Raw genomic sequence first — 72,089 nt, 5'->3', positions numbered from 1 at the left:
GGAAATTTTTGGAAAAATAAATACCAATATCTCAAAAATTATCTCTGGGGATTGGGATTATAGGAAACTTTCACTCTTTATATTACTCATTTTGGCACCATTTAAATTTTCCATAAAGATTATGCATGGCTTTGTAATCAGAAAGAGCACATATACAATCACAATCTTCCACGATTTCAAAAATGTGTTGCATAAAAACCTGGTTAAAAACAATATGCGTGATAAATCAGAAAGTTTAGATTTATTTTGCTCCTGGATAACTTAGTAACTCTTAGCATTAGAAAATAATGCAGATGTGCAGAGTATTATCTAATATCTGGCCTTGAATAGGTATCTAGGGATTGACAACATCTCATCAGAATGCCATGTAGTATTGAGTCACAAATGCCTTTAATTTAAAATCACCTCGAAAGTATACTCAGACATTTGGACAGGGAATACTATGAGTCCACAAGGGAAATGTTCTAATCCTTCAACATAAGGACTCCAGGTCATGTTCATCATTTAAGCCTGCATCACCTCTTAATCTTGACAACAAAATCCTCACCAAAATGTTGGCAGGCACAGCAGGAATGATGCTGCCAAACAGGCATCATTACTGATCAGTCTGGTTTCCTCTCTGCTGAAACATAAAGCTATCTAACAAAGATTGCTGGATGCAAATCACAAACAGGTTTTCTGATATTTGGCTCTTTAGCTTATGAGTAGAAGGAGGAAAAATTACCCTAGAGTTACCTCTGTCTGCCCACCGACACTGTACATCAGATACTGGCAAACTTTGACCGGTGGGTGAAATCTAACTGTTCCCCACCTCATCCTTCACTGTTTTTGTATGACCCACAAACTAAGAATGGTCTTTTAAATTATTGGATAAAATTTTAAAAAGATTTTTAAAAATTTAAAAAATTTAAAAAATAAAAAAATTTAAAAAAATTTTTTAATGTTTAAAAAAACATTTCATGACATGTGAAAGTCATATATAATTCAAATTTTGGAGTCCATAAATAAAATTTTATTGGAACACAGTCCACTCATTCATCTATATATTGTCTACGGCTGCTTTGGTGCTACAGTGGGGTTGAGGAATTCCAACAGGGAACACCACATGGCCCTCTGTAGTGGTGGAACAATATCTCCCAAAAAATCCATGTCCACCCAGAACCTCAGAATATGACCTTATTTGGAATCAGGGTCTTTGTAGATGAAATTAAGTTTGGATGAGGTCATACTGGGATAGGGCAGGCCCTAAATCCAATGGCTGGTGTCCTTATAAAAAGAGGAGAGGACACAGATACACAGAAGGAAAGAATTCATACGGAGACAGAGGCTGAGATTGGAATGAGGCATCTACTAGCCCAGGAATACCAAGGATTACCAGCAACCACCAGAAGCTTGAAAAAGGCACAGAATGGTTTCCCTGTCGGAGCCTCCTTACTCTGTAAGAGAGTAAATATCTATTGTTTTGAACCAGCAAAAGAAATAAATTTTAGTTGTTTTGTGGTATTTTATTAAGGCAGCTTAGGAAACTAATATATCTGCAAAATCTAAAATATCTGATCCTTTTCATAAAAATGTTGCTGATTCTTGATATGGAGAATTGTGCCACAATTGTGGAGAATCTGGGAAAAAAAAAAAAAAACAAACAACCACCTCAGCACAGGATGAAGTTACCCCAGGCCGACTTAACCAGGGCTATAGTGGGTCTAGAAAGGGAATAAAATCATTAAAAAAAAAAAATGGGGTTCCTGGGTGGCTCAGTGGGTTAAGCCTCTGCCTTCAGCTCAGGTCATGGTCTCAGGGTCCTGGGATCTGGCCCCGTGTCGGGCTCTCTGCTCTGCTCAGCGGGGAACCTGCTTCCCCCTCTCTCTCTCTGCCTGCCTCTCTGCCTACTTGTGATCTATCTCTCTCTCTCTCTGTGTCAAATGAATGGATAAAAAAAAAAAAAAATCACATCGCAGTTAAAGGACAGGGCAGTTCTTACCACACATACCCATTCTTAACTTACAGTTTTTCTTAATTTCACAGAAGAATTCTATTTATTTATTTTAGTTGATGATCACACACTGTCAGGGCACACTGCATGAGTCTCAATAATAGCACTTCCACTTAAAAGTCCGTGAGTACCTCACCATTCTATTTTCTGTGAATGTAACAGGAATTCAGTGTTTTAGTATGTGAGACCAGTGACCGAGAGCCGGGGTGGGAGAGGTTAGCTGACTCTGTCTAAGGAGCGATCCCCAAAACGAACTTTACCTGAATCTGGCTAAGTAAGAATGCTACCCACTTCCGCTTTCTAGGAAGTATTGTTGCCATCAATACAGAGTCTAAAAGCAGTACTTTAAAATCCTTAAACTCAGAGGCACTCAAGAAGTCTATGTTGATGAATGAATATCCATTTCTATTTATCGGTACTATTTTTAAAAGACTCAAGTTTTTAGTAACTTCTATCATATTTGATTACAAGTATCTCCACTGCTGCTGTTTTACTGGATATAAAAACACAGTATGAGGGGAACAAAATGCTTCTTTCTCAATAATCACTTAATTTTTTTTTTAAGATTTTTATTTATTTATTTGACAGACAGAGATTACAAGTAGGCAGAGAGACAGGCAGAGAGAGGAGGAAGCAGGCTCCTTACTGAGCAGAGAGCCTGACACGGGGCCAGATCCCAGGACCCTGAGACCATGACCTGAGCAGAAGGGAGAGGCTTAACTCACTGAGCCACCCAGGTGCCCTCAGTAATCACTTAATTCTTGTGTAACCTGAATTTATCTTGCTCAAGACTTGATTGGTGCTCTCTTGGCTTAATTATTCACATGAAAGATGAAATATTACCTAGTGAGAGGAAGATGAAACTTCACATGTAATTATAACACAAAAATACCCATGATGCTGGCTAAGGAGCATTGGGAACTCTGTGCCCAGGATACCAAGCAATTCAAAAAGAAACTCACATTGCAGTTACAAACCAAAGTGTAATTTTCCTGGCATGACAAAGAACTTCAAAGACTTTGCTGATTCTTACACCAACCACCATGATTTTCCAAGTGGAGCTGAAGGTTCAAATTTGGTTTGATGAGCCCCTTGCTTCTTGGCTAAGAAAAAAAGCAAAATTGCCAACCAGGCAAGTTACATGATGCAAAGCTCCCTTCCAAATGTTCTTCAGGAGAGAAGATATGAGTCAGCTCAAGAAGCACCAATTCCCCAGTGAAAAGCTGGTACACTGAGAACCTGGCATGACTACTTCCAGCTCCTGTCTGGGCAGCAGATCCCAACTATTCTCATTTGAGGGGTAGCTGCCTCATGCAAGAGTGGAGGCTTACCTGACAGCTTAAGGGCTCTGTGTGTGCAGCCATGGGAACAAGGGACAAAGAGTAGAGATATTGAAGCCTACATATAACGCTTTTAGACATTTTCACTTTTAAAATGAAAACATTCCATTTTTAAAAATAATACATTTTCTGTCGAGAGGAACTGGATGGAGGACAGCAAAAGAAAGAACAGGAGTCATATTTCATGTCCCGGATCACCTTCTGCACCACGTCTTCCTGTTTTAGCAGAGAAGAGCCACAGACACCAACCGTAGGAGCCAAAAAATATTCTGTGAGACTCCTTCAAATGGTGACGTAGAGATTTCATTAAAACACTAGACTTCGCCAAGTCCCATCATTTACTCATGGGAGACTCCACTTGGCTTCTGAACACCTACAGGTGTCACGGAGGGTTCACACCTGACTCATTATCGAGGTAGGAAGCAGCCCTGAAAATAAGGATGTCAAAATCCTCATCCTCACGTCCTCCTTCAATAAGGCATGTAGACTTTCTCAAGCATTCGATGACAATCTCCACCAGTACTGGAACTGCAGATGCCTCCTGAGTCAAGACAAACCATTTCTTCTTTACTTTATTTTGTGATCTTTACCTCTTCAGCTGGCCTCCGTTCTATGCAACCCACCTCCCCTCATCTTTGACCCATTCAGTCAGTGCCTTTCCTATCTTATTTGTGTTTAGAGCAAGCATGTGTTTTTATCATCTACTAAATCTTTTTTTGACTGCATTAGCATTTTTTGGATTAACATTTAAATGAGCTGACTACACCATGCATCTCATTTATTTTTTATTTTTTTCCATTTGCTCTGATCTAACGGGCATCACGAACATCGTACCTGAAGCACTGTGCTTAAGTGAGAAAAATGACAGAGGTAGCTAAATCTTTCAGAATTTTTCTGCAATGTGGAATTAGCATACATACCTACTTATTTAAAAAAAAAATGTCTAGAGACCTTTGTATAATCAAGGGGCACAATGCATCAGGCATTCCACCAGACTACCCACCTGTAGAAATTGTTAGGATGCATCACTAAGCCAGGGTCTATCCATTACTTGCCCTTACTTTAGGTCTTGGTAAATAATGCTTATATTGTATTTATTTATTGAAATTTGCAGATTTGTCCTAACATCAAAGAAGTTGATGAGTCAGTGTCCTGAGAACTGCTAGAACTCCCATCACTTTGTCACGTGTGGACAGCAATCAAACAACTCTGCTTTGCAACCACAGTAAGTAAAAGACAAAGGCTAAGCTTAATTGTAATTATAATGGCTTTCAATTTTGTGGATGGGATGACATTTTATAACTTTATTTTGTAGATGAAGTTTCAAATTAATATTTAAGTTTTGCTGAGATTTCACTTATGCGAATCCTTTAAAGAAATAGCAGGTTAAAAATAAGTCTCCAAAAACTCTATCAGCATACATATCACTCATTTTGAACATGAATCAAATGTGAGAAATTTTAAACATATAAGAGTCTATTCTTCCAATGGCCTGTGATTCAGGGATTTATGGAATTATTATGTGATACTTTTTTCACTCAGATTCATTATTCAACATGAAGTTAACCTCAGAAAGAGAGACAGCGGCAAGAATGGGATTGCAGGAAGAAGCTGATTTGTTGCGGAAGTAGAGAGTCAGAAGAAGATGTGGTTTCTAATCTTTATTCTGATATTAACCAGTTAAACTTAGGCAGATCACCCACTATTTCTGGAACCTGCTTTTACTTGCAGCACATATGTAGTAACCCATTTAAAAACAACAGGGGATATAATGTATAGCATGCTGGCTATAGTTAATAATACATTAAGAGACTAAATCTTAAATGAATTCATCACACACAAAAAATGTCATTAACTATGTATGGTGATACATGGGAACAGGATTTATGATGGCGATCATTTCGTAGTATATACTAGACTTATTATGGTGATCATTTTGTAGTGTATACAAATATTGAATCATCACGTTTACAAGTCAATGATAACTCAGTAAAAAATAAATAAATAAATAAGACAATAGGAGAGACATAAAACAATAGATTATCAAGGAATAACTTACACAACATATAATGAACACGGCTTTATATCTATACCTCAGAATATAGGAGACCTGAAAACAGAGGCAACTGATGTTCCTAAAGGGTAAACTCAACACTATGAAGAAGTTAATTTTATACAAATTGATTTTTAATTCAGCATGATCCCATCAAATACTCAGAGAGAAAATGTTTCTGGAATTAAAAGGTTGACCCTAGGGTGCCTGGGTGGCTCAGGTCATGATCCCAGGGTGCTGGGATTGAGCCCCGCCTCAGACTCACTGCTTAGCAGGGAACCTGCCTCTCCCTCTTCCTCTGCCTGCTGCTCTTCATACTTGTGTTCTTGCTCTCTCTGTCAAAATAAAATTTAAAAAAATATAAATAAAAAAGTTTGACCCTAGATTTCACATGGAAGAATAAATGACTAAGAAAATTTCCTTTTTAAAACAAAGAATAAGAAAGGATAACTTTCCCTACCAGATAATCAAAATATATTACAAAGTTACCCCAAGTAAACAAAGATCTACTGGTGTATAAATAGGAAGATAGTTCAGTCGAACAGAAGAACCAATCCAGTGACAGACCCATGGTTTTAGATGAACATTAGTATACATCAAAGAGAGCATTCCAAATTAATTGTGGTAGAAGAGGAGAAAAAAATCAAGTGGGAGCCCTACCTCACATTACATTTCAAAATAAGTTCCAATTGAATGAATCATCATAACATTTAAAAAATTCTAATAAAAATGAGGAAAATATAATGAACTTTTAAGGCAGCAAAATCATTCTTAAATAAGACAGAAAACCCCAAAGCCATAGGGAAACAACTGACAGAAACTAAACTTTTCTGCTCAACAAAAAAGCACATAAACAAAGTTAAAGGAAGTGACAGACTGGAAGAAAGTCTTTGCAACATGGAACAGAAAGGGGGATTTGGGGCACCTGGGTGGCTCAGTTGTTAGGCGTCTGCCTTCAGCTCAGGTCATGATCCCAGGGTCCAGGGATAGAGCCCAGCATTGAGTTCCCCATCAGGCTCCCTGCTCAGTGGGAAACCTGCTTCTCCCTCTCCCAGTGCCTTTGCTTATGTTCCCTCTTTCCCTGTCTCTCTCTCTATCTCTGGCAAATCAATCAATCAATCAGTCAATCTTGAAAAAAGAAAGGAAGAAAGGGGGAATTACTTTAATATTAAAGACTAAAAAGCTCCTTCAAATCAACAATAAAAGGACAAACAGTGCAATTTAAGTAGGTAAATGAGGTAAATGAGTAAAAATGAGCAAAAGAAAAAGTGATCAAAATGTGAAAAAATACTGACCCTGCTAGCGATTTCCCATCAGATTACAGAAAACTGAACAACTGATATTATGCAGTTTTGACAAGGCAATGGCAAAACAGGCATTTCATCACTGTTCATTGGACTATAAACAACCACATTTTGTAGGTCAATTCAGCAACACCCATCAATATGTTACTGCTTCTGTTGAGTTATCATAATCTTTGGTCAAGCAATACTACTCTGACAATCTGGCAAAAATATCTACACATCTGGACAAATGATATGAATATTAATGAAGTAGGAGTGAAAAAAATTTAAAACAACCTAAATAGTCATCCATAGGGGGAATGAGTAAATAAATTTTAATAGTTCTATATGAACTCTGAAACACGACGTGGTGGTTAACAAGAACGAGGTTTTTCTGTTATGTACTTTAGGGGGAATCTTCAAGATACGAAGCTTTAAAAAGAAGCTACAAAATAGAATACATGGACCTTACGGTATAATTTCATTCACTGCACTTGTAAAACCCATGTACATATCTTGTGTGTGAGCATGAAAACAAATAGAAAAAACGTCCAGAAAGATATATCGTGACCTGTTAATAGAGGGTAGAGGAATAATGAAAGGGAATATTTTTCAGTTATACTATATTCTTTTGTGTCATTTTTTTTTAAAAAATGTAACAAGCATGTATCTTGTTTCTCATTAAAAACCTTTTTTTTTTAGGATTTTTAAAATTTATTTGTTTGTCAGCGAGGGAGAAAGAGCAAGCGAGGACAAGCAGCAGGCAGAGGGAGAAGCGGGCTTCCCACTGAGCCAGGAGTTCAAGGTGAGATTCAATCCCAGAACCCTGGGATCACGACCTGAGCCAAAGGCAGACCTTTAATCGACTGAGCCACCATGGCGTCCCTCTCATTAAAAACCTTAATGGATAAAATAGGCATTATCACTATGTAGTATTTTTACGAACATAGCTCCCACCTTACCCAGAACTCCTTGGTCATATAACAAACCAGCAGTTACAATGCCTCTAGTCTAGAGTTTTCTTTTGTTACATGTTCATTGCTTTTCCTTATTTTTCACTTTTATGTAGATACCTTTGGTCTTTACAGGTTTAAGTTAATGCAGAAGCACTGAAAAGTGTTACAAGAGAATCTTTCTGGATCCATTCAAAATACACACAAAGCCAACTTTTTAAAACTGTCTTTTGATAAAGGCCTAATCTAAAAGTCCCTATTTCTTCCTAGAGGAAACAAGCACTCCCAGCTGCCATTGCCAAATGACACTGTCGGAGGAGCGGTGCCCTGGGCTGGACACCAACCTTGAATCACGTGATAATGCTACCTCGGCAACAGTGAGGACACAATTTGAAAGTGACGTCCGCCCTTCTATGACATTCCAAGGTTCTTGCTCTATAAGGGAACGGGCATGTTTAAACACAGTTACCAAGCCTTTGAGACCATTTTTTGCTACTTTTTGCAGTGTGATCTAGGGAAAAACTGCTTCACTTTTCCAGGCCTTGCTATCTATCCCATCACTGGAATGATAATACTGCCGGGATGCCTGGGTGGCTCCATTGGTTCAGCATTTGCCTTCGGCTCAGGTCATGATCCCAAGGTCCTGGGATTGAATCTGGCTTCAGGCTCCTTGGCTCCTTGCTCAGCAGGGAGACTGCTTCTCCCTCTGCCTGCCACTCTCCCTGCTTATGTGCACTCTCTCTGACAAATAAATAAAATCTTTAAAACAAACAAAAAAATGAAATGATACCAATGTAAACTTCACAGAGCTTGGACCCAAAATTAGTGTATTGGATTCCAGAACTCCTCATTGCTACACTAGACACGGTCCTGCCTCCTGAGGTAATCACATATTTCATATTTTATAATCATGATGACAATAATAATAACTATGAGGATTACAACTGTTATAAATTATATTTTTAATATTTTTTCAAAATTAAAGAAGAAAGCAAAACCTGTAAAAATAAAATTTGCACACGGATAACAAAATGTTGCCCAAAGAAACCCAGGGTGCAAATAAATTAACAGACTTCTGTTAACAAGATTTTTAATTAGCACCCAGGAAAAAAAAAGAGAGAGAGAGAATCTGAAGAAAGCTCATTACTCTTTCTGGACCCTCTATGAGAAGGGTGGGATTTTTAAAAAGTCCAAATTTTTCTAATTGTCTTTATCCTGACTCTCTTTGCTGGCTTTCCCAGCTAAGGCAAAGCGGAAATGTCCACAGAGGGAAGACAAACACATACTTATATTAAACAAGTCTGGTTTGTAGGATATTTAAGGAAAAGCGTAGATTAAGAAAAGATAGAAGAAAAGCAAAATGTGGAGATATAGCATTTGCTTAATCATGTAGAAGTCTAAACGTTAATTAAAATTGACGTTAATTAAGAAATATAATCCCACTTGTTTCATGAGAGCCGTTGGCTTGCTCGAAGAAAAACACAACTCCTCACATGGAATCACCCATTCTGTTACAGGCCTTCTAGGGCCCTCTAGAAGTCTCTGGTCAGCTTCTCTCAGAATTGCCTCAGGAATTCTGCCCAAGGAATGGATTCACTGAAAATCCTTACTTTACAAATAAGTATTTAAGAACCAGTTCTTGATAGATGTTTTGCTTGTTTCTTTGACTTCCAAATCTATTCAGAGGTTTTCACCAAATCCCTCTTATTCCAAGATGAAAAGGAAAAGCCCCACATTTATTGAGAGTTTACTAAGTGCTGCCCCAGGCTATTCCCCTGAGTTAAATCAGAACACTCAACTTATCTCCTGCCTATTTTCATTCAAATCCCAACAGAAAACATCTTACGCAACACACCTTAAACAACAATAATACATTCTCTTTTTTTAAAAAAAACAAGATTTATATATTGATTTGATAAAGAGAGAAAGAGAGCAAGCCAGGGGTGGGGGAGGCAGGGGGTTAAGCAGACTCCCCACTAAATGTAGAGCCCCATGAGGGGCTCCATCCCCTGACCCTGAGATCAGACCTGGGCCAAAGTCAGAAGCTTAACCAACAGAGCCACCCAGGCCCCCCAATAATACATTAGCTTAACAACTCTTTAGAAATGAATTTGTATCCACATCTCACAAAGGAGAAAACTCAGGCTCAGGAAACCCGAATCAGCGTGTAAGGTCACAACATAGCTGCCACCTGTCTGAACCTGAAATTGAACTCTTGTCCTGAAATACCGCAGTCCCACTACCCACAGCTGTCTCCCCCTGGGAGTGGTAAATTCTCTGAAGACAAGTATTAATCTTAGAAACACCCAAAAGCACTGTAAATAAACCTGTATTTTGAAAGTTAATTAAATACTGAAATGCCTAATGTACCTAGAGGGCATTAGTATTATTAAAGTGAGTGATCAAAGTGGGTGATACAGTTTATAGTAATAAAAACCATCATCATAAAGTCCACAGTTATAAAGTATGGAGACTGAGTTTCTCATGTGACTAGTGAAGTCCATCCCAAAGAGAAATGTTTCCCCAACTGATTTGAAGATCGGTATTAGTCTGCTGGCTATTCTGATTAAGTGATCATTTCAAAGGATAATTGCTTGTTCCTGAGTGTTGATACGATGACAATGGAAACCAATATTCTCAACTTCATATTGTATTGTTTATGCATAGCCACACACTCCAATAATTATATTGGAATATATAATATACATAATATATAAATAATTTATAGTATATAGAGAGATATAGTAGATATACTATTCAATATATTATATATATTTATATTATATATTATACACACACACACACACACACATATATATATATGACCATACAATGACAAAAACTATCTTTTAATACGCTTCATGAAATAGTTCTGAGATTCATTAAGGGCTTAATACTAAGTTCTTAAATAGGAATTAAGTGAAAAAATATGGAAAAAACAATATAAGTAGATGTTTGCCTATATCGCGTCAATTTTTCACTGTTTTCCCCCACAAAATTGAATGAATCTTTTGATCGTATCAGTAAAAAGAAGATAAAGTGAAAATCAAATTCTTTTCAAAAAGTACTGACAATGTCTAAAATATAACAATTCTTTGCTTATTATGGGATACTCTCAAAACATCACAATTATAATAATACAGATCTTGTAAATTCAAAAGTTGCAGATCTGTTTGCATCTGGTGAAAAGAATATAAAACAAATGTAGGGAAAATCACTACCTGTTTTAGTCAATTAACGGGCACTATATAGTTTAAACTCATTCGAAATACTTAGTACAGTACAGTGGAAAAAAAACAAAAGACCCAGCCAGGAAAAGCGTTAGTGTGAGAAAATGAAACGTTAAAAAGTATTTTGATCAAGAAGGAAAAACTTGGGGCGCCTGGGTGGCTCAGTGGGTTAAGTCCTCTGTCTTAAGCTTGGATCATGATCCCAGGGTTCTGGGATCTAGCCCCGCATCGGGCTCTCTGCTCAGCATGGAGCCTGCTTCCTCCTCTCTCTCTGCCTCTCTCTCTGCCCACTTGTGATCTCTGTTTGTCAATAAATAAATAAAATATTAAAAAAAAAAGAAGGAAAAACTTGTCTTATCTACACAATCGGGAGGAAGTGTCTATTACTTACTAAATGCTATTTTTTCTTCTCTGCCTCTTATGGGAACATTTTGCCCCTTCTGGTAATTATTGCTGTGGTTGAGTCAAACACATAAGACTGGAAAAGGACATAAAAAGTTCAAAGTCAGTGCTCTCTCCTCAGGAGAAAGGGAAATCAACCAACATCTCCCTTGAAACCGTCTCCTTTTCAGCCCCTAAGAAAAGAAGCTGGTGGAAAACTGGCTTCCTCAATTGTCTTAAATTATGAAATATCTCGAAGTTCTTCACTCTTCCCTCTATAAACTATACTTAATGGGGCTATGCTAAAAACTTGTAATTACTGGTTCTTTACCAGGAGGCAGATAACACAATTTTAAGGAAGCGTTTAATATATTGCCACTCAGTAACCCAAACTAACCTTCTGCTTAGAGATTACAGAGACAGATTATAAAGAATCTTGGAAGTTGGGCATAGGGGGATTAGATCCCAGGCAACTGAAAGTCGGTCTTCGATCAGGGGAGTTCCAGGGGAGTTCCAGGGGAGATGTCTGTGGCAGAGAATGCTCTGGAGCAGGGACAGACTACCTCGGAGGTGATTCAGACAGAAAGCATCAAGAACCTTGATTTCAGTTTGGCACTGAGAAGGGGGAAAATACCAGAGATGTTTGAAAGAAAAAAAAATCAGCATGATTTGACAGGGATGATACATGGGGTGCTCTGGGCTGTAGTAAATCATGCAGTGAGAACTCCAGTCCTCTCCTTGCTACTGGATTATTTTTGTATTTTGCAAAGTCAAATCAATGGGAATTAGAGAGGGAGAAAAGGCAACATAAGGGATCACGCATCCAAGAAAGAGAGATGGTGAAGGTCTAAGAAGTTTGTAGGCAGACCAGACATGCAAAAGTTCGAAGCTTTTGGTTTGTCCAGTAGTTTTTTGTTTTAGTTTTTATTTCTAGTTGATAGTAGAGTGGTTAGCCATACTGAACTCTAACAAGGTCTTCTATTTATTTGGTTCTGTTCTTAGCCTGGAAAAAGAAGGAGCGGAAAGTCCAAAACATTTCTGGGAAGCCTAATAAAATTCTTTCAGAAGGTGATGCTAACTTGGATGGGAAAATGATAACCTCAGTTTGAGGCAGTGCTTAGAAATATACACACAGCAACGCCCCGATCAGTGAGCAGCAGAAGATACAGATCTGGGCTTTGGGCTGGCAGTCAGGACAAGAAATGCTGATCGTAGTGTCGTTGGCATAGAAGCAGTATTCGAAGTAATGAGAATGAAACTCAAAATCGATTAGAAACGTGCCGTGACTATCTTATTATTGAGTATCAGAATGGCATGGGAGTGGAAGACAGGCTACACCAGGGCCGAGACAGGACAGGGCAGTGAGAATGTCTGCCTGGCCCCGCCAACTGCAAGATACCGGCTGCTCTGGGCAGCTACATTTGGGACTTCAAGCAAATTACTTAACTCTCTTATAATTAGAGATTAATTTCATTGGTATTTGAATTTACTGTAGGTATTAAATGAAAAAAATACACGCAATACTGCTTTAAATTTAAAAACCAACAAGTATTTATACCTACCACCAAAATGTAAACCCCATTCCAACTGTAGCCTTAGTGGAAGAATGCCCCACTGTCATTGCCCCTACATGTACTGCTGAGATCCTCTTCCTTCTCAGGCATCCTTACCGTCTTACAGTGGCACTGTGAAAGTCTGCACCTCCCCATCCCTGACTGCGTCGCCTGGCGGCGTCTCACATCCGGACTTTCTTCCCAAGTGTAACTTCCTCTCTATAGTTCCACACTCTTTGACCTACATTGCAGGTGACTTCACTTCACCCAAAACAGCACTCGCACTTTTGTCCCCAGGGAAGGTACAAGTAAGTTCTGGGTGCAACCTAACCACCTTTTTTTTTTTTTTTTTTAAGATTATTTATTTATTTATTTAACAGACAGAGATCACAAGGAGGCAGAGAGGCAGGCAGAAAGAGAGGAGGAAGCAGGCTCCCTGCTGAGCCGAGAGCCCGATGAGGGAGGGGCTCGATCCCAGGACCCTGGGATCATAACCTGAGCTGAAGGCAGAGGCTTTAACCCACTGAGCCACCCAGGTGCCCCCTAACCACTTTTTTATTCAATTACACAAAATCTAATTTGCAGTGACTGTATTCTGGATAAAGTTATTGAACATGTATCCAGGCTCAAGAATCTGGCTGGTCTGATTCTATACGCGAGCTCGTGTGTGTGTGTGTGTGTGTGTGTGTGTGTGTCTTTAAATGTTTAATTCTCATTTTATATATGTGGCCTTAGATACTTCTCTCACAATACATAAACACACTTTGATATCCTTTGGTTAATTTTTAGTGTCTCTTGGGCATTTTCGTAGCCTCCAAGAGACTGGAAACATCCCATAAAATTCTTCTTCTCTCTAAGGCAGCATGGTAGCTAGGGAAACAGGGCCACAGGCTTTGGAACTACCGTGAGCGAGATCCAGAACCCAGCCCAGACCACTACTGAGCAGCAGAGCTTGAGCCTGTTACACAATGCCTGGAGGGCTTGGTTTGGGAATACAAGGGAAGCAATGGTTTCTACCTGTGGGGCATAGAAGGCAAAGCACTATCACCCAGTGCCTGGTATAAAGTAGACACTTAATAACTATCTGTTGAGCAAAGGAATATCAGTGTCCTTCCCAGTCAGCCCATCAGAAAGCCTAACAGCACTGAATGCACTAGAAGATCCCTCAAACCTGGGCAGACCTAACTGAGGTCTGGTTTAGCAGTAACTTCATAAAAATATGTCGATTCATCGACAACAAGTGATTTCTAAAGGTTAACATATTCTTTTTTTTTTTTAACTACGTTATCCTTTGGAATAAAAATACATGTTTGAGATAACTTTAACTTTAATTTCAAGAAACACAGTTCAAGTATCTCATTCTAGCCAGGAATTTAATCTAGTATTTAATATCAGAAAGTATGTATGACTTCCAAATAATAATGAAAATTATCCTTTGCATGGTTCCTATGCTATCACCCCCAAATGTCATCTTTTTTTCTGTATAAATTTTGTATTCTCACTTATGCTCAGCCAGTGAAGTAGGTAATTCTGTAAGACTGGGAACCTGATCCTTTTAATGCAAACTGGAATTGCTCATCTTTATTTACTTGCTTGTTACCTCTGGAAAAAAAGATGGGAGGGGAATTATCGCCCTCCCCCAACTCAGTTCTTTTAAGAGCTGATATGGAAAGTTTTCAGCCTGTCCCTGGAGGGTAAATATTACAAAGCCTAGGAAATGCTACTGTAGAAAAGCTTAGATTAAGAATTCCTGGAGAAAACTTTTTCTTTAAAATTTATTTTTTTCCTGCTTTTTGTTTACCCTTCTTAATCTAAAATGTATACCACCCCTTGGTAACCCTTTCAAATATAAAAATGTTTGCTAATTCAATTGATATACCTGAAGAGCTGTGACTAAAAATCGACTCGTGCTTATAGTGGTTTTGTAGCAATCACCTATACATCTGGAGGGCAACCAACATTCCAGAAACTTCTTTCCTATTGTACAGGTGTTAGTACTTGAGATTCCAGAACAGATAAACAGTGACTCTGATGTTTCCTAACTATGAAAGAATCTTTCCATTTGAATGCCATTGCATAGTTAATAAGGAATAGTAAAGTGAAGTCTAAAGTTAAAGAAAATTTCAGTATATGGTACCAATTAAAAAATGAATAAAGCTCCTACTATATACAAAATATGAGATCCCACTGCAGTGTCACAATCACTGGAGACCTTATTAGATTCCTAAAATCAGACAGCCCTCAATGGACAAGCTAACACACTAGTTGTATTTCACTCTTCAAACTTTGCTGAGCACCAGTTTCCAAGTATCCGATGTAAAATGGGGATAATGGCGTGAGTCCATGGGGTTTGTAGTAAGAGTGAAACACAGGCCTAGCACAGGCTCACACAGTGCAGTGCCAGGCATGTGGTAAGTTCTCTTGCCTTTCTCATTATGCTTATACATATCTGTAATGAGAGCATACAGGCTAACTAAAAGGGAGCATTATGAGAGCAGAGCCATTTCAATCTATACTTTTTATGCAGATATTGACTGTACAGGTGCAACACAACTTAGATAAAGGTTGAGAAAGTGAATGGCTGGTAATTTTAAGGATTGTAATGGATACTACTATTCAGTTAAAACTTCATATGAGAGATTAACATTGAGATGCTGATTAAATATTCGTGGGATTTATTAACCTCAGATGGGTGCTCATGATTGTTCTGAAGTCTTACTCTACCCCCAGATCTCAATCCTATGTTTCCCAATCCTCATTCCATAACTTCTGTTATACAATGAAACTTCCACGCTCCCTGGCTCTTAGTCTATGATTTCAAGAACAAACAGAAACCTGGGGTGCCGGGTGGCTCAGTGGGTTAAGCCTCTGCCTTCAGCTCAGGTCATGATCTCAGGGTCCTGGGATTGAGCCCCACATCAGGCTCTCTGTTCAGCGGGGAGCCCGCTTCTCCCTCTCTCTCTCTCTGCCTGCCTCTCTGCCTACTTGCCTATCTCTCTTTCTCTGTCAAATAAATAAAATCTTAAAACAAAACAAAACAAAAGAACAAACGGAAACCATCAGAAGGGAATGCTCTCATTCTCTCTCTAGTAGATCTGTGGCTGTCCTTTATAGAAAAGCAACAGGGTCTCTCCAAAACCAATTTCTCAGCATGCGCCCTGTATGTTCATCCCCTCCTAGATTCTTAGGGACCTCATCCTGTTCATTACTCCTTTTCTCGCTTATATCTATAGCATTTCCTTTCTACTGGATTAATTTCCAGAACAGAGCAACTTTGCTCTAATATCTTCCATTCAAGGCAACACCACCCAAAACAAAAAAGTATTATTCCATCCTTTTCTAGTTACAACCTATGTTTTCACAGTCATGTGAAAAGCTTTCCCAGTCAAGCTTCATAGAGAAAGGGCCATTTATGCTGTCATCTTCTCCTTTACTCCTCAATACTAACTCTGGATTCTACTGTCAACATACTGTAAAAACGGCTCTCGAGTCTATAACTAGTAACTTTTATATTCTGTATACAGAATGCTGTTCTAAAACCAGCAAAATACAATGGCAACTTTTCAGTCTTCCTTTTATTTGACCTCTCAACAGCATTTTACAAAACTAACCACTTCTCTTTGAAACAGATCTCCACTGATTTTCTTGATACCACATTTTCCTAGTTTTCCATCTACTCCTTGGGGGTTCCTTCTCAGTCTTCGTTGCCACCCAGACTGCTTTTCTACCCAATCTCCTTTTTTTATTCATTTTAACATTTGTATTATTTTATGTTATATTATTTTATTCTATTTCTTCAGCTCTTTTGAGGTAGAATCGACAAATCTCTACCTAGCCTTGCAAAGCAGAAGACACGCAGGGTATGACTCTGCATTCTTTTGTCTTTTGCCTGTTCTTGGCTTCAGAAAATATGGATATATGGAATGGTCACAAATCTATATATATTTATTTTTCAAACCAGTCTTTGAGCTCCAGACTCTTCTAACTGCACATTTAACTTTTCCCCTAGGATGTTTTACAGGCATGTCAAAATGCGTCCCAACTAATCTCTCCAGCTTCCTCCCAAGCCCATTTGAACCCTTCCCTCCTCAGGCACATTGCTATTTCCTCCACCTGAACATAACCCTCAACCTCTGTACTTGACTAATGCCTATTTTCCCTTAGGTTTCTACTTAAGTGTCACTGCTTAAAATGGTCTTCTTCGGGGCACCTGGGTGGCTCAGTTGGTTGAGCAACTGCCTTTCGGCTCAGGTCATGATCCTGGAGTCCTGGGATCGAGTCCCTCGGCGGGGAGTCTGCTCGTCCTCTGACCTCCCCACTCTCACACTCTCTCTCTCTCAAATAAATAAATAAAATTTTTAAAAAGGGGGGGGCTTCTTTAACCCTCCTAACTCAATTAGACTATCTTCTAGCACCCGGCATTTTCCTTCAAAGCACACGTGACCACTTACAATTACGGATCCATTTGTGCTTTGTGTTCAATTCTGCCATCTCCCTTACTTTGCTCCAGTTCCCCCCTCCTCACACTTACACGATTCTAACATTCCATGTAATTTGCTTATTTATACTTACTAATTTTTGTTTTTCTCTCCACTCTAGAATGTAAATTCCATAAAGATTTCTCGTCTCTTTTGTTCGCTGATATGTTCCGAATGCCTAGCACATGAGAGGAACTCAGTAAGTATCTGTCAAATGTATGAGGACCTATGTCTGTTTTATTATACCCTATATCCCAAACTAATCAATTTCTGTGGAATTGAAGTTCCGGTAATATAAAATCTAGGATGAAAAATGGAACACAACACCGTAAACATGGTAGGATCTCATATTCTGTGAATGATGAATGAATGCTAAATTGAATGCTTTCAGATGATGAAGGAATATTTATTTAGGAGTCTAGAACAGTGGCCCTCATCTTTTTTTCTGGATCTTTGTTTGTCTTAGCACAGTCCATCTTGTCTTTTGTTCATTTTTTTCCACATTCTAAAAAGTTTTAAGAGAGAATATGAAGTGGAAGCTACAGGAGAGGAAAGACTGTGCCCATGTACTTTTGGTATCAGCTGATGTCTAGCCCTCTTCTGGTACTTAACACGAGAAATACATAAATAAAATCAGGAACGGATGAAGGGGGACCTACCCGGTGGTATGTGCCATCAGGTGAGGGTTAGATAGCACCGGGCAGTAGTGGAAGAAGCTGGGACCTTGGAATCATCAAGGGGGTGAGCTCCCTTCAAACCTCTACCATCTGACAAAGTCTGGCGACTTTCCTGGGCCTGGTTTTTCATCTGGAGAGAGGATGAAATCAGATGACTCCTAAAATGTAAGTTCCCTGAGGCTAGAAACTGCATCTGTCTTGTTCACTGGTGTGAAAACAAGGCTTACTTAGATCAGCTTGTGTGGCACAGTAGGCCTTCAGGAATTTGTGTAAATCTCTCTAAAAATTCCTTCCGGGGCTAAGATTTTAAGGAAAAAAAGACTTTGAGGTATTCTACATAAATAGTTCTTTCACTAGAGAGAATCATATACAGATTACCATCATCTTAGAAACCTCAGTGCATGGTGAAAAGAATACAAATAAAAAATAAATGCGTTTCCTCTTGGTGAGTTGGGCACAGACATTGCCTGTTTTACTTGTTCGCTGTGAATTCATGAGTGCTTAAACAACATTTGCATAAATAATCATATTTATATGTTTAGCCTTTTATTCAAAACCTTTAGCTCTGGGTGCGAGAGCACTATACTCACGCTGTACAACTTCCAGTCTTGGCGGTCCTTCCCTTCCATTAAGTAGTTGCCAGGGCAGAACGGCCTCTTCCCATATCTCAGCCCCTTCCTTCCTCACCCCATTCTCGGCCTTCACCCATCTCCCCAACTCGCGGCTTTCCCCGAGTTGGTCCCACGCTGGGAGAGATTGGGAGAAACTGCCCCAGCGCTCAGCGCCCCCGGCAGCCGCAAACCTTTTCCCCCATCAGTTACTGGGGACCGCGGGCTTTCCAACCTACTCTACAAATGAGCTTTCGTTATCGAAAGGAAATCACGTTTTCTGCGGCCAACTAGGGACAGCTCGCGGGGAGCGAATCTTTGCGTCTACACTTGTTTTCTAGCCCCGCAGCTGCTGCGGGAATTGATTGGTTCCCTCGTGCCCCCGACGCTTGGGGTCCCCCCGCGCTCCTCCTGGACCCCGCCCCCTCGCGCAGCCTTCTGCTTCGGGGTCTCGCAGTCTCTCGCTCAGCAGCATCTCTTTCCCCTCCACCTCTCCCTGCCCCCCCGCAGGCTCCGCCCCTTTCTCCTCCCCCCGACCCCCCTCCCCCCAGTCCAGGGCTCCGAATCTTCCGTCGCGGTTGCTAGGGAGACCGGCTGATACTAGGCAAATGGGCATTCGGAAAAGCAGGGGGGGGGGGGGGGGGGGGGGTAGCTACACGGCAGTCTGGTAACAAAGGAGCAATAAAAGCAGCCCCCAAATGGAGGGCTGGGGACGCGTCTGCGAGAAAATCCGAAAGCGAGCTAGCAATCACCCCAAGTTAAAACCAGGAGGGGGATGCAGAGGAAGGGGCAGGATTCACGTTGGGGGTGGGGGAAATCAACAGCCTTAAATGAGCTTTTGAGAATCGCCGGGATGGTGGTTTTGGATCAGCCCAGCTGGCTTTTCAAGTTGGAACTCCGCTCATACGAGGGATTCGCGTCCACCTCCGCGGCTGGGGTCTTGGGCCAGGCCCACGGGCTCCCTTAAGGGTGATAATATGTTTGGCAGGATACACTTCTACGGAAACGTCTCTCCATCAGCTCTGGGGAATATGACTTCGAGATCGAATGATGCATCTGAAGGCAGTGGACAGTGAGGAGACGAAGCTTCGTGTAACGATGTACGGCTTGGTGATTTGCAAAGCAATACTTGAACAAAGAGTTACTGGCTTGAACCATCTTTTTCACTCAAAGTGTGACCCATTTCCCTGCAATAAGCAGAAAATAAAACTGCTTGAGAATTCAGAGCCAACACCAGGAGAAATGAACCATTCTCTCGACTGCTTCTCACGTCCATAAGCGAAAGATTATTCATTTCAGGATTACTAAATGTAAACGAGAAAAGGGTCTAATGTGGAACGAGAGAAAACTTTGGGAGTAAAAATGTAGGCGGTAGGAGAATGTTTATTAGGCTGTATCCTTGATTTTTTTTTACCGCCTCCTCCCCTTCTTTAAATCAGTGCCTTGCCTTTCACACACAAATAACGTCTCGTACTTCCGTGGCAAGGGGTGCGATGGAGGTACTCTGTGTCCCCCTATGGAAGCTTTTTCTCCAACCCCAGCTAGACTTGGAGCATTCAGAGGATCTTCTTGCTATTTCTCAACATGCAGTTTCTCCTTAGAACTGTGGTCGTCAATCCGGTTGTTTAAAATTTCATCGCCGCTGCCTCCCTCCCTTCCAGGAGCACACTCGCTTGCATGCATACTTACACATGTTCGGAAAGAGTCCATCCGATCCTGGCAATAGGCTGAAAAACGATTCATATCTACGCGAATTGCATCCTAACCATATATATGGATTCGTATTGTGTCTCGTTTCACCATAGAGGAAAATTGTCATTTCTTATAGTGATAAAATGCAAACTGTTATGATTTTTTGTACATGGCCCTCACTTTATATTGTGGGGTGGGGGGAATCACTCATTGGGAATAGTCGGGGGTGGGAGGAATTCGATGAACGTCGCAGGCCAATATTTTATTTCATGCCAGTGTGGGATAGGGTAGGGACTGTGGCTTAGGCTCCTTGCCGCTTTTGCATTTTCCACATCTGGCCTACAGACCTAATTCTAACTCGAGATGTGGTTTGATGAAATTCGATCTTCGTGGTTTAAATACCTTTCAATTTGGAGCGATTTAACATTTGCAACCGTTAAGAAAACAAACCCTGTGGAGTATCTGTGAAACCAGTATGGAACACGGAGAAAGAAAACATGCTGCATACAAATCCCAACCATTGTCTTTAACACTCGCATACACACACAGACACATAAACACACAGGGAAGATGGGGGAGGGGAGCGAGTGGAGAGAGACAGACACGGATATAGACCGACAAGAGTCAAAGCGAGTCAAGTTAACGCTTTCTCCGCCCCCATCCACAAGTACCCCCCTCCCGCGTTAATTAATTCCAAACAAAGCAAGCCAATCAAGTGATGCATTATTATTTTCAAGCAGAGGGAGGCGAGAGGCATGTATTTTTTAATTGATTTATTTATTTGGAGGACATTAATTCTCGGTCTGAGGCTGATTTTCAAACCATTTGCAAAGCGCGGCTCCATTGTTCGCCGGGCGCGCAGGCTCCGCCCCCTGCTTTGTGTGCGGTGCGCGGATTGGCCGGCGCGCGCGGGGGCCGCGTCAGCGCCCGCGAGCCCATTCATCTGTGCACTTGGGCGTTGGACCCCGCATCTTATTAGCAACCAGGGAGATTTCTCCATTTTCCTCTTGTCTACAGTGCGGCTACAAATCTGGGATTTTTTTATTACTTCTTTTTTTTTTTTAACTACACTTGGGCTCCTTTTTTTGTGCTCGACTTTTCCTCCCTTTTTCCCTCCCTCCTGCGCTGCTGCTTTTTTATCTCTTCGACTTAAATTTTTTTATCCGGAGTGTATTTAATCGGTTCTGTTCTGTCCTCTTCACCCCCCCCACTCCCCCCTCCCTCCGGTGTGTGTGCTGCTGCCGCCGCCGCCGCCGCTGCCGCCGCCGCTGCTGCTGCCGCTCGCCCCGTCGTTACACCAACCGGAGGCTCTTTGTTCCCCCCTTGGATCTGTTGAGTTTCTTTGTTGAAGAAGCCAGCATGGGTGCCCAGTTCTCCAAGACCGCTGCGAAGGGAGAAGCCACCGCGGAGAGGCCCGGGGAGGCGGCTGTGGCCTCGTCGCCTTCCAAAGCGAATGGGCAGGTAAATTCTACCTGTGTTTGTGGTCATTTCGTTGGTGTCTTTCTCCAGTCCCGACGCTTCTCCCCTCCCGGTCGCGCCCTAGGCGCATTCGGCGTAGAGAGGAGCGTGGCCAGATTCCAGTCTGAAAGTTGAATGGAAAGCGATAGCCTAAATTGTCAATTTCTCATAGGAGGTGGGGGGGGGGGTCTTCTCCTCCACCCCAGAGGAGTGGTTCTCGGAGAATCCTGGCAAATTCTTGTGTAGACAAGAGGAAAGAAGTGATAAATTGTCTAAAATGGCGTGTTTGGAGCTTGGCAGAACGTGACTAGCTAGGTGCTAACCCCCCTCCCCCCCCCCAGTCAGGTTGCATTTGTGTTTGGTGAGCACAAAGGTGTTGGGGTGGCTCTCGTGTTTGTTGTCGAGACTGGGTCGCTTTCAACATTTCTGAGCCGGTGTGATGGGGGGGCAGGATGGGGGAGAATGGGAATGGTGGTGGAGAAAGGCAAGGAGGGAAAGAAAGGCTGTCTTATTGTATGCTGAGGCGGCGTGCCCCGGTTTCTTGGAAAGGTAGCTGGCTGGCTGGAGCTGGGCTGAAAGGTTTCAATATCTTTCCGTGGGGCTTTCCCACCGTTCTAAATCTTTATTCGTCCGCTGTCTGTGGAATTACACACCCATCCGACTTTTACATGGTAGGGGTGGGAAGACTCGGTGGGTCCTTGAAGAGAACCTGTCCGGATGGTCAGTAAGAGGCAATTCGTGTATTTCGGTCGGGATTGTTCGTGTGCGTGGCGGCGCCTGGACCACTGCGGGGGGCCACCCCAGCGCTGCCCGGACCCAGGCAGACGGCCACGGTTGGGTGGGCGCGAGAGGTCGGCCATGGGTGGCTGCTTCCCAAACACTGGGCACCCACCACGCCTCTTTTCCTAGAGTAGAGGCCGTGTAGCTTCGCCTACTCTAACCTAATGGGGAAGGCGAGCTCTGCCAAGAGACTCTGAACCCGTTAAAAATGCAAAATGAGCCGCCGTGGCGCGCCCTGGCTTCACAGAATCGCAGGCGAAGGTGGGCGTGGAAGCCGAGGCAAGACCTAGGAAATAAAGGGTTTCCCCCAGCCTTGTTGGTTTTGCTCGGACCAGAACGACTGGAAGCCACCTGAGCTTTGTTTGTGGACTCTGGGCTGAGCGATCCGGGCTCGGGGGCGCCTCGGCCGGCGGGCAGGGCCGGGCAGGGCAGGGCGGGGTGGCCCCGCGGCCCCGCCCCTCCGCCGACCCGCCCGCGCCCGGCTCCGTGCGGTGGAGGCGCAGCGCCCCCTGGCGACCCCAAGCCCTTGGGGGGGGCGGCGCGCAGGATCTTTGCGCGCGCAGCCGTGGCGCTTCTGGCTGGAGCGCTGTGATGCCCCTGGGAGTTCTCGGTGTTTTTGCAGAGCCTCTCACGGTTTAGGGAAAAGAGGGCTGTGTAGGGCCCTGGCTCTGTGCCTTCTCCCAAAGGGCGTCTGGTGTGTAGAGTGTGTTACGTGGTTCTCTTTTTGCAGACCCCGTGAGGTGGAGGCAGGAATGGGTTATCCCTTGCTTTCTAGTCCGGGGCTCAGCATTTCTAAATCCGAAGGGCATTTGTTGAGTGATCGAGGCTATTGCTGGTTCTCTGGGGCGGCCCCAACTGCACTGCTCCGTTTCTTCGGAGAGCTCTTGTCTAGGCAGGCAACCCCGGTTCCCCCCGTAGGGGGATGGAGGGACTCCCAAAGCCAGAGGGGCTCAGGGAGGGTAACTGGTCCCTCCCCGCCCAGGGGTGGGGGCGGCAATGGCGGCGCTCGGGCCGCTTCAGTGATACTCCCGCCTTCTCTGCCCCGCAGGAAAATGGCCACGTGAAGGTAAACGGCGACGCCTCTCCCGCGGCCGCCGAGCCGGGCGCCAAGGAGGAGCTGCAGGCCAACGGCAGCGCCCCGGCCGCTGACAAGGAGGAGCCCGCGGCCGCCGGGAGCGGGGCGGCGTCGCCCGCCGCGGCCGAGAAGGAGGAGCCGGCCGCCGCCGCCCCCGAGGCCGGGGCCAGCCCGGCGGAGAAAGAGGCGCCCGCGGAGGGCGAGGCCGCCGAGCCCGGCTCGCCCTCGGCCGCGGAGGGGGAGGCCGCGTCGGCCGCCTCCTCCACGTCTTCGCCCAAGGCCGAGGACGGGGCCACGCCCTCGCCCAGCAACGAGACCCCGAAAAAAAAAAAGAAGCGCTTTTCCTTCAAGAAGTCTTTCAAGCTGAGCGGCTTCTCCTTCAAGAAGAACAAGAAGGAAGCGGGAGAGGGCGGGGAGGCCGAGGGCGCAGCCGGCGCCTCCGCCGAAGGCGGCAAGGACGAGGCCGCCGGGGGCGCCGCTCCAGCCGCCGCAGAGGCGGGCGCGGCGTCCGGGGAGCAAGCGGCGGCGCCGGGCGAGGAAGCCGCGGCGGGTGAGGAGGTGGCGGCGGGCGGCGACCCGCAGGAGGCCAAGCCCGAGGAGGCCGCCGTCGCGCCCGAGAAGCCGCCCGCCAGCGAGGAGGCCAAGGCCCCCGAGGAGCCCAGCAAGGCCGAGGAGAAGGTCGAGGAGGCCGGGGCCAGCGCCGCTGCCTGCGAGGCGCCCTCAGCCGCCGGGCCCGGTGCGCCCCCCGAGCAGGAGGCGGCGCCCGCGGAAGAGGCTGCGGCCGCGTCAGCCTCGTCAGCCTGCGCAGCCCCCTCACAGGAGGCCCAGCCCGAGTGCAGTCCGGAAGCCCCCCCGGCGGAGGCGGCAGAGTAAAAGGGCCCGATTTTTGAGATAATCGAAGAACTTTTCTCCCCCCGTTTGTTTGTTGGAGTGGTGCCAGGTACTGGTTTTGGAGAACTTGTCTACAACCAGGGATTGATTTTAAAGATGTCTTTTTTTATTTTACTTTTTTTTAAAGCAGCAAATTTTGTTCCCCCTCCTTCCCCACAGATCCCATCTCAAATCATTCTGTTACCACCATTCCAACAGGTCGAGGAGAGCTTAAACACCTTCCTCTGCCTTGTTTCTCTCTTGTTTTTATTTTTTGCATCAGTATTAATGTTTTTTGCATACTTTGCATCTTTATTCGAAAATGTAAACTTTCTTTGTCAATCTATGGACATGCCCATATATGAAGGAGATGGGTGGGTCAAAAGGGATATCAAATGAAGTGATAGGGGCCACGATGGGGAAATCGAAGTGGTGCGTAACATTGCCAAGAATAATGTACCACTAGAAATGATGGTGTAAAGGCTTAGTTTTTGTTTTTTTGTTTTTTTTTTTTAAAGAAAAGTTATTACGATGTATTTTGTGAGGCAGGTTTACAACACTACAAGTCTTGATTAAGAAGGAAAGAGAGGAAAAAAAATAAAAAAACACCAATACCCAGATTTTAAAAAAGATCATAGTCTTAGGAGTTCATTTAAACCATAGGAACTTTTCACTTATCTCATGTTAGCTGTACCAGTCAGTGATTAAGTAGAACTACAAGTTGTATAGGCTTTATTGTTTATTGCTGGTTTATGACCTTAATAAAGTGTAATTATGTATTACCAGCAGGGTGTTTTTAACTGTGACTATTGTATAAAAACAAATCTTGATATCCAGAAGCACATGAAGTTTGCAACTTTCCACCCTGCCCATTTTTGTAAAACTGCAGTCATCTTGGACCTTTTAAACACAAATTTTAAACTCAACCAAGCTGTGATAAGTGGAATGGTTACTGTTTATACTGTGGTATGTTTTTGATTACAGCAGACAATGCTTTCTTTTCCAGTCGTCTTTGAGAATAAAGGAAAAAATCTTCAGATGCAATGGTTTTGTGTAGCATCTTGTCTATCATGTTTTGTAAATACTGGAGAAGCTTTGACCAATTTGACTTAGAGATGGAATGTAACTTTGCTTACAAAAATTGCTATTAAACTCCTGCTTAAGGTGTTCTAATTTTCTGTGAGCACACTAAAAGCGAAAAATAAATGTGAATAAAATGTACAAATCTGTTGTGTTTATTTATGTTCTGATAAAATACTGAGACTTCTAGGTCGTGAGGGTAATTTTGAAGGAACATCTTGCATGCCATCAAGAGTAAATTTTCTTGTGGTTTTTAATCTGAAGTTTCAAACTGAAAATTCATAATCAACAGTGTCAGATTACATACAGGAAGATCTTAAGACATTCCATGTCTGTTACCATTTACTTGCATTGACCTTGAGTTTTCATTTAAAAAGTCAACAATTATTTTTATCATAGTTATGTAGCATGTCAGAATGAATCATTTAATACAAAAGTGGTATGACCCGATGACTTTTCTAAATGTCATGTGAAAATTTCATAAAATACATTTTTTTGTCATGCAAGTCCAGAAACTTGAGTGAGAGTCTATTTAATCCAAACTGCAGATGGGCCACAAAACTGGTCAAATGTGTTTCAACAACTGATGGTGTATTACCTGCCATTGTAATTGCTTAGTGCTTGGCTAATTTCCAAATATTGCTTAGATTATGTGTTATACCTTAGGAGACAGGCTTATGTAAAGAAGTAATGGTGACGATGGGCAACACAGTCAGTTTATGGGCCTCCAGTACTTGCCTCAATTCAATAGTTGCAGTTTTTTTTTAATGAAAGTAGTGTGTTAGTATCTTGTTACTCAAAGGAAAAGATAGAGAATAATACTTTCTTATATAGTAATAATCCTTACTAGTTTTCACCTTTGCTCTTACCACCCCATAACTGGATTTATTTTTTTTCTTCACTGGATCCTGAAATGAATTTGAAGTTAAAGTGTGTATCAAATACCATTACTTCATTAAATGCAAAGGTAAATACACACACCTGCTTGCTGTTTTTAAGCAGTATGCCTTGTAGGGTTCACAGTGAGTCAGTGAACCACATTTGTAACAAGCACCAAATCTTAAAACTCCTTAGAAAAATAAATTAGCTTTTGACATGTGCTATTAATTGGAATAATGGATCATAAATAATAGTTCATGTTCTCTCCTTACCAAATACCCTCTCCACTAATAAAAATAGCATTTGGAAAAGAATGTACTTTTAGTTAGGGAGTATTGATCTTGAAGGATGTTTGAAAGTTAAAAGTCAGATCTGGTAACCAAAGGACTGCTTTATGGGGTCTTTCCAACCTCACCAACTTTTTTCTCAAATACCTGCTTGGCTGAGTATAGGGCCTTCTGTGTGGGAGGACTCCCAAAAAAAAAAAAAAAAAAAAAAAGATTTTAAAAATTAACTTGCGAGTAGTCAAAAATACTGTGTAGCCAACTATATTGCTAGGCTTGTTTTTTTAACAGCTGGAATTAAGATGCATTATTTTGATTTTAATTGCCTAAAACACTTTGGGTGGTATTGATGGAGTGGTGGATTTTCCACCAAGTGCTTAAATGACATTTGACATATATCTTTTCATCCAAAGTTTTGTACATCACATTGTTTTCTAATGGAAAAATGTTAATATGGCTTTTTGTATTACTAACAATAGCTTTGAGATTAAGGAAAAATAAATAACTCTTGTACAGTTCAGTATTGTCTATTAAATCTGTATTGGCAGTATGTATAATGGCATTTGCTATGGTTATAAAATACTTCCTCTGGATTATAATTATCATTTGATTCAATTACTATTGCTTGTAAAATAAAGTTTTTCCAATTGATAAATCAAGCTTGCTAAAACAGGATTTTTTACAAATTTAATTTTAAAATGCAAATTTTAGAGAAAAACTTAAAATCTTAAGTGTTGATGGTAAGTATAACTATTACACAGTTTAAAGGATTTGGAAGGTATGCTTGACATTATACTTAGGATATATAATTATATCCATTGAAGGTGAGTTCTATGTTAACAAGTCAGCTAAACATTTTAATGATAGGGCTTGATAATATGTTTAAGAAACAATGCAGTGTATCTACATTTTCCTCTCATGTATATAAACAATAAAATTTTGGAATTAAAAATTTGGGGAAAGGGTCCTTTTTGCATTCATATACTTTGGAAAGGGGATGTAGTTTAACATAACTAAGTTTGCTTTGAAAATTTAAAAAATGGTTTAGTATCAGGGCTGTTTGCTTTTATTTTTCCTTTAATCATTCACTGCTATATTGAGCATTTTTTTCTCTTTCCACTTCCCAGTCATGAAAGTGCTTAGAACAGGGTGTAGCAAACATGAATTTTAACATGCTTTCAGTCTGTAAAGATTCCAGTCCTTGCTGGGGACTCAAGTTCCAGCACTCCTTTAAATTACATCCAACAGTGCTATTTTTAAAATGGGAAATAAATACCTTAAAAAGATGTGAATGTTAACTAGGTTTTATGTACCTGAAAAGAGTGATAAATTACTGATCCTTGAAATACTTCTATCTACATTTCCTCTCCACTGCTTAACAGCAACTTCATTTGCTTTTAAGTAATCTTCAGCCAACCTGGGGCTGGAACTTAAAACCCCAAGATCAAGAGTCACATGCTTTATGGACTGACCCAGCCAAGTGCCCCTCAACAGCAACTTTAAAGCAAAGCAAACTACTCCATCATAAGATCTAACAGTTGTAAATACATAAAATAATTACTGCAAAATTTCTAGGAATCCTGATAATCCCAGTTCTTGTGTTTGATAAAATTAGAACATAAGACTTTAAATACTACTGGTAAGTGAAAAATAAATACCTTTGTCAATTGCTATTAATTACAACTTCTTTCATTTCTGAGAAAGCTGAAAGACAACAGGACTCCTTGTTCCGTAGGACTTCAATACAACACATTTTGATTGAATTCATTAAGTTAGCCTTACAGGTTGTCTTCCTAACAAGTGGGACACTGTTCCTTAGGTTTGAAATTAAGTTAAGGACTAGCTCTCATGCTACAATTCTCTACCTGTGTAGGGGTGAGAAAAGGAAAGGGATTGTTGGGGAGAGTTCTAAATTCGAAATGTAAGAAAGCTCTCAAAGCAAGACTTAGGTCAAATGATAAACCCATGTTTTGGAAATCCCATCCAATAGAAATATAATGAAAGACACATGTCATTTTAAGCTTTTTTAGTAATCATTTTGAAAAGTAAGAACAAACATGAAATTAATTATCCAAAATCTTCCAATATGCAATCATCAGGAAACTTACTGAGATATTTTACTTTTTTTTCTTACCAAGTCTGTGGAATCCAGTGTATCTTCTACTTAGAACATACCTCATTTCAAGTGCTCTCTGGTCACATGTGGCTACCGCACTCAAGTGCACAGGTCTGAAGAAACAAAATCTGAGAGTCAAGGAGCGAAGAGTAATGTTGGGTACAAACTTTGCAAAGTGTAGCTTATGTGATTAATTTCATGAGCTTTAGCTTTTGAGCCCACATGAAAGTGTTTTTCTAAATTTCAAACCATTGCAAGCAGTTAATAATGGCATTGGAATTATCAGTAAATACAGTGAGATTCTTAATGGCCTTGTTACAGATTGAACGGTGTGTCCTCTCCCTCCCCCATTCATGTTGAAGCATTAACTCCCAGTACTATAGAATGTGACTGTATTAAATTCAAATTAAATTCAAATAAAGGGTTAGGGTAATCCAACATGACTGGTGTCCTTAGATTGTCCACACTGAGAGATACCAGGGGTTCACACGCAGGGAGAGAAGAGATCACGTGAAGCCCTAATGAGAAAGTAGCTATGTGCAAGCCAAAGAGAGAGGTCTCAGAAGACCCCAAATCTATCGGCACCTTGATTTTAGATATTCAGCCTCCAGAATTCAGAGAAAAGAAATATCTGTTGTTTTAACCACCCAGTTTGTGGTACTTTGTTACGGCAGCTGCAAGAGACTCATACAGGACCCTTGGTAAGAATGGAAAGATTGTCTCTACCTGAGGATGTGAAGGATTTTACAGGCTTGCTTTTGCTCTTCCCTCAATGGAAAAGAAACTGCTTTCTAGCTTGAGAATTTTATTATTGTTGTTATTGTTACCTTAGAAAATATAGCTTAAAAATTAGAAAGGTAGATTATATTGCTATCTTAATTATTAGTGAGTTGATAGGAAAGACTCTGGGACACAAATAGTAAGAAAAAATGTCTAAAAACACTATATGATGTTATGTCTGAATTTATCCATCTCTGTTTTCCCTTGCAATTTATTTGTACAAGAAACTGAGTTATTTGTTTATTAAGTGTCCAGAGTATGGATTTTGCTAATTGCACCTCATGCTGTCATGTAATACATTACTTTGTCTTTCCTATATTTCTAATATTTTCTGTAAATTGATTAATAGATCTAGAAGTTGATCAGATTCAGATTCAAAGGACTGTATCACAGGTGATGTTGTATTTCTATCAGAAGGCACACAATGTTCAATCATTTCTCTTTTTGTGAAGTTTAAAGCCATTGATTTTTGCTTAAATCCATTAACTAATATAGAATTGCCAAATGGTGTTTTTCTAATTGTCAATCCTTTTTATTTATTTGTTCAGTTATTTCTATAAAGAGAAAGTTTCCTTCATCAACCGTTTGGTTGTCCTTTCTTAATGGAAAGGCAGAAAATTGGTTTAATTCTTTCCCTTTATTTATTAATTTTCAGAATAATGAGTTGATTCCCTAATACCCTTCAGAGGTGACCAATGATGGTATTTGATTAGTAGCATAGTATGTTCATGGATTTAAACTTATTTAACATAAGTAATATAAATGAGGCTCAGATTGCCTTGTGGTAGATTATGCTTTAAAGTTATAGAATTCAATAAATGAATTCAGTTTAATTTCATTAAGATGCTACTTGAGAATGTGCTAAAAGATAGATGAAACTCAATATTTAGTTTACTTCAATGAAATGGGCTTATGCATTTAAGTGTTGGCACAACCCTAATTTTAGTTGGGTCTCATGCCGAGAAGCCGTCTGTTTATACAATTTCAAAGAAATGGGAGGCATTGCAATTTCTTTCTTACCCTCTAATTACTGCTGTATAATCATATTTAAATGTCATCAAAATCTCTCAACACAGCACCTTACCCATGTAGTAAGAAAAAATGTCTGGAAATGTATGAGTTTGAGAAGACTCAGAAATCACCAGTCATGCAGACTTCCATGCTGGCACTCGATCAAGCGGTGCACTGAAGAGAACATGTTGGTGAACAGGCATTACTAATTTCACCAGCGAAATACTAAAACCTCTATCCCGGGGTATGTGTCAGTGAAATTGGTAATTTTTAAAGAAAAATTATACTCATTGTATAGCCCAGAGGCTCCCATGGCAGGATTAATTAACAGCTTTTGTGAAGAAGTTTTGAAGTCATTGAATTTAAGTGAACATAAAGAATTACGCTTTTCTAAGCAAACTACCAACTAGAGCTACTTATTTTAATGTTTTTGAAAAATTGGCAAGCATTGGATGAGGCAATAGATCATCCAGGATAGATAACATTTTAATAGATTTGAAGACACTTGCTGAAATGGTAAAGAAAAAGGAGCCTGTAGACTTGGTCAGCTCATATTACAAAATATTAATTATTAACTAGAAAAATGCATTATCTCACAAGGGTCATTTTCTTCTGTCTTTAGTGTGCTAACTAGTTTATGAATTCGATTACAATAGTACAAAGAATGTCTTATTTTCCTTTTCTCATATGCTTCCTGATATTTTAAAAAGCATAAATTATTGGGATACCTGGATGGCTCAGTCCGTTAAGTGTCTGCCTTGGACTCAGGTCTTGATCCCAGGATCCTGGGATCCAGTCCCAAGTTGGGCTCCTTGCTCGGGAGGGAGCCTGCTTCTCTCTATGCCCACTGCTCTCCCTGGTTGTGCTCTCTCTCTGACAAATAAATAAATTTTAAAAAATAAAATCTTTAAAAACATAAATTATTGCTAAGAATTTTGAAAATTTTTAAATGAGAATCTTAACCTTTTTTTAATACTTTATTGGCATATAGCTTCTAAACTTAAAATTCTATGCAATCTAGAAGTGAAACATCAGAATTCCAATGATGAATTTATTTAAAACAAACCAAAAATATGCAAATACCAGAGTTTCCTCTGAACAATAATGAAAGTTATTATTCAAATCTCTTGAGAAAATCGACATTTTTTTAGCATTCTTACACAGAGCACAAAGATCTTTTCATGCTTAACGCTTAGTGAACAAAGATAAACTTAATATACAATCCGGAAAAAATATAGTCATGGTAATATCAAATGAGGACTATTTCTTCTGAAGCATTTCTGCCATAATTTCTTGAGACTTAGAACACAAAATAAGTGTTTTTATTGAGAAAATGCAGGATTTTTTTGTTTATTTAGATCAAGAAGACTTTTTAAGGAATGCCTGGGTGGCTCAGTGGGCTAAGAGTCTCCCTTCGGCTCAGGTCATGATCACAGGGTCCTGGGATTGAGCCCCACATTGGGCTCCCTGCTCAGCGAGAAGCCTGCGACTGGACTCCCACCCCACCCTCCCGCCCCTGCTTGTGCTCTTTGACAAATAAATAAATAAAATCTTAAAAAATATATATTTAAAAAAAAGTTTTGTTTAAACTAGTTGTTTGTAAAGCATGTTTCTGTTCTGAATTCCAGTTTTGTTATCAAAAGTATATTTGCAAGTAATAAATACATATTTCATACATAAAAATTTATATATAAAATTAATAGTAGAGCATAAGTTCATATTTATGCATGATTTGATATGTTTTTATAAATACACAAACATTACACAGTGATATGTATTTATTATAAATATATAATATATATTTAAAATCAAGTTTAGGGGCACCTGGAGACTAATCTATAATGTGATTTTTTTTAATGTCGAACAAATTTAATTATCATATAGCCTTGATTACAGACATTAGATGAAAACAAATCAAATATTATAAAAACAATGCTTGGTATATGTTTTAAATTTGTATGTCAAGTTTCTATTTTAATAGCATTTTAATAAATAGCAGGAAAAAATAAAACACAGAAGATGCATATTTAGGTTATCTAGTGGCAGATTATAAGCCACTGGAAACTCAGTGGTATAAAACAACAACTTATTTTTAAAGCTTTATTGATGTATAATTGATACACAGTACACTGCATATAGTTAAAGGACACAATTTGATATGCACACATATGTACACACCTGTGAAACCATCACCAGAATCAAGATAATGATCTTATCCGTGATGATTCTGTGGGTCAGGGATTAGAGCGGACACAGCAGGGACAGCTTGTCTCCGATACGTGTTTGGGGCCACCAGCTGGGGTTTCTTTTTGAATAGTTGGAGACTGCTGGGATAGCTAGATTGGGGCCATATGTCTGGGATCTTCATTCTTCTTCATGAGGTGTTTGCTAGGATTAGAAGACCTAAAATGGTTCCTTGACACTGGTCTTGGTGCCTGGCTGGGATGTCTGCACCAACGGATACCCAGCAGGTACTCTCTGTTCTCATGGCTGTCTCAGGATAGTCAGAGTTACTGCATGGCTGCCTACTTCTCCCAGACGTGGAGTTTCAAGAGCGTGTTCCAAGGGACAGGAAGTAGAAGCTGCCAGTCTCTTATAGTCTATTCTCAGAAACTGGCACAGCTCACTTCCACTGTACTTTTATTGGTCAAAATAGTCACGGAGCCCATTCGGACTCTGGGAATGAAGGACGCGGACACCACCTCTGGGAGAAGTGTCAAATTCTGACCATCTCTAAACCACTACAACATATGTTGAATATGCTATATTCCTGATTAAAAGAAGACTTCAAATTGAAAACAAGAATAAACTAGTTTGTGGGGATTACAAAGGCAGTGATAGAGGAAAGAGATGGAAGAAATTCCGTCAGCTCCTCTGTCTTCATTGCTCTTTATCAAGCAATGTTCTTCAAAGAACTTGGAGCTGTTATGCCCTGACATATGCACCCATATGATCACAGGGGTCACATATGCACCCATATGATCATAGGGGTCACATATGCACTCATATGATCATGTGATCAAGTAATCATATGATCAAGTAGTATGGTAAATACTATTTTTATTGTAGAATATTGTATCATTTAACATTTAAAGAGGGTTTTTTTTTTAAGATTTTATTTATTTATTTTGACAGAGAGAGAGAGATCACAAGTAGGCAGAGAGGCAGGCAGAGAGAGAGGGGGGAGCAGGCTCCCTGCTGAGCAGAGAGCCCGATGCGGGGCTCAATCCCAGGACCCTGAGATCATGACCTGAGCTGAAGGCAGAGGCTTTAACCCACTGAGCCACCCAGGTGCCCATGTGTCATTTAATATTCAGTATATTTTCACTATATAAATTATTATCAATATTCCAAAATCATTGAGACATAATTCAGTAAAAGCATTTGAGATGGACTCATCAGATTCTGTTTATGTTATCTTCTTAGGGCATTATGCTATTGGGAATCTACCGTACTTTATTTTCCTTTGTAAGAATTCCATTCTTTCTTTTTAAAGGGGCAGTGGCATCAGGGGTGGAGAGGATTACAGCTCTACAAAAGGATGAGCTGTATTTTAACCAGCTTTACTAGAGATAATTTCAAATAGATAGCTTCATATATTCTGAATAAATATAATAATCTGCTATGAGGATAGCATGTTGAAAAAGTGTCATTAAGCCATATATATTTAAATGTAAAGATATATATGTTTCTTATATGTTCAGCCACTATGTGAAATGTGTACATTTAGCATAAAAACTAGCAGCCAAAATTTTAGTTAGAGAAGTACACCAACTAACTTAACACTAAACTTAACTGCCACAGGAGAACGTTTTTACCGCAGTCTTTTGCAAAACACAAGGGAAAGCTAGCGAGTAAATACAGTTGCCAATGGAAAAAGGGGTACCTGAGTCATTTAAGGGGGATTAAATAAATGTTTTAATCATTATTTCTAATATTTCTGTGAACAGGGAAGTGGCCACACTTGGGAAGAGAGAATGTCCTCGTGTCATCCTTTTTGGTTCCTCTCAACCACAGCTCATCTCAAGTAATAATTGTTCAGTGGTTTTTTAAGTTTCTCACCATATCTTTATTGCTAAGACATTTCCTCTTTTGCCTGAAGCACACTGGCAGAAGAAGAAGCAAGATAGAATCTGTTTGTGGGCACACGTGCTCGCCTGCATGTATTCTCCCATCAGAGAGATTACAAAGAACCATTAAATATGTTAGTCATTTGGAATGCCAGAGTTAGAGCGGTGACGAGGTGAAGAGGTTTGATCATCAGATAAATCTGAAGGTGATTTACAGAAGCAGGTAGTGTCTGTTGAAGAGTAGAGTTTAAGGCAGTGACATTCCTTGGGAGAATAGAGGCTGCACCCAAAGCGAAGCAATGAAAGCAACAGGTTTCCTTTGGTTTAAGTATTTTTTATATATTTGTTTACAGAATGTTTAAAACATATTTCGCATCTGCTTTTTTAAGAGTTTCCTAGCAGGTTTTTTTTTTCTTTTCTTAATCAGTTTCTCTACAGAGTTATACCACTACCAAGAAGTTAGGAGATCATGTAACCAGTGTGAAAAGCTATTAAAATTAATTATTGTATAGAGGTTAGATAAGGTTAAAGTATCTACCCACCCACCAACATTCCAGACCTCTGGTAGATGTGTGTGTGCAGGATGATAAATAAGTGTTTGGTATTTATAACATTAATTGATTAGTATTAGAAGAAATAGCAGTCACTCCTGGTGAATGAGTAAACGACGCTAGAGAAGAGACTCCGAAGTATTCCCATGTCACCCAGACTTACGTCCTCGTGTTTCCAGCATGGGTGGGTGCTCAAAATGAAGCTTGTTTGTTCTTTCTCAACAAAATCGTCCCAGATGATGTCAGAAAAAAGAGTGGTTTTATCTGTGGAATTCCATGCAGAACCAGTTTCTCTCAAATTGTTATCAATTTGAGTCTCCTATGTAGGAGCTATGACGCTAGGTTTTCAGGATTACAATCATTAAGAGACCAAGTTTCCTGTCCCTCAGGAATACAAGGGCTTCAAGCAAGTCTTGTAAATAGATTGTGAAATACAGCAGAAAGCCACCTGGAAAGAAAAAAAAAAAGTAGTAGATGCATATCTTAGAGAAGATTTCAATGCTAAAAACAATTAAAATTAAAATGTGAAAAAGAAGTACTGGAAAAGTCTAAGGGAGCATTTCTAACTATCAGATTGGGGAAGACCCTACTCTTCTGTAACAAATTCAACCACAAAATTCTAACCGAAATCAAAGATAAATGACAAACTGGGAAAAAATATTTACTGTTTATATTTAATGTATGTATTTATTTATTTAAGACTTATTTACTGTTTATGTTTAATGTATTTATTTATTTATTTAAGATTTAAGATTTATTTATTTATTTATTTGAAACAGAGAGACACAGCAAGAGAGGGAACATAAGCAGGGGGGAGTGGGTGAGGGAGAAGCGGGTTCCCACTGAGCAGCGAGCCAGGCTTGATCCCAGGAGCCTGGGACCATGACCTGAGCCACCCAGGCACCCCTTACTTACTTTTTTAAAGTAAGCCTTACACCCAACATGGGACTTGAACTGATGATTCTAAGGTCAAAAGTCACGTACTCTACCAACTGAGCCATCTGGTTGCCCCTTTAATGCCTCTATTATAAATAAACGGTTAAATTCCTGGAAGAATTTGTAAAAGTTTATTGAGAAAACAACATCCCAATGAATCTGAGCAAGGAACAGGGACTGGTCAAATAAGAGAAAATATAAATGACTCTAAAATATACTACAACATGTTCAACTTCATTTATAAAAATGGAACTACAGATTGAAATGAGATCATTTCTTGCTTATTAGATTTAAGAAAAATAAAAAGCCTGATAACACAGTGTTAGTAAGGATGTGGGAGAACAGTGACTTTCATATATTATTGCTAGATGTTTAAGTTAGTAAAATCTCCGCGGATAACAATTTTGAAATATCTATCAATGCTATAAATGCATGTTCTCTTATACCCAGCAGTTCTACCTTTAGGGACTCATCCCATAGATACACGCACACAAGCAAAATGACATGCATACCTTATGATTAACTGCAGCATTATCTGTAATAACAAAAAAGGAGCAAAAGAAAAACAACCTGAATGTCCATCAATAGAGGTTGGATTATATACATTTGAGTACATCCATATGATGGACTACTATGTACTTTCCCTATTTATTGCTATTCACAAACCACCCTAAATATAGGGGCTTAAAACAATATCAATTATTGACTTTTTCTCAAAATTCTGTGGGAGACTGGACTTAGCTAAGAAGGTTCTAGGTGATGTCGTTTGGGGTTGCAGTTATCTGAAGATTCAGTTACACTGGAGTGTCCAAGATGGCTCAGTCACAGGGCCGGCAGTTGGTACAGCATTGGGCGGAGGAAAATCAGCTGGGATTGTGGACCATAGTGTGTTGGCATAAACTCTCATCTGTGTGGCCTCTCCTCACAGCTTGGTGTTCTTCCAGGGTGATGGCTAGCTTCCAGAAGGGAGTGTTCCCAGGATGTAAAGCTGAAGATTGCTTAAGGCCCAGCCTCAGAAGTCATACACTTCTACCTCATTCTATTGACAAAATAAGTTACAAGGGCAGGCCAGATTCAAGGGGAGGGAAATAGATTCCATCTCTTTAAGTAGAAGAGGGGCAAAGAATTTGTGACCATCTGTAGTCTACCAAACCATGCATCTGTAAAATAGAAAGAGGTAATACTTTATATACTGACTCAGAATAATTTCTGGTATCCATTGTTAAGTGATGGGTGTATAACAGTGTGTATAATATGATAGTATCTATGTATAAAAAAATGTGGGGTGGGGAGAACATACTTAATTGCTTACATGTGCCAGAGATTATCTTTAGAGAAATACACAAGAAACTAGATATCTAGTTCCAGGAGTGGAAAAATGTTCACTGGGTTTCTCATTGTACCTTTCAAATTTTGTACAGTGTGAATGTATTACCTGTTTTAAAAAGCTAACCCATAAGGATTATAAGTATTACAGGCTACATTTTCTGAGCTAGAAGTTAAAATATATTTATTTTAGTATATTTATTTAGTAATTTAGTAATAAAATATGTTTATTCAGTAGACAGAAGGAGATTTGAAATCTATCCCTAAAAAGTATCAATTTTGATAGTGATTATATTCATCATGTGTCTGGAGAGCAGGAAACAGAGGACTGACTACCTGTATTGGGAGAGAATGACCCAGGATGGCCAGGCAAAGAAGTCGCTTTTATACTGGGCTGGAAAAATGAAAACACATTCTGAAAGGGGCACCTGGGTGGCTCAGTCAGTTGAACTTCTGACTTTTGGTTTCAGCTTGGGTCATGATCAGGGGTCCCATGATCCAGGCCCACATTGGACTCCATGTTCAGTAAGAAGTCTGCTTGGGAATCTCTCTCTCCCTCTCTCTCTCTGCCTCTCACCCCACTCCTGCTCTCTCTCTCTCAAATAAATAAAGCTTAAAAAAAAAAAAAAAAGGATAGCGTGCAAATATTGGTGAGCTGCAGTAAGGAGAAATCGAGAAGGGTCAAGCCTGATGGCTTCAATTTTTTATGTGAAAGATGAGGCAAGGTCATATGCTGATGGGAGTTTTGGGGAAAAGAAGGAAGGCTTGAAGAGAATCGTTAAGTGTGGCAGCATTTTTGTCAGAAATGAGTAAGAGAACTAAGAACAAGTAGAATAGCTTGGGTTAAAAAATACGAGTTTACAACCCTGCCCTCAACACAGCGATGAGATTTTTCTCATCCGACTCAGATACAGATAAAACAGATAATGAAGTGATCTAAGATCAAGGCTGGAGAGGACAGGTGTAGGAGAAGGACAGGAGAGGACTGGTGTGGGAGAAGGACAAAAGAATGTGGGATGTGGGGGCGCCTGGGTGGCTCAGTGGGTTAAGCCGCTGCCTTCGCCTCAGGTCATGATCTCGGAGTCCTGGGATCGAGCCCCGCATCAGGGCTCAGCAGGGAGCCTGCTTCCTCCTCTCTCTCTGCCTGCCTCTCTGCCTGCTTGTGATCTCTGTCTGTCAAATAAATAAATAAAATCTTTAAAAAAAAAAAAAAAAAAAGAATGTGGGATGTGGTGTGAGAGATTTAAGGGTATGGACCATGTGATCCTGGACAGGAATCCAGAAGAAATGAGAAATGATGGGAAATCAGCAGGACCCCTGAGGACTCCGGGGATAGTAATGGAAGCAAGGGCAGTAAAGCTAGACCAATAGGAGATAATTCGATGACGAGTTTAAAGTTGAAAATTTCAAACACAGCACAATTCTGGGTAAAGATACAATCCAAGGAATAAATGACCATGGGGTTCCGCTTCTAGTATTGGTTGCTAGAAATGTACTGGCCATGTTTCACTTGGGGGCATTACTTTTTGACACATAAGTATAAATTGATTAAGTCCACTTACCACACTGGGACAGGGTTCTAGTAACCATATTTTATAAACCCCGCTAAAAACGTGGCTTACCGATGGCCCCTACTTCTTGGTGACTTGTTAAGTATTTATATGAAAAGACAACACAATGTACAACATATTTTGTAGTTTGTAGTTTTGTAGTATTTTGGTAGCGTGTTAGAAAATTCAGGAATCACAATTCATGTTGACACTATAGAAATAATTTAAAAACTTCAAAGGATGATGCAGAAAATTAAATACTTTCAAACATATTTAAAATACAACCATCCTGAGTTAGGCTGTAAACTTCTTGAGAGAAGAGACCATTTTTTTCACTCTGGGCTTTCCAATATCCCCTTTGCCTCCTGGCTCTGCTCGAGCTCTGCCATGTTTGGAACAGTGCAGATCATAGTAAGAGATAAATAATACTTCTTGTTTAAGTTGCTGGTTGGTGATTTTATTTGTATCTTTGGGGCAGTTGGATTCCAACTAGAATAATCGACCCCCATCCCCCCAAGGATGGGTGTGTTCTTTCTTATTCTACTCCTGAAGAACAGGCTACTTCCCTGCTTAGATTCCAAATTCCTTAGGAAAACAGAAGCTGCAACAAAACCACACCAGTAACTTCCACTCACATGTCAGTTTTAAAACAACTTGGGAAAGGTCAGCCTATTTGACTTCCTGCTATTGTTGAATTTACCCAGTTCCTGATTATATTACAGTGTGGTGGTGATTTTTAAAGGCGATTCCTTTATCTGTTTTGATTTTCTAAGCAACATAAATTAGCCAGGAACTTTCTTTTCACCCTGAATACTATTTGCCTTGGGAAAAGATTAGCTGTGATAAAAGCCTTTATCTTTAGTGGCCTTTGCAAGAACATCTGTGGCTCGATGAGTGGAAACCCGGTCAACTGATAGGGTAGAAGGGAGCCAAGGAAAGCACACCAGTGACACGGAGAGGTCATCTGTATGTACTGAATCTCAGTAGCAAGGCCAAGGGCACTCCTTGGTAGATCAAGGACTAAAATTTAGACTTATTGGAAATTGGGGTTTTAGTGTTCTATGGTTTCACTTTGTTTTTATTTCTGTTGCTTTGAAGTTATTAGCTTTGCCCCAGTCATCTGAAAATACACATTTATTTACACCATGTAATGGTTGACACGAACACGGCCCGTAGAAAATGTTCCTAAGGAAGATTTTTAGCCTGTCTTCTGCAAAATTCAGAACAAAATATCATTTCAATATTTTTCATTTTATCTTTTTTTTTTTTTTACTTTTAACTACCAGTACTAGTCTAAAATTTTCATTAGTTCTCTATGTAGTAATCTCTACATTTTTAGTTCACTTTTAAATGCTGCACAGACAGTATTTGGTCATTAAAGTGAAATTTAATGTATTCACTATGGAGAAGAAGTTGAATATCAAAGGTACCATTTCAAAACAAACAAATGAAAAAGTAGGGTGGGAGTAGTCTGGGGGTGGGGGGCACTGGACTAGACATGTTTAGAGCATAATTTCTTTCCCTGATGACTTGAATGAGTTCCATGAGCAAGCAAGTTTTTAGTCTTGCAAAAATTCTACTTACCAGAAGAATGTTCTGAAGGCAATTAGGTATATGGGATCATCAGCGTTTAGAAAGTTGGCTACCAAACAAGTAAGCTCAATGTAAGGATGAGTCGGGTAAAACAGTGGTTAAGAGCCCAGATTCTTCTCTGCTTACTTCCAATAGTGTGACCTTGGGTCATCTACTTAACCTCTCTGTGCCTCTGGTTCCTCATCTGTAGAATGAGAATAACAGAACTACCTCTTAGAGTTGGTGTGAGGATTAAATGAGGTAATTACACACAGTATCATGAACAGTGCCTGGTACATTGTGAGCAGTCAGGCATGACAGAGAGTGTTCTACCTAGCTTTCAAATTTGATGTAGATTTCAGATGAGTCATTAAAATGGTGGATGTTTTAAAACAATGTCCTTTTCTAGAGATGGAAAAGTAGAGGAAGACCAAAGAGTCTTGAATTCTATGGAGGGATTGTGAAAGAAGAGAATGATAATTAAGCATTTGGTTGGGAACAATAAGAAAATGGGCTTAGTTTATAGCAGGAAAAGCTACACTTTGAGTTTGTAGATTTCCTGGCACATTGCACTGTAAGATACTATTGATCTGGGAATTGCAAAGTAAAGAAAGGCTACTTGATTTCAGTCAACATGGTTTTAATAAACTTTGAAGCGTCTCTGTGTCCTTTTGGTTTGATATGAGGTATAGTGATTTGACATAAATATGCTACTAACTAAAGGAAAAGAACTAGATTCTAACACTATTAGGACCACCTAACAGGGAGAATCATTTCATCAAGGGTTTCTTGTTAATGATTCAGTCATTAAACTCCCTTATTTGGGTTCCAAGACCAATGATCCTCCTAGGGAAGGAGTACATGGTATTTATGGTATTTATGGTGATGTTTATGCCCTGAGAATATTCCATATGAATTACAATGGAAAGCAACAGTGTTTGACCTCCAGTAAGCTATTTAAATTTGTTAGCAATCTCAATTTAAATCACTGTATAGATATCTTCCCCCATTCTGTGGGTTGTCCTTTGGTTTTGTCTACTCATTCCTTTGCTGTATCCAAAATCTATAAAGGACTTATCAAACTCAACACTCAAAGAACAAATAATCCAATCAAGAGATGGGCAGAAGGTGAAACAGACATTTCTCCAAAGAAGACATACTAATGGCCAATACACACAATAAAAAATGCTCCATATCATTTGGCATCAGGGAAATACAAATCAAAACCACAATGAGATACCACCTCACACTGGTCAGAATGGCTAAAATTAACAAGTCAGAAAACGAAAGACGCTGGCGAGGATACAGAGAAAGGAGAACCCTCTTACACTGCTGGTGGGAATGCAAGACGGTGCAGCCACTCTGGAAAACAGTATGGAGGTTCCTCAAAAAGTTGAAAATAGAGCTACCTTATGACCCAGCAATTGCACTATAGGATATTTACCCCAAAGATACAAATATAGTGATCCAAAGGGGCACAGCCATCCCAATGTTTATAGCGACAATGTCCACAACAGCCAAACTATGGAAAAAGCCCAGATGTCCATTGACAGACGAATGGATAAAGAAGGTGGGATATCTATATACAATAGAATACTACTCAGCAGTCAAAAAATGAAATCTTGCCTTTTGCAATGACGTGTTTAGAACCAGGGTATTATGCTAAGTAAAATCAGCCAATCAGAGAAAGACAATTATCATATGATCTTGCTGATACGAAAGACAATTATCATATGATCTTGCTGATATGTGGAATTTAACAAACAAAAGAGAGGATCATAACGGAAGGGAGGTAAAAATAGAACAAGACAAAATCAGAGAGGGAGACAAACCATAAGAGACTCTTAATCATAGGAAACAAACTGAAGGTTGTTGCAGAGGAGGTGGGGGGATGGGATAACTGGATGATGGACATTAAAGAGGGCAGTGATGTAATGAACACTGGGTGTTGTATAAGACTGATGAATCACTGACCTCTACCTCTGAAACCAATAATACATTGCATGTTAATCATTCAAATTTAAATAAAAATATAAAATTTAAAAAGGAAAAAAATCAGTGTAGATTATCTCTATGACATGCTATTACGAGTTATAGGATTTTGATTTTTGAGGGGTTCATGAAGTTTTAAAACTCATTAATTTTTTTTATATTTACTATTTCATTTTCTTAAAAGTAGCACACAAACTTAAATTCAAAACATTTTTAAACCAAATTTAGTCCAGAACAAATGTTAAAAAAAATTGGTAAAATGATATTTTAAAAGCAAATGTGAGGAAATTTTAGAGAAAAATTGGAGTACCACACTGACATCATAATTAAATTTTAGCTCAAAGGGATTTTAAAGATCATTTAATTTTCCCACCCCTCGTCCGATTATAGACAGGCTGCCTTTGCCGAACCGTGAGATGAACCATGTTTCTGAAACTTGTGCGACAGGGAAGCTATGTGGCCCTAAATGGCATCCTGCTGACAGATGGGAAAATGGAAGTGGAGGAACTTGCCAGACTTCTTGAGACATTTAGTTCCTTGTTGGTTTCTAGGGCTCTTTCCAAACTCCATAGGGTTGAAATAAAAGTTGACCTGTTAAATCTAAATTCACATTATTACCAGGACACATCATTCAGCTAAAATCAGCTAAAACGGATCTAAATAATTAAATCATTAAAATCATCCAATTATTAAAAATTCATGCTTCACCGGAGACTGAGTTTTTTGGAAACAGCTGAAACATGCATCCAAAGGAAGGACATAGGACAGACTAGAGAAGATATTGTATAGCTGTTTAAGTAGCAATAGTGTTACTTCTTTAAAAAAAGAAAAAAAAAAAGTAGCAGCCGGCCTGAGGTAGAAGGTGGGCAGAGACCACAGGGGAGAAGCCCAGGTCTGGAGCCCTTGGGCAGCAGAAAGCTCTAGGGATTTGCCAGGAGCTGTTTTACCCGGCAGCGCTCTTCCTGGTTTTCCATATCATCATTTTAATTGTATGGGATCATGGTTAAGGTGGACTCACAGAAGGAGAAATTCTTTGGGGAACCTATAAAATATAGGTGACAGCGGTCATTGAGAGCCAGCTGAAGGAGTTCTTGGGTGGGTAACAGAGAGTGCATAGCAGAAGCAGGGGTAAGACGAAGGTATTTCCTTTTGCATCTGAGATGGTACGTCACTCCTATCCTTTGGATTTCAAAGTAGGTAGAAGCTTATGTGAATAGAAACTTGCAGTTTTATTATTATTATTTTCTATCCTGGTAAATGACTCATTCTATGGTCATATTGTGATCCAATCTCCTTACATCTGCCCTTGATAGGCAGGATGTGTCCCCTACTTCTTTGGCATTCCTCACAACACAGAGCACTACCCATGGGGTTGTACTAAATTTGTCTCAGATTATTAAGGTAAGAGAAAGGGAGAAAAGGATCCCTAGTTCTCTCGGTTGTTGTTTATCCTTGCAAATACATCATGTATGTGCCCTCATTTGTCCAAGCTTGTTAATTGGGTGCGAGCCCCGTATGTTCATTCGCCTCCACAAAGGCTTCCTATAAATCACAACCTGTTCCAGTACCAAAAAAGCCCACAGAAACACACACACACACACACACACAAAACAAACAAAAAAAGCCCCCAGCTAGCTGGCATTGAAAGTGCTGGCAGACAGAAGCTGTAATCTGTTGGTAATTTTCTAAAGTTTCTGTGTTGATTACTATTTGGGTAGTGTCCACGTCACTGATGAGGAGTTCACAACTCACAGCTGCCCCGGGAGCAAGACAACATCTGCACAAAAAACAGACCAGGATTATTCAGACAATGAAAAGAGCTAGTGACTGCTAATGCTATTGTCAATGATCTTCTACAAGAATTCCAATTAAATGAAAATCAAATGCCGGTCCTTGGAGGCCATATGGTGTGGTAAAGGAGCACCCCCCCGCCCCCGCCCAAGTCCAGACCATGTTCCTCCCCTAACTCTCTCAACACCTGGCCACGAAAGACAACGCTCAGCGACACAAGCCCAGGCCCAGGCACAGTTGTTTAGGGCGGGAAGAAAGGACCTGCTGCTTCAGTAACCCAAAGACACCAGAAAAGGTAAGGTTCATTTTTTAATTTTTTTAACTTTTTTTTTTAGATTTTGTTGTATTTTTTTATTTGAGAGAGAGAGAACAAGCACCATCAGGGGGAGTGGCAGGCAGAGGAAGTGGGAGAGGCAGGCTGCCCACTGAACCAGCCAGACATGGGGCTGGATCCCAGGACACCAGGATCATGACCTGAGCTGAAGGCAGATGCTTAATGGACTGAGCCACCCAGGTGCCCCAGTAGAGCTCATACTAGACTGAGACACTGGGAAGGACAAAAGGGAAGGATCCGGCTCAAAGAGAAAACTGCTGAGAACAGTGCCAAGAGAGGTAATAACAACTCAATTTTAGGGCCTGTGGTATACCACACACTTTAAAAAGAAAGTTACTAATGTATTTTTGGAACATGGAAGAGATGACCATAATCCTTCAAGACTTCATTAATTTACACCACTCAGCAGCTGTGGCCTTGCAATGCCATAAAACAGGCCTTAAGCAGAAGATATAGCTGTGTTCCATTGAGGAAACAGATTCAGAGAGGTCGAGGTGCCTGGGGCCACACGGTGGTCGCATGGCGCCATTTTTCCTTCTTTGCCATTGGAGATTTGAGCCAAGCTTTCTGATGATTTAAGCTGCCCAGGGTAAAGAACTGGAGAGATTCCTATTCTCCATAGTCTGAGATGTTCTCTCTTGGTGATAAAATGCCTCCTCTTCTCCAAGGAACTTGCAGAGAGAGGAGGGCTGAAAAAAAAAGGAGGAGAGGGCCAGAAGGAGGAATCTGAGAGAAGGTAAAGGAGAAGGGGAAAAGGAGAAAGAGAAACACCAGAAGGTACGAAATAAAGGGAAGAGCTAAGTGGGGTCATCATCACAGAAGGGATCCGGATAAACACTCTATTTTCTGAAAGTCACCAAGGGCACAGAGGCCTGTTTTCTCTGGGTGTGACAAATGCTTCGAAGGGAACTTCACCCCCCTACAGAAAGCATTTTTTAACAAAGGAGTAGATCTACCTTATATTTATTTATTTTGATAGCTTCAGACTGGTTTTGATCCTAACATTACATAACCTTTATACCAGATATATTATAAAAGTATATATAAACCAAGTGTTTAATAATAAGGCGCCATAGAAAAGTTCTAGGATATTACGCTATTTTCAGAGAAGCAGGGTGAGTGTGACCTCCCTGAACACGTGTGTATGATTACCTTCTACGTTGGCCATTGTGGTGTGAGATTAGTTGGTCTACTCACAGACAATTACAAGTATGATACGTTATATAATATATAATATAACAATTATAACATATATAATTATATAAAATATGTAAATTTATATAAATATATTCGTATATATTTATATTAAAAATATATACATATATAATTATATATAATATAAATATAATAATTTTAACTAACATTTATTAAACTTATTCTTTCTTACCACAGCCTTCCCTAAACAATCTGCTTAAAATTGCACCTTTAACGTTCTCTCCTCTCACCCCAATATTTTTATGGCTACTCCAAAATTTTATCTTGTTATCGTCTGTCTCCCGTCAGAGAACGTAAGCTTCCTGTAGCTGGGGTTGCTGACTGGTTCCTGCTACGTCTCCAGGGCTGGGTTCAGGGCTGGCTTCAGAGCTGGCACAGCAGAGGAGCTAAGTATCTGTTGAATGGATTAGGAACCAAGGAATGCTTTATTTCAAGAAGTATGCTTTCACTGGGGCACCTGGGTGGCTCAGTGGGTTAAAGCCTCTGCCTTCGGCTCAGGTCATGATCTCAGGGTCCTGGGATTGAGCCCCGCATCGGGCTCTCTGCTTCATGGAGAGCTCTCTTCCTTCCTCTCTCTCTCTCTCTGCCTACTTGTGATCTCTCTTTCTGTCAAACGAATAAATAAATTCTTTAAAAAAAAAAAAAAGAAGTATGCTTTTACTTTAAACTCATTATCTTTCTGGATTGTCCCCATGATTCTAAGATAGGAAGTGAGTCTTCAGAAAGTTTGAGTTAGTTGCCCCAAGTTTCACAGGTAGGAAGTACCACATAGGGCTTGAGCCAGGCTTTCTGATTTAAAAATCCTTTAATAACTGCCACGTGGCATAATAAATAACTCATGTGTACGTGTTTATACGTGTGCGTACGTGTGTTTAATCTCTGCAATTAGATTTATACATAACAAAGGACTCCCTCACTGGAAAACTCCATTGTATTCAACCAAAAGATGATGACAAGACAAAATGGAACAGTGAAAAGATAAAAATAAGGGTTTAGCTTTCTCTAGTGGCTGCTAAAAAGAGAATTGCTTGTGGGAGTGGGAAAAAAAACTGGGTGAAATTTTCCTTTTCTGTACATTTTTTCATAATCTGTTACACACATAGAAGTCCAATTTACCATTTTCCCTTAAATTAAACCAAATATGTAGGCATAGTCTTTCTGAGGGTGCTACGCTGCATGTCTTCCCGTCTTAGGGTTTTAATCCTAGCTCATCATGCTCTGCAGAGTAAGAGAGAGTTGGCTTTTCTTTTTGCATCCCAACCAACTATTTCCAGCTCTCTGCTCTGAACTCCTTTCAAAGGACGGACACGCTACACATTTTGGAGTCAGAGACGGTGTCCAGCACTCTTGGGCAACCTCCTAGAGGTCTAAGAATAGAGAAATGGAAGCTGCGAAGTGTAAAATGTGGCATGTTTAAATTATGATGGTGTCATCAACAGAATAGCAATTTAAGTCTTACTTTTCTCTTTCCAGTCTCTCAAGCTAAATTTAAGCATTTCACGTATGAATTCTGCCCTGAAATTGGAGGAAACATCATGGCATCCATGCCGAGCCAGGAGAACTGGATTCAAATCCCACTTCCACCGCTTGTTTGTTCTGTGGCCTTGAATAAATCGGAACTCATTTCCTCAGCTGGGATGGGAAGAATTGGGCCTGCTCTGGCGGCTTCTGTGGCTGAAAGATCTTAATCAGAGCGAGCATATGAAGGCCTTTCTAAACTTCAAAGTGCTTTACAAATGTTAACGTTTCACTCAGGAGATTTTTGTGACTCAGTGGATGGAATAAGAAAGGAGAACAGAAGTAATACAGTTTTTATGTATTGCCTTATACTATAATGCAGATATAATTCATCATATTTAATATTTATGGCCATTTTAAGAAAAAAACTCATTTGTCAAGACCAGTCAACATTAAACAAAATAAACCTATGAGTGTTTATCTGTGGGAAAGATTTGATTTACACGAGGTAATTTTTTCCTGCAGATGTATTTCTTATTTATTTTTTATTACACCTTTGTTGAATGGGTAATATATTTATATGGTTCAAACACTAGAAGTTTAAAAATATATGCAACAAAAATATCCTTCCTATTTTTGTTCCTGCATTGCCTGGCAGGTAGTCTCTGTATGAGTGTCTTATATAGCATTTTGGACTGCCCTTATGAATATGCAACTACCCTTATGAATATGCAAGCTTTAGGTTGTTTTGTTTTATTTTGTTTTGTTTTGTTTTGTTTTTTGCTGGGGCTTCTTTGGGTTTCAGGTAGGACAAGAGGAAATAGGAAGGAACGCTCCTAGGCAATGTAATTATGTGTCCGGGATCACATACCATCTCAGTGCAGAGCCAGATTAATTCTTAATCTGTTTGACTGCCAAGCTAATATTTCGTCCAGTGTATCAGACTGGAGAGGCTGGAGTCAGAGGTCACCAAAAGACAAAATGAGGGTGGGAGAGAAATGGTAAGAGAAGCGGGAAGAAGGCAGGAATCTATTCTGCGTCTTCCCAAGGAAAGGGGCCCAGTCCAGGAGCACCCGTGGATGAGCCCAAGTGATGTGTCCTCACGTGCAAACAGGCTCCCAGCCACGCCTCCAGCTGAGGACCTCTGGGCTTTGGGGTGCCTTGCCCATAAAGGAGTGTAGCGGCTTTCTTGATGTCACCATGGCTCATGATGAAGGGTTAGGTTAAGTAGAGTAGAATAAGCCCATCAGACCATGTTTGTGCATCTGAAGGGGGGTGGGGCGGGGGCAGGCGGGGCGGGGAGGGGAAGGTGATGCAACCCAGCAGTCCACTTGACCCCTTTGCTTGGCATGGTCCGAAACTAGAGAAAAATCAGTGAGTGATCCCAGAAAGTGAGTCTTCCTCGGTGAGTTTTTCTGTTTGTTTGTTTTTAAGAAAAATGCTCTACTCAGGATTTAATACTCAGCTTCCATTATTCTGAATATCAAGTTAAGCCTAATAGAAAGGAAAGTAAATTACATGAAAATATAATTGGAGAAAAATTTAAATGGCTGGAGAGCCTGAGATTTTGGATGGCTGTAGCCAATGATGAGATACTGTTACAAGACCCACAGCAACCTCTGAGCGAACAAAAACCCTTATTCTATTGATTTTCTTCCAGGTGGGGAGACCTCCCCCCACTGATACCAACACAAGACAGCACCTGCTCCCTCCCCCATCACGGAAGTGCCCAGGTAAGGGTGACGTTACCAGGCAAGGGCATGCTGGCAAAGCTGCTGGTCAGCCTGCCGCAGGGTCTCCAGGTGGGGCTGTAGGACGGTGTGGCGGCTCCGCTCCTGGATCACATCCACCTCCGGCTTCTCCACTGCGGTGCGCGTGCTGCCACGTGCTTCTGCAGGGCTGCGTTCCTGTCCTCGAACTCTATGTTGGATTTCCGGAGCTGGCGGAGCTCTGCCTCCCGAGCTTTGCTGTGGTTCAGGAATTCCTCTATGAATTCCTCTGTAAATATAAGAATGTCAAAAAAAGACCGTTCCTTTACCTCTGTTTCTTTCTCATGATCATGAGTTGCCTGCCGGGCCCCATCTTGCCTATGAGATTTGCCTTTCTGACGGTCCTGGGTTTTCCTACTGAAGACCTCAGTAGGAAAGGTCTTGTAGGCCTCAGTCTTCTGAGGGGTAAGTCCATGGAGGGGCGAATTCCCAGAGGAGGGCAGAATGAGAGTTCCAATGTTCATTTTCATCCGTTTGCCAAAGGCATTGGAAACCCTGGGCCTAATGAATGAGTCGCCTCTGAGGTCAACCTTAAGCCAATCAGTGTGTTCTTGGGGACTTTGAGATTCTGAGATGCCATCAGGTATTTGTCAGAAAATTCTTAAAACTTGGGAAGGTCTGTTTATAAATGGTTAGTCTGTTGTTTTTCTTTTTGAACACTGTATTCTTTTTTTTTTTTTTTAAAGATTTTATTTATTTGACAGACAGAGATTACAAGTAGACAGAGAGGCAGGCAGAGAGAGGAAGGGAAGCAAGCTCCCCGGCTGAGCAGAGATCCTGATGTGGGGCTCGATCCCAGGACCCTGGGATCATGACCTGAGCCAAAGGCAGAGGCTTTAACCCACTGAACCACCCAGTTGCCCCTTGAACACTGTATTCTTAAACACACACACACCCACGCGCTATCCCTTACAAAACAGCGACAGAATTGGGAGGGGTTGTGATTTGTTGGTGTCTGACATGGGTGGTTCTTCCCATCTGCCTTCAACTACTCCAAAATAACAAGAAATCTAGTTTGAATTTCAAAGATGTTTCTAAACTTGTGTTTTTGCTGCATTTTGTTATCCTAAAAATTCTTTTAACTTTCCTTGATTTTTTTTTCTAAGTAATTGTTTTCATGTGCTTCCATCTTCTTAAATCTGAGACGCAGCTCTGAGGAAGCTCCATTAGTTGCTCTGTCCCAGAAGAGCCGCTCAACAGAGATACCTTGGCATCACGAAATGGTGGAACTTTGTGCTTTCTCTTCTTTTCTTTCTTTTGTTGATCTTATGCTGAGGTTTGTAGTGTGTCCTCATCAAAAAATTGGATAAAGAGACGATGCAGGGGACATTCAGTTTGTTTGTATATGTCAAAGCTATTTTGGGATTTAAACAATGAGTTCTGAATTAGGAATATGCAAAAAAAAAAAAAAGAAAGAAAGAAAGAAAAGAAAAAGAAAGAAAGAAAGAAAGAAAGAGAAAGAAAAGTTAAGAAGAAGAAAAGTTAAGAGTGCTATATAGTGAGTACTTAAAAGCTTACGATCTCTTAGCAAAACATAAAGCTTGAACAGAATCTCGAATGTGATTCTTCCTTGTCACTGGATTCTTGATCAAAAACCCAATTCAAGTGCAAAGGGATGTGGATACATCAAGTCTGATGGCAGCATTATTTTTATAGCAAAAGATAGAAGAACTTAAGTAACCACCTTAAATTAAGGTGACTTTTAACAAACTATGATACATCGATACAGTGAAAGAGTTTACGTAGCTCCAAAGAAGAAACAGCGATGTGGAAAGGATTGCTGCCAGAAAAATCTAAGGGATCTGTGAAGAGCCAGGTCCTCTGCGGAGCACTAGGAAACGCAGGTAAGGTGTTCGCGATTGAGAGGAGATCACCGTTTGCCCGGACTGTGAAAATGTCGCAAAGAGGGTATGGGAGGTACAAGGGCGGCACACCAAGGATGCAGAAATCCTTCTGGGTTGGGTCGCCATCTTAGCTCTGCTCCTATAACAAAACACCACAGCCGGGAAGTCAGAGTGCCAGCAGATCTGGTGTCTGGCGATGGCTTTCTTCTCGGTTTCCTTCTGTGGTGGGGAGGTAGAAGTAAGCTCTCTCATGTCTTTTCTTACAAAGGCACTAATCCCACCCATGAAGGAGGGTGCCAGTCTCGTGACCTAATCACCTTCCAAAGGCCGCACGTCCTAAGGCCCTCACTTTGGAAGTTAGAGCTTCAACCTAGGAACTTCAGGAAATATACACATTTAGTCTGTAACCGTATTCAAGGAAGGCTTCGAGGAGTGGGAGATCCTTAAGTTGGATCCTGAGGAATGAGAGGCATGCCAGGTTGCCAAGGTAAGGAAGGCCTTGCTCACAGAAGTCTGGATTGGCAGGCAAGGCTGATTTGCAGAGCTACACATCATTTCCCATGATTAGAGACCATAATGACAAGCTTCAATAGCTCCTAGGCCACCTGGGGAAAATGTGATAGCAGCTCATCCTAGGGTGCTTGCATTACTTTTTATTTAAAACATTCTGGAGGTGCCTGGGTGGCTCAGTCGGATAGGCGCCTGCCTTCTGCTCAGGTCATGATTCCAGGTTCCTGGGATCAAGTCCGCATCCGGCTCCCTGCTCGGGGGTGGGGGGGGGGGTGTCTGCTTCTCCCTCTCGCTCTGCTGCTCCCTCTGCGGGTCCCCCTGTTTGTGCTCTCTCTCTCTCTCTCTCTTTGTCTCTCTCAAATAAATAAAAATAAATAAATAAAAATTTAAAAATTTTTTTAAATCCCGTTAAAATATTTATCTTGATTATTGTTTCTGGATTCCCCCTTAAATTCTGTGCCCGAGGCAGGTGCCTCACTCTCCCTGCTTCTGAGACCATCAGTGCCGAATGCTCACTAGACCTAGGGGTCCCCAACTCCACTGGAATGGACACTTCTTTCTTCTAACCCCTTCTCCCCTCAGGCTGAGGTGGACAAAGGAGAGAGAAGCCAGCTGTGTTCCCTCGTCTCCTCCCCTGAAGGCCTCCAAGCCTAAAGCAGGCCTTAGCCAAGGGAGAGGTAGAGTTTTCTGTGTGACTTGAATTTGGAGCTACTCTGTTAGCTTGGACATTTTATTTTATTTGCTGAAATTAGCCCCCACTTATGTCTGAAAGGATGTGAACTGCTCAGATCTCTCTTCAAGAAAGCTGTCACTGCTCCACTGTGGGGCGGGGGCTGCACTGAGAGCCTCCTGCTGCTGGTCCAGTAGGTCCCACTTCAGCCTTCCAGTGAGCTCATGGTCTTTTCTCAGCGCCCCCCACCAGCGACCAAGGCAGGAGCACAGAAGCTTCATCGTTTTCTACTCAGATGGGCAGTCCTTACTGCAGAGATCCCCGTAAGGGATGGAGGGACCTTGTCAGAGCTGTGTCATGGTCTCATCTCCCCCTTGTCTCCCTTCCTTCCCTGTGCTCACCCTGACCCAGGCACACTAGCCTCCTTGGTGCTTCTCTAACATCCCAGACCTCAGGGCCTTTGTACTTGCTGCACTCCACTGGGAATCCTTCCCCGCCAGTACGTCTCTGTGTGGCTTCCTCATACCTTTCTTCTTCACTGAGTTCTTACTGGAGTACCTTTTTAAAAAAATGACCACATCCTTCCCTCCAACTCCTGTACTCCCTACCGCCTGTTTCTGCTTCTTTAACACTTCCATCTCAAACTTTTATTATGTTTATTGTCTGTTCTTTTCCATTAGAATAAAAGCTTAAGGACAGGGCAAAAACTTTGCTTAGTTGTTTCTGTTTTTCTAGCTCCCAAAAGAGTGTGTGGAGCATAGTCAGGATCCAGTAAATATTTGTTGAATGAATGCAAAGGACCAGAAGTCCAGATGTTCTAAAACATCAGCACTGATTATTACTGAAACTTTCCAATCAGGTATGTGTTATTGTACAGATGCTGTCTTCTCAGCCACGGTTCTTCATATACTCTGGGTTCATGGAATCACTTGACATAAATAATTTTATTAAACATATGGCCTGTGAGTTCATCAAGGGAGAGCACTCACAAAACCTGCAGAGTGACAACTTACAGTCCCAATTTTCCATTTGGTAAGTAACATTGTTTGTCTTGTATCTACGATCTCAATTCACAGAGTGTTTTCATTTCTTCATGGACACCAAATGTTCAACTTGGCTCTTGAAATACTTTTGTTTATTTTCTTCTCAAATTAGTTAAACAGCTGAGATCTTACAGGTTTTTCTTTCCTTTCTCCTTTTCTCTGTCTTTTTTTAGTTCTCCAGTGTTTTTCAAGACGATCACCCTCAAGGCTCACACACATGACATACTGTTATAAAGACCATTGATCTGACTCTTCAAATCGCGCCGGTGTGTTCATTCAGAGGGTTGAAAACACTGTTGAAGGATTATTGGGGCAGGGAGTGTTTTTACTCTGTAGATTGAATTCATCTGTCATTCACATTCTGATTCCAGGCACTCAAGAAAGTCATGCAATAGTCTATATGTTACATATTAGACATATTGTATATCATACATCATGCATTACAACATATGATAGTTTAAAAAGTGTTTTACCACGGGCATTTTCAAACAGATCTAAAGTAAATGAAATAGTAAAAGGAATGCCATGTTTTTAATCACCGATTGTTTTCATAACAATCAACTCCTGGTTAATCCTGTTTCATCTGTACCCTCACATACCTTCTCTGCCCCAAAGCTATTTTGATGGAAATGCCAGTCATCACAGTATTTCATCTATAAATATTTAAGTCTATCTATTTAAAAGACAAGGCTTCTTCTAAGGTAGTTATACACTTTTAAACAGATTCAATCCTTGAAGGCCAAAGGGAAATATTACTGCTGCACAAATTTTGACATCGAGAAATCACACCGTTACTGAATTCTTCTTGAAGGCTTTGCTTGTTACCTATATGAACAAGTAAACAGGGTTTGCTGGCTACCTATACGAAGATTCTTTTTGTTTTGTGGGTTTTTTTGTTTGTTTGTTTACTCTAGGTTTTACTTATTTATTTGTCAGAGATAGAGAGAGCATAAGCGGGCAGGGGCAGGGGGTGGAGTGGGGGAAGAGAAGCAGACTCCCCGCTGAGCAAGGACCCGGATGCAAAACTCGGTCCTAGGACCCCAGGATCATGACCTGAACGAAGGCAGATGCTTAACCAAGTGAGCCACCCAGGCGTCCTTTGTTTTTGTTTTTTTTTTTTTTCCCGGCCAAGTATAATTTTGGACAAACTGTAAAATGCCTGACTGGAGATAAGTCTAGAAAGAAATAATAAGCATTAGTTTCTTCTATGAAAATAAAAAAATAAGAGCATCAGGGTAATCAGATTTTTGCTTTCTTTGAGTTCAGATTCTGATTTTATGCTAGGAGGCAAAAATATCTCATATTTCCAATATCTATTCCTACTCAGATCATGCAGGACCTGAGAAAAGACAGGGTATAAGAGAATCAACTACAAAATGTGTTCCTGGATTCACGGCTATTTCCCAGATATGCCTGGTGTCAAGTACAGGCACAGTATTTGTTAAGTGAATGAATTGCTCTTGAAATGTAAAGTGAGGACTGCATATCTATTTCCAATTCTCCAATAAAAAGTCCTGTCTGCCTGAAGGTAGCAATATGCAGATTTCGGAGAGCTGGTGGGGGGTCTACTGAGTAGGAGGCAGTCCTAGACCCCGCCCCTCCCTCCTCCTTTCTCTTCCTCCAGCAGTCTCCTGCTAGCTCCTGGGTTACATTGTCTTAGTCTTTAGAGGTCTTTAATAGGTTGCCTGATGTGGTATTTTACATTCATTTTCTTTGTCAGAAAACAAAACAAAACAAAAAGATTGCTTTTGAAAAGAATGAGAAATTAACACTGTTTGGGGCTCATTCATGTTTCTTCCCATTGAAAGTGGGAGTAACAGTTTGATAGAATTTGCTTTAGAACACTCAGATCTTTGATTGTTCTCAGGAAAGCCTGTCCTTGGGCCCCATCCTGGGAACACAGTGATGATCACAACCCCTGATGGACAGATAGCTTCCAAGGGGGAAAAAAAAAATTATTTATGCAAAGGGAAATCAGGGCTGTGAAGTTCCGTTCAGCCGTCTTCATTCTCTCTGGGGAAATAACGCTGATGAATTTGTAGTATTGTGATCCTGAAATGAATCAGGAAAAGTTCATCCCAGAATGTCACTACAATAAACAGTAAATGGTCTTCACGTCCGTCTGCCAGGCAATGATCAGGTCTGTGATGCATAGTAATCTAGAACTTAGGAACTGCCATGATGGGCTTCTCTTACGCTGTAGCTGTTACATGGTGTATAATGACTGTCAGCTCCGTCTTGACAGAGAGAACCCACTATAATTCACATTTTCCATCCTGTGAGTCGGAAGCATCCCGAAACTGCCCTAAGGAGATTAACTTATAATTATTGATAAGTCCGTGGTGAAATACAGATTTCTAGAATGTTACAGACATAAAAAAACAATAGATAGTGCTGCTAACTTAGTAGGAGATTTTAGATTATTTGAGTTGACTTCTTTATTAGCAATTTAGTCAATAATATCAAACAGACAATTTTTAAGAAATAATTTATTGTTTTATGAATGTGGCCGATAGACTTCTAGATCTTAAAAGACCTTGGAATCAGCTACCTCATGATACCCATGAGAAAACTCAGAGGTGGGTTTTGGGGTAAAGGATTTGGCCAAGAAAAGTAAACTAATTAGAAGCTAAGCCATGGAAGAAAATAGAAGTCTTTTGACTTTTCTTGGAAAGTCAGGTGTCCTGATTTTAGGTTTGGCTTTAAAATATGAATATTCCTTATTTGAATTATAGATATTTACTCTACTTTATTAAAATGAATGTGTACATTATTTAACACAGAAGAAAATGTAACAAAAATGCTAACATTTTCTGAAAGAAAACATTCTCCTCGAATAGCCATGAAGTCCGCAGTACTGCGTGGAGACACGGAAGCCTCGTGGCTGTTAAAAGCAGAAGGAATATAATTTGCATTTCCAGCTCTCACTGTCTTGAGCATAGTCTTCTCCACCTGAAAAGTTGCCTTAGCATGACAGCTCATGGCTTTGTGATCTGTCGGGGTAGCTAGTCTGGACTCTGCGTGCAAATTCCCCATCTAGCGTGGTTCTAGATCGGGCGGCCTACAAGGGTATTATTCATCATGAGAGCTGGAAGGAGCAAGCAGACAGGGGCCGATTTGTAGTGTGCACACATCATGATTCAATCAAGCACTAATCTAGGTTCTGGCACCGAGGGATTATGCAGGTATAATTAAAGTCCCAAGTCAGCTGATTTTGAGTTAATCAAAAAGGGCTATCATCGTGGCTGGGTCTGACTGAGACAAGGAGAAGCCCTTTCAAGAGTGACTTGGCTCTTCTCGAAGCTCAGAGACTCCCAGCTTCAGCTTAGGCTCAAGTTCCTGGATTCCCAGATGTCTCCTGACCTTCTCTTTCCCCCTGCCTGTCTGACAGGCATCAGGCTTGCTTGGCCGGCACCTGCAATTGTGGAAACCAGTTCTCTTCGTACATACATACATATCCAAGTGTCTCTGCCTCTCTGGCTGAACCCTGAGCCAGGCAGGCAGTTCCCAGAATGTATGTCTTACAATACTCTTGATCCCCTCTCCATTTAAGGTTCTTTTCACTCAAATGTTTTTATGCTTTCTTCTTTGCAATTTCTAGAGTAAATTAACCCCTAACTGTCTTATGACCCTAAGTGTTCTAAACTGCTCAATATATAGCATAGCACTAAGTCTACAAATCATGGGAATTTAGCCCATGTTGTTGACTTGTCCCAAACTTGGCATTCTCTTAACTACTATTTCCTGGCAAATGGGATTTCTGGCCATTCTTTAAATAATCCCCTTTTAGGCAGTGGTCTCGCTTTTACTATCTCCTCCTTTGAATCTGCCATCCTTACCAATGCCAGCGGGGTCTTCTCTTCTCTTCTCTTCTTTTCTTAATTAAATATTTTATTTATTTATTTATTTGAGAGAAACCAAGAGACAGAGCTCGAGCCCATGAGCAAGGGGTGGGGCAGAGGCAGAGGAGAGAGAGAATTAAGCAGACTCCCCACTGAGCAGGGAGCCTGACATGGGGCTCCATCCCAGGACCCTGAGGTCATGACCTGAGCCAAAGGCAAAGGCTTAACCCACTGAGCCACCCAGGTGCCCCAAGTTTTTCTAACATGTACATTTGACCATGTCATTCCCTGACTTGAAAAACCCATCACTGATTCTTCAGTACTCATTGAGTAACACTAAACCTCTGGACATTAGTATCTACACTCACTCTGTGTTAATCTCCCTGCTTTCCCAGTTTCACCTACATTCTCCACCCCCGCCCCCACAACCCCATGCTCTCATACTGTGGTCCTTACAGTTCTCCAAGTGTGCCTTCCCAGACCCCAGGAATTGACTCTCTGGAAGAAACCACCAACTGCTAAACGACACGCTTGTGGGCCAAACCACCATCAGTCAACACCCAAATAAACAACCTCCTGAGAATTCTCTTATATAATCCACATAGAATTTAAACATGGTCTCTGAACATCAACAACTGGATTCATGCACCACAACTTTCTGCCAACTTGGACCCCTCAGAAAGCTATTGCATGTCATGTTCTACAGCAGAGATCATTCCTTACTGCAACAGCCCCTCTGCCCTCCCACTTCCTCCCCTGCTGTCGGTGGCGTTACTTCCCTCACATTCTCCCGACTTGTTACCTCGGGCTTCCCTTCAACCAAAATATTTCTCTGCCTCACCTCTAATCCTGAATTTGCCCTCTCACAGTGGTTCTTTCCCCACATACTGATTTGAACCCTTCCCTTGCTACCCCCTGACCCAAGTCATGGTCCATTGTCCCTCATGGTGGCCTCCTCAAGTTCCTTTGGGCTCCTTTCCTCCAGATTTTAGAGACTAAGAGTGATCTTTTTCATGTCCTCTTTAATGACATCATTCCTTACTCAGAAACTTACCAACAGCCACCACTGAATCATTCCACAGATTCAAGTTGCAAGTTTTCCACTGGTTTAAATTAGAGCCTCTCATCATGAGTTTAAGGCTCATTACCAAATGGCACTTCCTCGAACAACATCCCTTTGCTTTGCTGCACAGACAAGATGTCTCTGTTCCAGCCAGTAAATCGCACTTATCCTCCTCATCACTTGACACCTATCCTTGCAATGCCTCGCCTCTGCTCTTCTACAAATTCCACTCCGGCCTCTCCTCTCCACCATCCTTTTCCTTCACTGAACACTTCTCATAAATCTTTCTTAAGTGCTCCACATCACTCGGCATCAGGGAAATACAAATCAAAACCACAATGAGATCCCAGCTCACACCAGTTAGAATGGCTAAAATTAACCAGTCAGGAAATGACAGATGCTGGCGAGGATGCAGGGAAAGGGGAACCTTCTTACACTGTTGGTGGGACTGCAAGCTGGTACAATCACCCTGGAAAACAGCATGGAGTTTCCTCAAAAAGTTGAAAATAGAGCTACACTATGACCCAGCAATTGCACTACTGGGTATTTACCCTAAAGATACAAACGTAGTGATCCGAAGGGGCACGTGCACCAGAATGTTTATAGCAGCAATGTCCACAATAGCCAAACTATGGAAAGAACCTAGATGCCCAACAACAGATGAATGGATAAAGAAGATGTGGTATATATACAATGGAATACTATGCAGCCATCAAAAGAAATGAAATCTTGCCATTTGCGATGACATGGATGGAAGTAGAGGGTATTATGCTTAGCAAAATAAGTCAATCGGAGAAAGACAACTATCATATGATCTCCCTGATATGAGGAAGTGGAGATGCAACATGCGGGATTTGGGGGTAGAAAAAGAATAAATGAAACAAGATGGGATCGGGAGGGAGACAAACCATAATAGACTCTTAATCTCACAAAACAAACTAAGGGTTGCTGGGGGGAAGGGGGTAGGGAGAGGGTAGCTGGGTTATGGACATTGGGGAGGGTATGTGCTATAGTGAGTGCTGTGAAGTGTGTAAACTTGGAGATTCACAGACCTGTACCCCTGGGGCTAATAATACATTAAATTTTAATAAAAAATTAAAAAATCTTCTTTCTTATAAAGCCTTCCCAGTGTACGACCATTTCAGCAATCTCCTCAGCCTTGTATAAATACGAACCATTGGCAGACATCAAAAATTGGCTGTGCTCAGTTTCAGAAAACCATGCATAACCAGTGCAAGTTTAGGGGAAATGAGCCAGAATTTCAGTTCCCATACACCATTCATGCAATCAAACATGTATGCCAAAATGGCATTCCAGAACCCTGTTGTTTTTTTTTTAAGATGCAGTTACCAGTATAATAATAAAGCACGTGGCTAGATACAAGTCAAATTGAATATTTTAATCAAGTAATAAAAATGTTTTTATGTGCTTTACATTCTCCTACATAAGATAAAGACTCTATATGCTTTCCTTAAGACGGTGTTCAACACGCTCATGTGGGTGAGGCCAAGTGTTGGAAGATTTACTTCATTAGGGGGACAGGGGGTACTCATGGAGAGAGGAAGAAGAGGGAGAGATGGTGTTATTTTTTTTAATTACCACCATAGATTCAATCATGAGAACAAGGAAGTTTATTATGTCAAATAGTTTCTTTAAATCTGAGAAACCAGGAAATAAGCCTGCAGTCAAAAAACACATAAATTCAATCATAGCACCTCAGTCAGGAAAAGCCTCAGGCCCTGGGAGCCAAATAAGCTTAGCCCCAGTCTCCGCTCAAACATACCCCCCACAGACGGACCGACAGCATCTACAATTTAAACCCAAACTGATCTGAGTCACTTACTTAGCTCTTGGAGAGCAGAAGTGAAGAGGAATTATTGGTGACTGTGGAGAGTTTCAACTGATAATAAAAACCCCTTCTCAGATATGAATCCCAGCAAGATGGCCGCAGAGGATCTTCGTTTTTCAGACAAATTTTCTACTGGAAATAAGAGAGCGTAAAACCATCTTGATTTCTAATAAAATTGATTGATTTTCATAATAAAAGCCCGAGTTTAGATTTCTTCCACAATAATATGAGACTCTCAGGGTAACTGACTTCATTTCCTACATGTTAATACTCCTGGGTACAATTTCCAGGGTCAGTGCATCAGGAACATGTGATGGCCAAAGCTACCTGCGGCTTCCTGTCTTCATCAGTCTTCTCTGGACCACAACGCCACAGTGCCCCCGTCGGCCTCCTGTCCACTGGCCAGCCAGTAGCTTGGCACACCCAGGTTCCTAACAGCCTCCCAATGCCAGGGGCGGGAAGGGGGAGGGCACAGGGGGAGGGCACAGGCAGCTGTGCCAGGTCCCATCCTTGACCCCCGCTCTGCTGCCTTGTGGCTGTCAGTGAGGCGGTCACCCCATTGTCCTTAACCACGTGGGCCATCCTTTACCTGCCCTTGGGATTGGTCACTGACACCCTGACCTCAGTTCCCAGGAACTTCTTGAGAAATTCATTATAAACTCACAGATTTCAATGTAGCTGATGGGCTTCAGCTTACTGCAAGTATTATTTTTATGGATAATCCAGTGGAAGGCCCTGCCAGTGGGCTCCTGACTCCTTCTGATAAAATCACAGCAGTTGTCAGTAGTGTTTTCAGGCGTGATCAGCCATGAGAGGTTCACCTTGAGAATTTCTTGACCAGGAACCGTGTATTTGTCAGAGGAGCCCCAGCTCTGAGGAGCTCATAATCAGTGTGATGGGGATGGCCATTCCTTAGGGGTTGCTCATGGTTCCTAGGCCTCTTCAGAGAACAAAGCTAGAAGATTAGAGCTAGAAGGATGACAGACGATAGGTAGGTAGGCAGATGGGTAGGTAGATAGATGGATGTAGAGAAAGCATCACACATTTACACTAATGTTCCCACTGCAAATTCTAGCTCATGACTGCGTGGGTTTTCTTTGATCTTGTCAGTTTTATATCTACATCTCCTTTCTTACTCTCAGTTCTGGTTCTCAATGACACCTACGTAATTACTCATTTGTTTTACCTCACAAAACACATACAACAGTTGCAGAATAACAATAGCAACAATATAAGTACTAGAAATATTTGAAGTTTTTCAGGTCCCCCTCCCCCAGTTCCTTTTGTTCTAAGGATATATCCTGGTTGGGAACTACAATCAATTCCCATGTTTTAAAATCACTTGAAAGATTTCCTCCCCTGGGGCACCAGGGTGGCTCTCTCAGTTAAGCATCTACCTCCTGCTCAGGTCATGATCTGAGGGTCCTGGCATCAGGCCCTCTGTTGGGCTCCTTGCTCAGCGGAGAGTCCTTCTCTGTCTCCTTCTGCTTGCCTCTCCCTTTGCTTGTGCTCTCTTTCTCAAATAAATAAATAAAATCTTAAAAAAAAAAAAAAAAAGAAATATTTTATCTCTGAGGGGATGTGTCATCAACTCAATCCCCAATTAGGTTCAATTTTTCATTTCGTCCTTTTAGTGATTATGTCTTAATATTTAGTTCATTGATGACCTGTCCCATAGATCTTCTCATGACAGTGTATAGAGATTTATTTTCCATTTGTTTTTATACCTGTATACTATTCCATCATGTTACCATGGCTGATACTCCCCTTTTGATTGACAGGTAAGTTATTTCTCATAAACAAACAGTGCTGGAATGAATAGTCTCGTGGATACATGTTTCCGCATTTGTCAGTGCATCTTTGCAGGAGATTAGAAGTGAATACCGAGTCAAAAATAGTCAACAGAATATCCTTTGGCCTGAATAATCACAGAGTACGGCTGTGCTTTAAGGGTGAAATGATGCTACCTCCTCCCATTCTGTTTTCACTTTCAGTTCAGTATTCAATAAATTACATGTGATATTCAATACTTATTATAAAAGCATCGTGTAGATGATTTTGCCTAACTGTAGGCAAATATAAGTGTTTGGAGCACATTTAAGATCAGCTAGGCTAAGCTATGATGTTCAGTATGTTGGGTGTATTAAAAGCATTTCAAATTACTGATATTTTTTACTTACTATGGGTTTATTAGAATGAATCACATATGAAGTTGAGGGAGATCTGTATTAGGAAATTCCAGTGAAGACAGATGTTGGCATTTAAAAAAGAGAATGCAGTCACATTTGACACATTAAAACTGAGTCTCTCTTAGGCAGCTGCCTTAAACACATATGCATATATATCCATTTTATAAGTGATAGATTTTAAATTGTTTTAAATTTCCATTGTAACTTTTATCACTTTGAAAAAGCATGCCTTGACCGTAAGCTATGCAACAAAGTCTTCTATCACAAATAGTTCACTGAATTCCCCATGAATCATTTCAGGATACTCCATTTTTTTTTTTTTTTTTTTTTTGACAGACAGAGATCACAAGTAGGCAAAGAGGCAGGCAGAGAGAGAGAGGAAGGGAAGCAGGCTCCCCGATGAGCAGAGAGCCCGATGCAGGGCTCGATCCCAGGACCCTGAGACCATGACCTGAGCTGAAGGCAGAGGCTCTAACCCACTGAGCCACCCAGGAGCCCCTAGGATACTCCATTTAAAAGACACATATCTGCCACTGTAAGAACCCAGCTGTGTCAAGTGACTCCCCAGTGATAGCTAGGACTAATCCTTGCCAGGTGATTGTTTCCAGAAAAGAAATTTAAATTAGAGTTTCAAGCAGGGGAAAGAAATGTATAAAGAAAAATGGCAAGAGAGCTGGCCTTCTCTCTGGAACTCGTGGGGACTGTGTAGAGAGATCATTGTGTTGCATCCTACATGGAAGCAGCCTGTAAATTCCCTAGGTACAAGATTGCCTGTCGAATGGGCCCAGCTGCCCCTTCCCTTTGCTCCCCCATCCCAGGCTCTTCAATGCATAGAAGTGTTCCCCCCGTCCCTCCTAACGCCACACAGGTGACCCCTGAGCTGACATGGGGTGGTGTGACTTGTCTGTCATAGCCCACGGAGTAGAAAGTGCCAGAGAAGGAAGTAGTTATCAGCAGAGACAGAATAGCTGAATCCACCTAAAAAGTCCTTAGGAGAGACTTTTTTTTTTTTTTAAGATTTTATTTTTAAGTAATCTCTACAGCCAAATTTGGGCTCAAACTCACAACCCCAAGATCAAGAATCACATGCTCTTTCTTCTGACTGAGTCAGCCAGGAGCCCTAGAGGTATTTTTTTTAATCAATGCATTTGACACCTCCACTCCCAGCACACACACACACACACACACACACACAATTTTTGGTTAATGAATTCTGCCTTACACTGGAGTTCTGGAAAGAACGAACAAAATTAAGTCAAAGGAAAGGTATTGTTTTTCATGAAACAATGGGAAATACCACACAAGACCAAAAAAAAAAAAAAAAATCCCAATTTTTGAAGAACTGTGAGCTATATAGAACTTTGGATTCTTGACCCATGCTACTTTTTCTTCTTTCTAATACCTAAACTTGTTAATCTTTTGATACTGGATACCATGTAGTACACCATACTAATATTCTTTCACACCTCACGCTCCTAAAATTGTCTCTAGAAAGGTCAGGTGTTGAGCAAAACAGTCCATGACAAAGTTCTGGTTATCCATTGTTCAGCCAAAAATACCACAAGCAGAAAGTTGGCTATTAAAGTTCATAAAGCCAAAGGGCACTGAAAAGGGTACTCTGAGACACCAGTACCATCTGGCCAGGGAACGGCATTTTCATAAAAGGAAACTTACCGAATCCATTTAAGAATTTACAAGAATCAAAAGGAAAAAAAAAAAAGGAATTTGCGAGAATATTCTGAGCGGATCACTCAGGGTCTGTCGGGAATCCACGGTCGCCCCGCCCCCAGGCCGAGGGGCTAGGCTGCAGGGGGCGGCGGGCGGGGCGTCCCCAGGCGTGGCAGGCGGCCGGGAGCGGCCCTGCACTTTCCCGCCGCCGCCCTGCCTCCGCCTCTGTCTCTCGCCTCCGCAGCCCGCGACCTCGCTGGGATCCTGTTTGCGCTTTACTTACTTCCTGCGCGGAAGCGCTTTGCGCGTGAGCTGAGCCGCGGGACCCTTTGGAGTTTCCCAGCCCGCCTTTCCTCCTGCTTGTCCTTCTCTCTCCTGCCTGCGTTGTTTCCGAGGGCGGCCGGCCTGTCGGGGCCGGGCTCGCTGATGAATTACAGGAAATTGGCCAGGACATTCTTCTGTCTCTCTCTCTCTCTCTCTGTTCCTAGAGAGTCCGAAAGCCTGGGAATGGGTTTGGCAAGAAGGTCTCTGTACCCCCAATCTCGGTTGCCTCCAGGGTCACCTACGTCCTCCCCGCTGCAAGTGCAAACCTGCATCCTCCGCTCTCTGGGGGCTTCTGCCTTACCCACACCCCCGCCCCCCACCCCTGCGTCCTCCTTAAGCCTTGTTTCACAAAAGGGGGCCCAGAAGTTGTTGGAGAAGAGAAGCAGGGATACAGCCGGGCTCTCGCGTCCCGCTGCCCCGGCTTTGGCTGCGGTCGGTCAGCCTGTCCGCGGCTGTGTGGTTGTCCTTCCTGCCAGCACTTTTGGTCATCCCAGGCGCCAGGCCCCACTGGGACGGCTGACGGAGTGCCCGGCCGTGACCCTCTGTCTGTCTGTTTCTCAATGTCTTCTTTACTTCTCAAAGACAACTGGATGTTGTTGCTGATTCTCTGGGAATGAGGTCAGTGGACGTTGTTTCCCCCTAAGAATGTTCTTCTGTGCTGCAGAGCGGGGCAGAAAGACAGGAGGAATCCATGCGGGGGCCCCGGCACTGGCCTCCCTCCAACCTTAGCTTTACTCAAACCTGACAATACCCTTTCCTCCCAGGCTTTTCACCCATATATGGCCTATGTCAGCTCTTTAACTTTTCAGTGAGCCTTGGGTGGAGGTGGAGGTAGGTGGATAACCGGAGGTGGGGGGGGGGGTGTGGAGCGTCAAAGGCTGAACTAAAAAAAGAACGAGGCATTGAACACGTAGAGGCATTGAACACGTAGCCTCCCATGGAAGTGAAAAACAGAGTGTCCACAGTTACTGGATGGTTGCCTACGACTGTATACTTGCCCACTCAACATCGTAAGCCAGCCTTCAGTCTCATTTCACAAGGGTCATTAGGGACCCCAATGCCCCCCAACCAACTCCTGTGGCCTTGTTGAGCATTTGAGAATTTAGACGTCTCTCCAGAGCGAGTAAATGGGAATTCCCATCCCCCACGCTGTATGACATCCACGGATGACGGTATACTCAGTGTCCTCAGAAACTAAGCCAGACTTCCCCGAAGCACAGGCCTGACAAAGTCGGGCTGCTTATACTCAAGCTGAAGGATTTAGGAGCAAGAATTTCAGCAAGGATGATGGAAATCTCATGGTCATCCTTTTTGGACCTTGCCTTAGTTGTTACACAGCATCACTTTTGCTATACTCAGACCAAACAGGAACACCTGCCTGTTTCAGGGGGAGTTCCCTCTGAACATCTATGTTCCTCCTGATGAGAAGAGTATGAAAGGATTTGTGGAAGTATTAAACAATATTGACTGACCACCTCTCTGTCTTGCAATTTTTGTTTTCACACTGAGCTTTTCCAATTCGTCTGAGTGGTCTGTCTTCAAGCTTCCACCTTCTACACCTCAAATAAAGGCTTTTTCTACACTGGAAATGTTAGCAGGTGAGGTAACTAGGCTTCAAAGATGGCCGCCTGAAGAACCAGGCCAGTACTGTGCTCTCGTGCAGTCCCTTTCCACGCTGACTATGGGCTGCCACTGTGGAGGAAATGATCCTGTGTGACTTTCGGGGTTCAGTCATGAGAAGCCTTGCTGCTTCTACTTAGGTCTTTTGAAATGCTCATTCTGGGGAAAGTAAGTCACAGAATAAGGAGTCTAACCTGAGCCCACCATTCTTCGAGGAAGGGAGTCACATGCAGGAACCACGGGAAGACAGCAAATGTGTGGCCAGCCCCTGGTGATTTCGGCCATCCTCGTCACGTAAATGAGGAAGCCATCTTAGACGTCTAGCCCGACTCCCTTCTGACTGCAATTGCATTTGAGACTCTAAGTAAAAACCACCCAGATGGGTCTAGTTACCCTCAGAATCTTGAGAGATAATAATAAATTATTAAAGCCACTACATTCTGAGGTAGCAATAGACAACCAGAATACCGGGTTCCATCAGTTCCGCCTCCGAATGTCTCCCCAATCTGGTTCTCTTGTCAGACCTTTAACACCATTTACTTGCTAAGGTAAAGCTTGCTTTCTAGTTTCTGAGCAAGGATTCATGCCTTTAAGGGAGTTGACTTACAGGTAAGATACGCTCTCAAGCAACTATCAAATAAAGGTCAGTACAGAAAAAAAGTGCCATAAGAACCCAAAAAAAGAGATGGAAAGAATTATTGCAGTCTGGAGCTGGTGGGCCTGAAGAGGAGGTAATATTGAATTGGATCTTGAATGCCATGTGTGGCTTTGTTTTGTAGAAATAGGGAGCTACTAAAGGTTTCTGAGCAGAAAGGTGATGTGATAAAAAACACATTTCAGGAAAATGAATCTGAAAGTGATGTAAAAAGTCAATTGCATTTGGGAGACACGAGATAGGGTTGTTCAGTGGAGTTGGGGAGACCAATAAATGAGCTATCATGAAAGGGCACCCGGTGCCTCAGTCTGTTAAGCCTCTGCCTTCAGCTCAGGTCATGATCTCAGGGTCCTGGGTCAAGCCCTGATTCAGGCTCTCTGCTCAGTGGGGAGTCTGCTTCTTTCTCTGCCACCTCCCCTTGTGATCTCTTCCTATCTCTCAAATAAATAAAATCTCAAAAATAAATAAAAGGGGAAAAAAAAGCAGCTATCATGAAAATCGAGGGAGGAACAAATTCTTAAGCCAAGGCTGCAGTAGTGAGGACAGGGTAAAGAGAATAGATTAAAGAACATTCCAAATATTGATATGACCCAGAAACATTACTTGTTTCACATACATGTAATAATAAAATCATTAACACAAATGCCCCCATTCCTTGAGTAAGTGAAAACAAAACCAATAATTCCACAGCTTTCACTTTTGAAGGAAATGTGTGTGTGTGTGTGTGTGTGTGTTTTCTTAAAGAAAGTATCTTTAAAAAATACTTTATGTTGGGGTGCCTGGGTGGCTCAGTCATTAAGCATCTGCTGTTGGTTCAGGTCATGATCCCAGCATCCTGGGATCCAGCCCAGCATCAGGCTCCCTGCTCAGTGGAAAGCTTGCTTCTCCCTCTCTGACTCCCCCTGCTTGTGTTCCCTCTCTCGCTGTGTCTCTCTCTCTCTGTCAAATAAATAAAATCTTAAAAAAAAAAAAAAATACTTTATGTTCTGGGAGAAAAAAACAACATTGAATCCATAAGTTAATGAACGTATGATCACAGATGATTCTTCTGAACATTTTTTGCTCACTTCTGATATATTTACACTGGTATACAATTTTTGTCACTTATTCATTCCTCTGAAACGTTAGTAGCGTTAGACACCTTCCCCTCCCCCTCCGCCCCTCCCACCCCAGAAAAATCAGGGCAATGGCATCTGATTTCAAAACCCACAGTGGCCCCTGTTGGGACAATGAGGTTGTTCCGAACATTTTTTGAAGTATGAGCTCCCTCTCGTGGTCAAAATAGTCTTTACATGTGATCAAATCTCCCCCAGGCAATTTATATTTAAATAATCTGAATTTGCACTTTAACATTTTTCTTTGCTTTGTATTGAACAGAATCCATAATATTCATGCTGAATCTCAACATCTACTATTATTGTTGTAATTTGTAATGATCAGTTTTCAATAATGTGTTTATTGAGTTTCAGACCACACCAAAACACAGTTATCACCTAATTAATGTAAAGCTCATTTACTCTAAATTTCCCAAGAAAGAGAGGTCATCATTTATCACTCTATACAATGTCCTCGTCGATGAGCCCATATCCTCTCACAACTAGTTCAAGTTGAAACGATTCCTAAAATAAACATTTCCCAACTGAATCCCATCTGAATTCCTTCGGAAAGCGGAAAGCGGCCCTGCTCGGCAGATTCCACTGAAATCACCTCTCACACGAGGGAGGAGGGTCGGGCAGAGCACCTGAGAAGAAGGCACTGACAAGGGTTGGGGGGAGAGAAGAGAAAGCGTGAGCACAGACTCTGTGACAGGTGGTAGGTTTTACAGTTTGCGTTTGCTATTTCGTTTGAAGCCCTGGAGAGATATGGTATTCGACATACCATTTTCAGACTCTTACAAGTCACAATAAGGCAGCAAAGTAAAGTACATGCCATCTCTGCCTTCAGGGTGCTCAGAGCTCTGGAAGAACCCCAGGTGTGCTCTCCACTCCCAACTACAGCGGAGGGTGGGGAGCAACAGGGAAGACTTGCCTTCTTGTGGGGAGGGGATCCCAAGTGCAATCCTGAAGGGTACTGGGGAGCTGGCCCAGCAGAAGGACACTAGGTCCAAAGGCCTGGAGGAAGAACGGGCGTTAGCTCAGGTTGGCTGACACCTAGGGTGTGGGTGAATGATTACTCTGCCATTTTCCACATGACCTGTTTGACACTCTGAGATGATAATTAAGAATCCTGCCAAGACAAAAGTGGGCCCCCCCCGTGATTGCATCGCTGCCGGCTGTTCACCTCGACCTTTTTCACTGAGGGGAAATGACGGCCAGGATCAAGGCGAATGGCAGCAGGTGTTGATGTAGAAGTAAGTGATCATGGCCCGCCTCCGAACGTGTCTCCATCTTTGAAGCTAGGAATGGCCAGAGTTGTCTGTTTTCCGCAAAAGGGGACACCAGGAGTGGTTTGGTAGCCACTTATGATGAAAACAGAGAGCTAGCTTAGGGAGTGCAAAGAGGGGGTGGCTCTTCCCCTCAAAGGCTGTCCAGCCTCAGATGGGGACCGTAAATTCTAACACAACCACCTCTCTCGGACACGATGGCCCACACGGCCGTGTCTGGTAGCCAGCTAAGACCTGAAGTGAGCAGGAGAGCTAAAAATTGAGTGTAGTCAAAATTACCCTTTAAACTCCCTTAAGTTATCTGTAAAATAACCCATGGAAACGAAGATCTGCACATTCACCCAATACCACGAATCCTAGAAAACCTGATGTGTAAAAAGGACTCAGCTGGACTATGAAGAACACAGAATTAGCGCCTGTATGCAGATGTGAGGGTATTGGATCCCTTCTGCCTTTAAGATAGCTGTCAAATCCCAGTGAATGGGGCAATCAGGGGGAAATTCTAAATATTCCTGCTTGCCTGCATGGCTTATTTCATTCTGTATTAAAGCAAATTCTCTTCAACCTTGTAAATTACTTTACTCATTGTTCTGAGTTCCTTCAGTTTAGAGCAGAGGCACTGATCAAACCAGAGGTCACAGAGGAGTGTAACTTGCACGTTAACTATCAGATCCAAATCCAGATGCCTGCTGGATTTAAGTCTGAATTTTTTCCCCCTTAGGTCCATATTCACATATTCGTTGTGAAGTTGGAGAAAAGAATTTGGCCACCTTCTTCCTGTCTTCCTGGTTGGCATTTCACGGAAGGTTCCCTCGCCTATCGGTCAACTTCATCAACGAGGGCATTCGTTGTCCATCTTCCTGAGTACAGTTGGACCTCCTTGGGTTTCTAAAGTCAGCTTCAAGTGATACGAACAGGTGATGGACTTCAGTTACAGCTCCCTTTCTTTGAATTTACAGGACGATTATTTAGTGTTATATATATTGATCAATGTCAATAAGCATTATCAGACACTGTAAGATAAAGGGCAGGGAGTTTCACTCTCTAGTCAAGCCTTTGCCCTGTCTTTTCTAAAGTAATACAAATACCATGGCACATCAAAATTCTATCCAACAAACTTTCTATGTCCCGAGTGCTTCCAGAAGCACAACAGGGGACAAAGAAATGAAGAATAGATGGTTCTCTGACCCTAAAGAGAATATTTCTTTCTTTTTCTCCTTTTCAAACATAAAAGGAGTTATTTTGGGGGCGCCTGAGTGGCTCAGGTGGTTAAGCGTCTGCCTTTGGCTCAGGTCATGATCCCAGGGTCCTGGGATCAAGCCCTGAATCGGGCTCCCTGCTCCTTGGAGAGTCTGCTTCTCCCTTCTTCTGCCTCTGCCTCTCTGTCTCTCTGTCTCTCATGAATAAATAAATAAAATCTTTTTTTAAAGGAAACACTTATTTTTGGTAAGATGCACTCACCATAGTCTGCTTCTCTCTGCTCCTTAAATTAAATTAATAATCATAAAATCAAGTATTACTTATTAAATTAATTAATTAACATTTCTACAACAATTCTTTAGAATTTAATGACTAGATTAAGGATATTTTTTCAATATTTTAGCTTCATGATTGTTAATATTATTAATAAAGGGTAATATAATTTAATTTATCCAATATTCTAGCTTATCTGTTTGAATTAAGAACATCTGGCAACTCACTAATAAGGAAATCAGTTTATAGTCATATTTATGTAAACACTTCTATCATCTCAGTACATTGTTATCATTATATCAGGGTGGAAATAAGAATCTATTTTTATTGAATATAAAAATATTTTTAAAAATTTTTTCTCTTTATACAAATCAGAAAATGAATGATAAAGTATGTACTTTTACATTTTTCTCCAATCAGATAGGTGTTTAAACATATGGTTGTAATTTGTTATTCTCAGGCTACTTAGAGATTTTGATATCTATCATGTATTTATCAACCATATGATTTCTTCTTTTTTTAAAGAGCCTGTTCAGTTCTTCTGGCCATTTTGCTTTTTGATTTGTACTAGTATTTAACATTCCAGATACCAGGCTTTTTGTTGTTGTTCTTTGTATTCTAAATACTTTCTCCAGTCTGTTTCTGTTAGTTTTTAAAGTAATAGACATTTTTTTTTTTTAATTTAGTGTCTGAAAAAAGTATTTAACTTTTGTTTTAAAAGGTATCTTTGCTGGGTATAGAATTCTAGGTAGACAGTTTTTCTTTCCATGTTTTAAAGATGCTGCTTCATTCTCTCCTGGCTTGCATTGTTTCTAGCGAGATGTCTACTGTCATTCTCATCTTTGTTTCTCTGTAAATAATGTGCCTTCTTTCTATAGCCGTTTTTAAGATTTTTACCTTTTTTTTAAAAAAGATTTTATTTATTTATTTGACACAGAGAGAGAGAGAGAGAGATCACAAGCAGGCAGAGAGAGAAGGGGAAGCAGGCTCCCTGCTGAGCAGAGAGCCTGTTGTGGGTGGGGCTCGATCCCAGAACCCTGAGATCACTACCCGAGCCGAAGGCAGAGGCTTAACCCTCTGAGCCACGTAGGCTCCCCAAGATTTTTATCTTTATCACTGGTTGTAATCAATCTGTTTATTATATTCCTTGGTGAATTCCTTTTCCTCATGTTTCTTTCCCTAGAGATTTATTGAACTTCTTGGATATGTGGGCTTATAGTTTTTCTCAAATTAAATTTATTGTAGTCATTATTTTATTAATTATTGTTTCTACTCTCACTCTGCTCCTTCAGAGACTATCATTATGGGTCTATTAGACCACTTAACGCAATCCTACAGTACAGTAAAATTCTCATTTTTTCCCACTCTTCCTCTGTATTTCATTTTGAATAGCTTCTATTGCTTGTCTCGTTTACTAATGTTTTCATCTGCAGTGTTTAATCTGCTCTTACTCCCACCCAGTATTTTTTCAACTAAGACATTATATTTTTTTCATCTCTAGAAGTTCTACTTGCATCTTTTTCATATCTTTGATGTTCTCACAAAACATGTTCAATCCTGTTTCTACCACTGTAGACATGTGGAACGTGGTTAAAATAATGGTTTTAATCTCTCGTCTATATATCTAATTTTCTTATCTGTATAGTTTATGGGTGTGTCTCCATGATTAATTTTTCTTTTCATTTTGTGTCTTATTATTTTAATTGTATTTTCTTGCTTGCCAGACATTATGAACTGTACCTCGTTAGAGATTAGATTTTTGTGTTCCAATAAACAATCTTAAGCTTTGCTCTCTGAGACATAGTTTATGGAAAAAAC

The 72,089-nt window shown here is 41.2% G+C and overlaps 1 protein-coding gene and 1 pseudogene across 1 annotated transcript; one reads left to right on the top strand and one right to left on the bottom strand.

Moving 5' to 3' along the window:
* The first annotated feature begins 21,053 nt into the window (after positions 1-21,053).
* Positions 21,054-27,320, top strand: LOC116862917 (myristoylated alanine-rich C-kinase substrate). The gene is made up of 2 exons (XM_032850370.1): positions 21,054-21,702; positions 23,528-27,320. The coding sequence occupies exons 1-2, from the start codon at positions 21,601-21,603 to the stop codon at positions 24,425-24,427; spliced, it is 1,002 nt and encodes a 333-aa protein (XP_032706261.1). The 5' UTR covers positions 21,054-21,600; the 3' UTR covers positions 24,428-27,320.
* A 21,658-nt stretch (positions 27,321-48,978) lies between these two features.
* LOC116862916 lies at positions 48,979-49,608 on the bottom strand (annotated as a pseudogene).
* Positions 49,609-72,089: the final 22,481 nt, after the last annotated feature.

This window comes from Lontra canadensis, unplaced genomic scaffold, assembly GCF_010015895.1.
Source record: "Lontra canadensis isolate GAN:19392208 unplaced genomic scaffold, GSC_riverotter_1.0 scaffold379, whole genome shotgun sequence".
Lineage (NCBI taxonomy): Eukaryota > Metazoa > Chordata > Mammalia > Carnivora > Mustelidae > Lontra > Lontra canadensis.
This window is presented reverse-complemented; position numbering and strand designations above follow the sequence as displayed.

Excerpts from the sequence above, each read along its gene's own strand:
- LOC116862917 (XM_032850370.1), top strand. The coding sequence starts at position 21,601 with ATGGGTGCCCAGTTCTCCAAGACCGCTGCGAAGGGAGAAGCCACCGCG. Across the intron at positions 21,703-23,527 it reads CTTCCAAAGCGAATGGGCAG|GAAAATGGCCACGTGAAGGT; the intron begins GTAAATTCTACC and ends TCTGCCCCGCAG.